The following is a 60,948-nucleotide window of genomic DNA, read 5'->3' as shown; positions in this document are numbered from 1 at the left end:
CTGATATTCAATTGCACTGAATTTGATTTGGGTTGATTTATTATTGTCACATGTATTGTGATACAGTGGAAAGTATTGTTTCTTGCATGCTATACAAACAAAGTATACCGTACATAGAGAAGGAAAGGAAAGAGTGCAGAATGTAGTTACAGTCATAGCTAGGGTGTAGAGAAAGATCAACTTAATGCGAGGTCGGTCCACTCAAAAGGCTGATGGCAGCAGGGAAGAAACTGTTCTTGAGTCGGTTGGTACATGTCCTCAGACTTTTCTATCTTTTTCCCAATGGAGGAGGGTGGAAGAGAGAATGTCCGGGGTGCGTGGGGTCCTTAATTATGCAGGCTGCTTTTCCGAGGCAGCGGGAAGTATAGACAGAGTCAATAGGTAGGAGGCTGATTTGAGTGATGGACTGGGCTTCCTTTGTGACCCTTTGTAGTTTCTTGTGGTCCTGGACACAGCAGGAGCCATTCCAAGCTGTGATATAACCAGAAAGAATGCTTTCTATGGTGCATCTGTAAAAGTTGGTGAGAGTCGTAGCTGACATGCCAAATTTCCTTAGTCTTCTGAGAAAGTAGAGGCATTGGTGGGCTTTCTTAACTATAGTGTCAGCATGGGGGGACCAGGACAGGTTGTTGGTGATCTGGACACCTAAAAACTTGAAGCTTGAGACTATTTCTACTTCGTCCCCATTGATGTAGACAGGGGCATGTCCTCCACTATGCTTCCTGAAATCGATGACCAACTCCTTCATTTTGTTGACATTGAGGAAGAGATTATTGTCACCGCACCAGTTCACCAGATTCTCCATCTCATTCCTGCACTCCGTCTCATCATTGTTTGAGATCTGACCCACTACAGTGGTGTCGCCAGCAAACTTGAAAATTGAGTTGAGGGGAATTTGGCCACACAGTTATAGGTGTATAAGGAGTGTAGTAAGGGGCTGAGGACACAGTCTTGTGGGGCACCGGTGTTGAGGATGATCGTGGAGGAGGTGTTGTTGCCCACCCTTACTGATTATGATCTGTCGGTTAGGAAATTCAGGATCCAGTCACAGAGAGAGGAGCTGACACCCAGGCCCACGGAGTTTGGAATTGAGTTTCGTAGGAATAATGGTGTTGAAGGCTGATCTGTAGCCAATAAATTGGAGTCTGACATAGGTGTCTTTGTATTCTAGGTGTTCCAGGATTGAGCTCCAGGGAGATGGTGTCTGCTGTGGACCTGTTGCGGTGATCAGCAAACGGTAGTGGATCCAGGAAATCTGGGAGGCCGGAATTGATTCATGCCATGACTAGCCTTTCGAAGCACTTCATAATGATGGATGCTAGAGCCACCGGTCAATAGTCATTAAGGCACACTGCCTGGCTTTTCTTTGGTACCAGGATGATGGTCGTCTTCTTGAAGCCGATAGGGACCTCGGATTGTTATAAAGAGAGGTTGAAGATGTCTGTGAATACCCCCACCAGCTGGTCCGCACAAGATCTGAATGCTCGTCTGGGTACCCCATCCGGGCCAGTCGCTTTCTGTGGGTTGACCTTCGAGAAGGCTGCTGTGAGGTCTGCGATGGTGACCTCGGATACGGGTTTGTCCGAAGCTCCTGGGGTGGAGGGCGTGCTCTCGCTCAAAACAGGCATAGAATGCATGGAGCTCATCAGGGAGGGGTGCGTTGGAGCCGGCAATTTTACATGTCTTCATCTTGTAGCCTGCTGTGTCTTGCAGACCTTGCTGCTCTCTCAGTTTTACTCTGCTACTTTATTGGGCTGTGGATGGAAATTTGTTTTCTCCTGGGGCAGATTCCATTTCTCTGCTGGATTTTGGGCCTCACTGTATCCTCAGCTTTTGCTATTATCTTAGAAGATGTTACTTTATACTGACCACTATGATCTGTTGGACAGTGTTACAACCCACCCCCAGGTGAGGTTCCCTAATTTTGTTGATCTGGACGGGACACCTCGATTTGTCACCATCCGGTTGGCATTCCTCCTAATTTGTTACAAACCCAGGTGACGGCGGCACGGTGGCACAGTGATTAGCACTGCTGCCTCACAGCACCAGGAACCCAAGTTCAATTCCAGCCTCGGGTGACTGTTTGTGTGGAGTCTGCACGTTCTCCCCGTGTCTGCGTGGGTTTCCTCCAGGTGCTCCGGTTTCCTCCCACAGTCTGAAAGATGTGTTGGTTAGCTGCATTGGTCATGCTAAATCCTCCCCCTCAGTGCACCTGAACAGGCACCGGAGTGTGGCGACTAAGGAATTTTCATAGTAACTTCATTGCAGTGCTAATGTAAGCCTATTTCTGATACTAATAAATAAACTTTAGTTGAGGGCTAAAGGTTGGCCAGGACACCATGGGGATAACTCCCCCGTTCTTTTTTGAAGTATTTTATATTCACCTGAGAGGGCAGACAGGTGAGGCCTTGCTTTAATTTCTCATCCAAAAGACAGCATGTCCAACCTCAATACTGCCCTGAAGTATCAGTCTTGATTTTTGTGCTCAAGTCCTGGGGTGGAACAACCTTCTGACTCAGAGTGAAGAGTTCTACAACTTAGTTACTGCTGATACAAAAATGCAAATTGGAAAATTGTCCTGATTTGAATTATTGCTTCCCACCATCTCTTCTGTCCTCCTACCATCAGGCATACTCTGTTTAAGTGCCTTCTCCCATTTTAAGCTCCAGAGCTAGATTAATACCTTTGTTTAATCCCCGGTCTCTATTTTTTTTGAAGGAGTTATTCTGTTCCTCCCAGTTATTTTCTTTCTTACACACAGCGCCACCTTCTGCTGTGACTAATTTTAGCAGCTGATAAAAAACATTGATGCAGCTGCTGCAGAACAACACATGATTGATAAAGCCAAAAATCTATTTAGATGGAATAATTTTATCTTTTCCCCCAATTATAAAGATATCTATGATCAATGATGTCTATAAAACATTCACAACACAACTAATAATGTTGAAGTGTCTCTGTAGTACATCCCACGAGAAAAGCAGCTTGTTAAGATAACACAGTATCTGTCAACTGACGGATAATCTGTCAACAGAATTGTTTCTTTCTTTAGAAAGTACATTTTCTGAGGTCTTGATCGATCTGGTACATTCTAATGGAATGTAGATGTTGGTTGAAAGAACAGATTTGATTCTTACCTTACTGTTGAGGGCAAGAAAGAAATCCGCAGGATCGAGGTGCTGTAAAATCTAGTTAGTGTGTCATAAGTATGTAAAGAACAAATACATATCCGTGCAGTCAAATATTTTAAGAATTATGGTGATAAGCATGTAGAACTACACCCACTGCGAACAGGACTGAAATCGTAGGAGACATTGATAACATGGCACAGTTGCTGTGAGAGAGACTCTGGACTCTTTGTTCCTGCAGGTCAGTTGGGTTAGTGACCTGGCAGAATGTGCTCACACTGCGGTATTTTCTCTCAGGACAACAGCATAGTTCATAGCTATGGCCTCTCAAATACCGGCACATGGGGTAGAAATAGTGATGAGGATGGGGAGAGGGGGGTTGGGGGTTGCAGGGTACCAAGCAGCAGCAGTAGGTCAAACTCAAGATTTAGATGCCACGGAAAAGGGATCACCGCACTAGTTGAGGAGGTCACATGCGCGAAGGAGAAGGAAGGTGGAAACGGACACTCGACACTCATTCAGAGTGTGGGTTTTCATTAAAAGTACGGTTACACTAAAATTACAGTGTGGGCAGTGATTGGTTTTGGCATGGTTTGGAAATAGTTTTGACAAGGCCTAATGAATGGAGGCTATTTGAACAATTGGTCACAAAGGCATGTTTGTTGTTGAAGGAATGTTGTGGTGGGAAGTGAAAATAAATATGCAGGTTTTTTTACGCAACAGCGAGATCTGGTAATAAACACATTTACAATATTGCATGGGATCAAAAGTGTATCGTGGGTATTTGCTTTCATTTTAAACAGCATGATGGCGATGAAATTTAGTACATTAAGTATTTTTCAAAGCATATTATATTGTATGTGTGCCATTTTTGATTTCCATTAACGTTAGAAATTTTATAACCTATTTTATGCATACAGCAGCTCTGTGATACAGGCTGAACCCTGAAATCCTGATGTAGGAATCAGCAGCTCGTGTGTTGCTGGTGACACTCACCGTGCCTTGAGCTGCCAGCTCAGTCACGATCAAAAAGGCGACAGGAAGTGGCACTGCAAAGGATAAATTATGCTCATTATGTCTTTTAGATTAAATGATTTTGGACTTTACTGGTTCCAAGAGCTTGATTTGGGGTCCACAAATCCTTGAGCTTGATGTCTGAGTTGGCTATTTCCACCATAGTTCATGGGCCTGGAAAGGTGATCATATTCAAATGTCAATGTTGGGTATCTGAATGTCATTGGAAATGTCTTCCCACTGATTCCCTTTATCAGAGGGCCAAGAAATCATCAGTAATTTCCAGAACCTTCAGCTATCTTGGCTGTGCCACAGGATTAGCTCTAGATGCACCATTGGATTGGTGGAATGCAGAGTCTTACCCAATTTTGGGGGGATTTTTCAAGGCTTCAAAGGCCAGATTTTATACTAAAATCTCTAGTAACTTGAATAAAATGTTAGCTTTTTACATTTACAAACATATGAAATAGGGACAGAGGTAGGCCATTCGGCCTCGAGAGCCTGCTGCACCATTCAATATGATCATGGCTGATCTGTTTGTGTTTCAAGTTCTACATTCCCACCTACCCCCAATAACCTTTGATTCCCTTGCCTAACAGGAATCTACTTGGTCCTTAAAAATATTCAATGACCCTGCCTCCACTGCCATCTGAGGCAGAGTGGGTTCCAATGTCGCAAAAACTCACAGAAAAAATTCCTCATTTCTGTCCTAAAAGGGCGACCCTTAATTTTCAGTTCTGGACTCACCCACAAGAGGAAACATCCTTTGAACGTCCACCTTGTCAGGACCATCCAGGATCTTATATACTTTGACATGATTTTTCATCACTCATTTATTATTTCTAGGTTTCCTGCTGTAGAAAAGTAGCACAATAAACTTCCGATTCCTATGATGGATCACTTTCCCGTGCAGAACTTGTAATGAGGATCACTATCTCCCTAGTTCCTTGTTTTATCTGGTTGTATGTTACATGGTTTTTAATAATGTATTTTGGATATTTTTGTTCCATAGGTGCAGGGTTAAAAATATGGACGCGATCTTATAACCTCGTCCCGCTCGACTTTCAGCAAGACAGGGTGGTATGATCAGGTGAGAGGTGAAAAACAAGGAACTCGCCTGGTTCCTCACCTCCCCTGATTGTACAGGTCCTGTTTTACTGGTGAAATCAGCTTCGCATCCAGAAGGACACAGTGGCACTGTGATTAGCACAGCTGCCTCACAGTGCCAGGGACCTGGGTTTGATTCCAGTCTCGGGTGACTGTGTGGAGTATGCACATTCCCCCCCCCCCCCCCCGTGTCTGCATGGGTTTCCTCCGGGTGCCTCAGTTCCTTCCCACACTCTAAAGATGTGGTTTGGTTGATTAGCTATGCTAAGTTGTTCCTTAGTGTCAGGGTAAATACATGGGGTTATGAGGATAGGGCCTGGGTGGGATTGTTGGCGGTGCAGGCTCAATGGGCTGAATGACATCCTTCTGCACGGTAGGGATTCTCTGATTCCTCTTCTATGAAAGGGCGTGAAGCCAATTTAAATACTTATGACATAATTTAAACATCATTAGCACATCCCGGACTCACTTGACCTTACTTGCTTGCCGGTCATATAGCTGGCGAGAATCACAGCTGGTCTCCACCAGCGGGAGACTGAATGTGGTGGCTTCGTTGGGGGGGGGAGGGGATCAGAGGCCATTAAAGCTCCCAGGTGGTCGGGGGCAGAAAATAATGGTCGGGCTGTCACTCTGGCACCGCCCACTGGGCACCATAGCTGCCAAGGGGGTAGGGCCTGAGTGGGATGGAGCTATGAAAGGGAGGGTGAAGGGGAGCTCCACAGGGGTGGCAATAGGGAAGGGAGGGAAATCTGCAGGGGTGGCGATCGGTGGGTGGAAGGGAGGAGCTCTGCAGAAAGTGCACCTGACAAATGACAAATGCATTTTTTAACTCTTCTTCTCAATGTAACATGCTATGGCAGCCCAGGAAACAAAGGTCAGAATTGGATTCAGAAGATCAAATGTAATTACATCTGGGGCACAAAGTTCAAAGTATACATTTTATTCGAATTTCAGCAAAGTTTGAAATTCATTATGGAAAAATCTTTAAGAATGGAAGACAAAATTTGCAGTATCTATCCAGTGAAGCTTACAAAGTGTTCAAATACACCGAAAAACATTCAAGTTAAATACAACAATTACATACCGATATTCCAAAATTTTATTTACATTTTTGACCAATTACTTGTCACAGCAGTAAGTGAATCTAAAACCGACAACATTTTAATAAGTCTTCTGCAAAGCCTAACAGACATGTATTGGAATGCCCAGGTGTAACTGCCCTTTATTTATCCAGTGTATAGCCTTTGAATTTTAGAAGTTCTTATGTAGATAATCTGATCAACAGTCAATATATTTTTCCAGCTGTGGGATATCCGATGAATGAAATCTTCAATTCATGAAAAGGGTGATCTTTGCATCAATCAAAATTTGTTAGGAAATAAACGTTGCAGTAAACACAAGAGATTAACACAAATACCTGCTTTCCGCGTAACTGTTTATAAACTCGAGCACTCTTAACCTTTCTGTCATTGATGCAACACCGTTTTCCACTTTACAGAAAATTATCTAATAATTCCTTGAGTATGGTCAAAATCATCGGGAGGAATTGACACCGATAATCTGTGAAGAATGCAGTGACAAACTACAGCAACAAAGGCAGAAAATAATGGAGGCAACTTTACACAGAGAAAGGCAGATTAGAGTTCATTTGTAACTATTGTGCTTAAAGCAGTGACCCAATGGGAGAACCAGGCTGACACAGATCTTAAATATATTTCCCATGTGGATTTTTATATCAAACTTGGTTCAGTTTGTTCTTGCCTAGGTCAATATACTTTTCAACTACAGAACCTGCATGATAAAGTCTATTGGCAGTTATATTTTCCACAATATGTTACCTTGAAAAATCTGAATTCTCTTTAGTGTTAGTGACATACAACTTTCCAACTACATTATTGAATTGGGACATTAACATGGAATGTTTTTATCTGCAGAAAAATAATTAATTAAATTACTATAGCTCGTCTTGTATTTAAAAAAAAATTTACAAGTCTGACATTATATCAGATAATACAGTGGACCAACCCCCACAATCGCTCTCTAATGGCGGCTGGAGGAGACAGATTTGCTTTCACCCTCAATGTTTGCCGCATACCCATCGAAGTTCCTGTTCTTCTCTGAGGTCAGTTAGGTTCTGGATGGACCTCCAGCTGCACTGGCAGGCATATGCTCGTGCACCTCTCCTACTTAACGTCTTCATTTTCAGTTTGTTTAAGTCAGGCATGTTGTTTCTGTTGGTGAAAGCAAAAAAAAGGTACATGTATATTTTAAACACGATACAACATTAATTGATTTATTATTGTCACATGTATTAGTATACAGTGAAAAGTATTGTTTCTTGTGCGCTATACAACACATACTGTTCATAGAGAAGGAAAGGAGAGAGTGCAGAATATAATGTTACAGTCATAGCTAGGGTATAGGGAAAGATCAACTGAATGCGAGGTAGGTCCATTCAAATGTCCGATGGCAGCAGGAAAGAAGCTGTTCTTGAGTTGTTTGGTACATGTCCTCAGACTTTTGTATCTTTTTCCCGATGGAAAAGGTGGAAGAGAGTATGTCTGGGGTGTGTGGGGTCCTTAATTATGCTGGCTGCTTTTCCAAGCAGCGGGAAGTGTGGACAGTGTCAATGGTGGAAGGCTGGTTTGAGTGATGGACTGGGCTTCATTTATGACCCTTTGTAGTTTCTTGCAGTCTTGGACAGAGGAAGAGTTATACCAAGCTGTGATACAACCAGAAAGAATGCTTTCTATGGTGCATCTGTAAAAGTTGGTGAGAGTTGTAGTGGATATGCCGAATTTCCTTAGTCTTCTAAGAAAGTAGAGGCGTTGGTGGGCTTTCTTAACTATAGTGTCAGCATGGGGGAAACCAGGACAGGTCATTGGTGATCACGACACCTAGAAACCTGAAGCTCTCGACCATTTCTACTTTGTCCCTATTGATGGAGACAGGGGCATGTTCTCCTTTACGCTTCCTGAAGTCGATGACTATCTCCTTCATTTTGCTGACATTGAGGGAGAGATTATTGTTGTCGCACCAGTTCACCAGATTCTCTATTCCTTTCCTGTACTCCGTCTCGTCATTGCTTGAGATCTGACCTACTGCAGTGGTGTCATCAGCAAACTTGAAAATGGAGTTGGAGGGGAATTTCACCACACAGTCAGAGGTGTATAAGGAGTATGGTAAGGGGCTGTGGACACAGTCTTGTGGGGCACCGGTGTTGAGGATGATCGTGGAAGGTGTTGCATTTATTACTCGCATTTAATTTAATTACAATTATTGCTTGCAATTAAAGGCAACAGAATAATTTTGATTGGATTTGTTTTGCGAGGTGGTTATGTTCCACTCCCTGTGATAGCAAGTTCCACATTCTTACCGGTCTTTGAGTAAAGAAGCCTCTTGTGAATTCCTTATTGGATTTTTTGAAGACGATCTTAAGTCAATGGTCTCCAATTATACTCTTCCTCACAACAGGAAACATTGTCACTGAATCAACGTTAACAAAAACTTTCATAATTTTAAAGGCCTCCATTAAGTCACTCCCTCAGCCTTCTTTTTTTTTTGACAGAAAAGAGACTGATCTGGTCAATCCTTTCCTGATATGTATATCCATATATTTCTGGTATTGTCCTTGTAAATCTTCTCTGCACCCTCTCCAGTGACTATATTGTTTTATACGATGACCACCTAAACTACATGCAATGCCCTAAATGTGATCTAACCAAGGTTTGATTCCAGGTTCAGCACAGTTTCCCTATTATCATATTTATTCCTTTAGAAACAGGACCTAGTGCTTGAGTTGCCTTTTTAATGGCTTTTTTAAATAGCCTTGTTAACCTGTGGTTGATGTATTTGTACTCCTTTCGGGGCACGAGTAGGCCACTCGGCCCCTTGATTCTGCTCTGCCATTCAATAAAATCATGGATGATCTGATAACAACTTCAACTCCACATTCTTGCCAACTTCCGATGACCTTTCACTCTCCCTTGCTCATCAAGAATTATTTTTTCATTCGTTCATGGGACATAGTTGTCACTGGCTGGCCAGCAATTTTTGCCCATCCCTAGTTGCCCAAGGGCAGTTGGCCATTAAAAAATGGCCCAGGAAAGTTGCGACCAGTGTCCTGCTACAGCGCTCTTGCTGACATTTCCTGGCCCACTGCGCTACTCGAACAGTGCAGCGGGCTGGGAAAATCGCGCCCAATACTTTTGAGTAGTAGAGAATGTGTAACAGCTAATTTTATAAATTCAGATTCATAAAATCGAAAGCAAGGAATTATAACTATTGAGCACAAAACTATGGGTCATAATTTTAAACAATGTGACTTGGCAAGTTGCTATAAGTGTCAGCAACAGCACAGTGAGGAATATAGTATCAGAGATCTGAGTAAACAGGACAAGCAACTATGCATTTCCTCAAACTGTTGTATTAAACAGAGCAATTTCAGAAGCCTTTATAAAGGGAAATACAACGATGTAACCTGGATATGAGGAAATTCATAGGTAACACTATAATCTAGTCTAATTTAATCAGTGTATTGACTCATTGGATGTGGGTTTGAATGCTAAAAAGTGTCTATTTGCCCAATGATACGCAGACAAGCAATTTATCATATATTTCTTCCAATTTCTTAATCCAACAGATTGAAGGATCAGGAAACTAAAAGCAAACGAATAGAGAAGAAAATTCAAATTACAGTGGATAAATTTAATTTCAGAATTAGCTACACAAGAGAATGGAGAGGGAAAGAAAGAGTCTATTAAGAGGGAGAGAAAAAGGAGACAGTTTTAAAATCTCCAACAACAATGTAAACCTGAAGGAGTGAAACTCATACTTCAAATAATTTATTTTCAATCCCAGAGGGGCTGACTGGCAGTCATTTACACTTACCACGATGCTGGAAGGGTACTTAGATGGATCAGAGTTAACTTTCTGTGGCAAACTTAAATCATGTCTATCTTGCAACTGTACGCAATTGAGCGCATTTCATCAGTGAGCTGGACAGGGAGTTGCAGCTTTCGCAACTATTGAATAATCGAGTTCACTTGTCTGTAACATTTGTACTTAAATAACAGCAAGCGCCATTAGCCTCACCATTATTTCAACAGCAAAATCTGGGCCTATATAAAAGTGGAGTAAAAACCTAACATTATGCAAGAGTTTGCTGAAACGTTTTAATGTTTCTGTTCCATACTAGACTATCAGTCATATACTTGCATATAGCCAAACATACCTAAAAAAGAAGTAGTCGCATGACTTGTTCCATTCATAATCATCAAGTGTAATTACTCTAAAGTCACAGGTAGTACAGCGGAGTTGATCACATGTCCTGTTTATTAAAAAAAAGAAATATGTTGTCTTCACAAGATAAATTGTGCAAATAACTTTTATAAATAACCAAAACACAACAATCAGTAAGCCAGGTTATCTGTCTATCTTACAGTCTGTTAGTGGATCTTTATTTTCATTTAAAAAATCAACTTAATTATTTCTTGGAAATTCCTGAAGCTCAACATTTGCCTCATAACTGTGAAAAAGTTGGTTTTGGAGGTGTCTTGCTCATTGATTTTTAGTGTTTCCTTAAGGAGATATAGTCAGACAGCATTCAGCTCTTCTCACAGCGTCATTCAGATTAGGAATCAATCGAGTGAGGAACTAGCAGTGCAAGGTCTTATCCTTCAGTCTTGGAGCACAATCACATGAACCAGGCTACCTCTGTTAAAATAAGGACTATCACGAGTAAGGAACATCGAACACCATTCTGTCAGCAACACTGATGAGAAGTTACACTGCCAAATACAATCGCGCTCTGAGTTATAGAGAATACCTGGGGAAATCAAGATGGTCCCATTGAAAATTACAATATTTTAAATGTGTGCTCTCTGTATAGAACCTGGCCCACCAGAAATGGATGTTTGGGAGCTGATCTTTAGTGTCAGCTAGGTTCATTTATTAGTATAATTTCCAGAGTTTTCGTTTTAAGCACTGTTCCAGGATTTGAGCAAACACTGCGATCCTAGTCAGGGAGTGATGTTGAAGGTATTGCAATGGGGATGAGAAGTGTGTGTAAGTGGCTCAAGGTGAACTCAAAAGATCCCTGACACTCAAAGATGATATGATGAAGGTGCTATATTAATGCAAGTCTTTATCAAATATACTTAGAGATGAGTGTTCAAGCCACAAGAGGAGAATCAGAAGCCAATGTACTGATTCTTGCATTTATACCAGAGTAAACAGTGATATTCCAGGAGAAAGTCAACAGTTGAATTGCACTCCAATTGGCTTGCCCGAGGCATTCGCATTCTGAATTTATTAATTGTCAACAAAAACTATCACTCCAGCTTTATCAAACATATGAGGGCAATAAAAACTGTTTCATATGAATAATTTTCATATAATGTACTAGCAGTAGTTGAAGTGAAGGGAAGAAAGCTGCTGTATCGAGTGGGGCAGTTTTAGCAGCCTTTACAAGGGAAATATCTGGACATGAGGAAATCCATAGGTGATACTTTAATCTAATGAGTTAAAATCAGTATTTTGTCGAGTTGAATGTTGATACAATCGCTGAAAAATGCTTTTTAATATTAAAAAATTTCCATACTGATATAACAAACAACAGATGCATTATAATTCTATCTGATATGGACTACAATTAGAGATTAGTAAAAGAAATCTGAAAAAAATACCTTGGAGATGTATTTGTTCCCAGTCCTAGGGGTGCAGAACTACCACCGAGATAAACTGGACAACACCTAAAAGCAAAGCATTCAATAGAGCTCTATTCAGATGTTGTATGCTGCTCAAAGTATTTAGAATGCTCCCCCTACACACTTAATTCTTCTAGTGTGTTGACACAGTCCAATAACAAGTCACCCCCATTCCCATCTTTATTTCACACTGGGCATTTCAAAAAAACACACTAGCAGCACACTAAAGGTGGAATAATGGGAAAAATAAAGGATAACATGCGACACAGATACCGCAATATTAACTGGTGGCTTGTATGGAAAGCACAGTGGTGTGAAAAGAACCTAGCAAAGCCAGGGATATAGAGGTCCTGCCAATCTTAATGGGCAGACTACGGCCTAATAGGCTGCCAGGCTGGTAAGCGGAGGCAACAAGGAGCAAGAGGAAGCCACAGTAGGGGACTCACGGGACACACCCAGTCAGTCAGTGGGGTGGATCATTCTAGTCCATGACTGAGGGAGGTAGCTGATCAAGGATCCCTGAGATTGGGGTGGCAGAAAATGTGGGCCACAGTTGGGATGGTTGGGAAGAAAGGCTCGCTTGTGATGACTCCTGTTCTTCATGGTCCATATGGAGTGCATCTCTTGACGTTATTTTTAAATGCAAATTGGCTAATTCACCAAGGGTGAGCTTGACACTCAATTAGAGGCACTGGGTGCTCAGGAATTGTCTGTCTTGCACCAACGGCAACAGTAGGTGGCAGTCATGTGGAAAAAGAAAAAAAATACAAGTATAATGAGTGTTGTCTATGGGTCTCCTGATTGCAGCAATGTAATGGCAGCACCAAAAGCATTTGCTGACAACATTGGCTTCCCACTGACCTACACTTAAATTGATGCAATTGGACTTGACTTCTAAATGTTGGTTAGATCCCGACCTACCTTTAAAGGCTTCATGTTGATGGTCTATTTGTGATTTTAAATACTTTAGCAATGATACTGGGTTAGGTTACTCAATCTTAATATTTTAACGCCCCCCCCCCCCCCCCCCCCCCCACCCCCGCTCTCCCGCTCTGGCTGAATGCCTTCCAGCTGTCCAGGGCAGGGTTAAAATCAAGAGTGTGTAAACAGCTAAAAGTTAAGAGATAGAAAGGGCAGCATGAAAAATTGGCAAGACAAAAGGCTCCAGGGGACCAGGAATTGGGTGGAAGAACAAAAGCAAGTGAACACTTGTATATGAAGCAATAGGTGTTGAATCAATATCTCTAATACTCTACAACCACAAGATTTCCACCCTCCAAATCAATTTCTGATGCGATCTCTTCTATCACCCTACCTTTCCTCCTTCCACTGCCAGTGGCATTTGCTCTAAGCAGGTACAGTATAGTCCAAAACTATTTTCAGATGTTTAGCACAAACTTGCACTAAAGGTACTGGATAGCCCTGCACTATGTTAAAGCTAAGACTAAACAGTAATGAACAATAGAAGTAAAAATTAAAAAAAGGATTTGAGATAGACAGGATGAAAAAGGAAGATGTGACATAGAACATTTGGCCATGAAGTGGATATGTACTGTCAACAGAGGAGGTCACATGGGTCTTATTAAACAGATATTAAATACTAAAAACCAATTAGCATTAGAAGAAAGGATGCTCACCTAGGCACCACGGGTCAGAAGCTGCCCAAAAGTAGGAGATGAAGATTAGGACCATAGGAGATTAAATAATTTGGATTTAAATAGCTTCCATTGCAGCCACAATCATGACTCCTTAAATGTGTGGCTTAACTACTTGTTACACAAATACACATCTCTTTAACCTGTGCTTAATGCTCCCTCCACCCACATTGTCTGTATCATTAAGATCTGGCTGGCTGTAGGGATTCGCATTCTAATCAGTATTCTGTAACTTGATTTTTGTGTCTCTGTGCCCTGTTTGAGAGCACATTTCCACTCCAAGCAGTGCTCCGAAAGCTAATGGTATTTGCTACCAAATAAACCTGTTGGACTTTAACCTGGTGTTGTTAAAACTCTTACTGTGTTCACCCCAGTCCAACGCCGGCATCTCCACATCTTAACTACTTGTTACCAGGGTAAGGAATATCTCCATGTGGTTGGAAAGGGAGAAGGAATATCCAGATGGCATGGTTCATTTTGGGACAAATTCATAAAGGGAAGAAAATGGAGGAAGTCCTGCTGAGGGACTATCAGGGGTTAGGAGCTAAATTAAAAACCAGGACCTCAAGGATGGTAATCACAAGATTGTTATCAGTCATGTGTCAATTGGCATTGCAACAAACAAATCAGAAGGGTGAATACATGGCCACAGGAGTGGTGTTAGAAGGGTTTCTATTTCACGGGAGGCTGGTAACAAACTGGGACAGAAGGGAACTGCACCTGAACCCGGCTGGAACCAAGGTCTTAGTGAAAACAAACAGGATTGTAAAAATGACTTTAAACTCAAAAATGGGTACCAGAGGGCTCAGTCCTTAAATTGTACAAAATATAGCTTAATGATAAAAAAGGATAAAGCCAGGGTTCAGGTCACATATAGCGGCATGGATACTTCGAATGAAGGGAACTCTACAACAACTGAAATACTTATAGCAGAAGTGATGAATAAGAAATGTGTTAAGTAAAACAGGGCTGGATTTTCAATATGGAGTCTCTTGGTGCTATTTTTAAATGCAAATGGCTGAAATGCTACAAATTAGAGACACTGAGCTCTTCCAGGAGTGGGAACATGCAGATTTCTTAGCCATAACTTTCCAAAGTTCTCCCGATTCAGGTTTTGTCCCTCGAGATTGGAAAATTCCAAAGTCACTCCATTATTTTAGAAACACAAGGGAAAGAAACCAGGAAATTATAAACTTATTTGACTCTGCTGTGTACAAGTTACTAAAATCTGTAGTTACGGACTGAGCTAATTAGAGACAGCCATTGATTGTGGGTCATTGAATATTCAAGGCCGAGTTAGATAGATTTTTGATGATCAAGGAAGTCAAGGGTTATGGAGGGCAGACACGAAAAGTGTAGGTGAGACCACAATCAGATCAGCCACGATGTTATTGAATGATGGAGCAGGTTCGAGGTGCCGAAAGTCCTACTCTTGCTCCTAATTATTGTATTCTTGTGTAAAACAGGTTCAAAATAGTTAGACTATCTTATATTTATCATTTTATACAACTTAACAAAATCATAAGTGTGTCAAACTTCACATCAACATGAATTTTAGTTATTGCCGACTACAATTATTAACCTCAACATTGTATAAAGAGCATATTTCATGAACTTACTTTCTACCCTTGGTCTGAGAAGAAGCTCTGTGACCTGAACAATTTGTTATTGTTCCTGGGCTTGACTTCTGTAACAAAGGGCATTGAGTGACGTTTCAAATAATGTAAATAGAACTTCCAAAAACACAGTATCAACCATTTTCACTTTTTATGAAGCATCCGATTTAAAGTTAGGGCAGGCATGGTGGTTAGCATTGCTGCCTCACAGCACCAGCGATCCAGGTTCGATTCCAGCCTTCGGTGACTGTTTGCATGGAGTTTGCACGTTCTCCCCATGTCTGCGTGGGTTTCCTCCGTGTGCTCCAATTTCCTCCCACAGTATGAAGATATGCAGGTTAGGTTAGGTCGACTGGCCATGCTAAATTGCCCCTTAATGTCCCAAGATGTGTAGGTTGGGGGGATTAGTGAGGTAATTATATCAGGTAACAGGGCCTGGGTAAGATGCTCTATTAGAGAGAGTCGGTGCAGACTCAATAGCCTGAATGGCCCCTTTCTGCACTGTAGGGATTCTATTGGTTTAAATATAGAACATTGGTAAACTAGTATGTCCCCATACACGAGGATGGTTCCAAACAAGCATGTCTGGGCAGGTGATTTTTTTGGTATTTTGCAATCAATGGTTTTATTATTTCTTTAGATATGATTCATTGAATATACTTTTATTACAATTTTTATTACAGAGTAAATGGGTCCTTTTAAGGTTGACAAGACCTAAAAGAGTGGAGTGCTACAGGGATCAGTGCTGGGTCCTCAACTATTCACAGTCTCTATCAATGATTGGATGAAGGGAATAAATATATGGTTGCTAAATTTGTTGATGACACAAAGATAGGTAGAAAGCTGTGAAGAGGATAAAAGGAGGCTGCAAAGGAATTGAGATAGGTTAAGTGAGAGGGCTAAAATTTAGCAGATGGAGGTATAAGGTGGAAAAATGTGAACTTGTCCACTTTGGCAGGAAGAGTAGAAAAGCCTCATAATTTATAAATTGAGAGAAAATGGAAAATTCTAAGACTGAGGGGTATTGGGTGTCACTTTTTATGACATTAGCTGCCACATGGTAAGTTTAAAGGTCCAGGTTTTGAATGTTAGTGAATGGATGACTTAGTTCATGGGTGGGTAGTCTAGGGCTCAGGAGGGAGGGGGCTCTTAGCCTGGACAAGGAGATAGTCGGCTGGTCTGGGGTGTTGTAGTGGGGCGGGGGAAGGGGGTGTGATGAGGATGTCAGTTGAGGAGCTTCTCAGATGTTAAACTAGGTTTTAAACTGTCCAACGTTTCCTGGGTAACTATTCAAGCAAGCGCATTGGAAATGTCCAAAGTCTCAACTACAGCTCAGAGTTGAAGCGATTTGCGGAGTTGTCCTTTGGAAGTTTAAACTTCTTGGGCGGTTCCCACATAGTTTCACACACTAGGACCTCCTCAGGGTCCTTATGTGCATCTTCAGTTATACATCAAATCTCAGAGGATCCAGAGACTACACGGTTTGGCCCATTAAATATCAGGAACCAGAGAGTAAATTGAGGCAGGTTTTAGACTGGAGTTACATAGGAGATTATAAAATAACTAGTGCACAATATATATCCAATATATATCCTTGCACAGTTCTACAAGGTCATTTAAACACATACAAAATGGTGCTAAAGTGTTTCTTGGGCAAAATGATAAATAGATTTTCATAAACAAATTTCATTCAACTTACAGAAAGATCAGATACACTTGGATCATCATGGAAAATATCTTCAATAAGATCACTTAAATCGTCTTCCTCTTTGGAATTTTGTTTTGATCGGACTGAAGGTGCACTGGAAAATGTAACACAATACATTAAACTTTACCTAATCTTTGCATCTGTGTAAGAGGAGAGTTCGATGATGAACCTACAGCTTCAAATATTTCACATTAGAATGACAAGATTGCAACACCTGAAATCTGTTATAAAAACAGAAAATATTGGAAATACGTAGAAGGCTGGTCAACTCCTGTAAGCAAAAAATATAGATTGTGACATTTTGGAAGTCAGCTGGATTATCAAATCTGTCTTTAAGAGAAAACGCAGAAGCTACAATACAATAATTGTACCAAAGGTGCAGCATGTAATCAGAAGGGTTATTGGAATGCTATCCTTTATTATGAGAGGAATTGAACATTAAAGTAAGGATTTCATGCCTCAGTCGTAGAGGGCATTAGTGAGACTGCATCTCAAATACTGTATCTCTTTATTTAAGGAAGGGTGTATTGCATTGTGGGTGGTTCAGAGGAGGTTGATATCTGGATTGAGCGGGTTGTCATATGAGAATAGGTTAGAAAGACTGGACTTCTTTCCACTTGAGTGTAGAAGAGTGGGGGGTGGCTTGATTGAAGTACATAAGATCCTGAATGTTTCCCATTGTCTCTTTATCAACATCCATTTTAGTCAATTTACCCAGTTAATCTTAGCGAGCTTCCCCCCATACCTGTGTAATTGGATTTGTTTAAATTTAAAATTCTTGTTTGGGTCTGGAGTGAGCCACTTTCAAAATCAGTATGGAATTCATTGTATAAGCAGTTTTTCCCTGTGGAGACTGAAACATATGTTGATAAATAGACAGTGTGAAACATTTAAAGAGAGTATTCGAAATGTTCAATAAAAATATGCTCCATTTTTTAAAAAATCAGCAAGAAAGATCCACCTGTGGATGGAAGTTCAGGTTAGTATTAGAATAAAAGATAATGTTGCAAATAATGGTGAACTGGAGGATTGAGAATTTTAGAAACCAAAGGGCCACCAAAAAGATGACCAAAAGAGGGTAAAAAACATGAGAGTAAACCAGCCAGGATTTTAACAGCTTTTATTAAGTATATAAAAAGGAGAGTAGCTAAAGGAAACTTTGATCCCTTATGTTGCAATACAGAAAACCAACTGGTGAAGGATGATACTGGAACCAATCTTTACTCAGTCTGATATTTATTTACAGAGCATTTATCTCCTAACTCAACCATCCACAGTTTCAGTGAGTGGTCTCTTTATATGTGCTGGAAGAGTGCTGCTTCAACAACACTCGAAGCTCGACACCATCTAGCACAAAGCAGCCTGTTTGATTGTCACCCATTCTACCACAGCTGGCATTCACTCCGTCCACTACCTATGCATCATAGCTACAGTATGTACCATCTAATGCAGTGTAGCGACTCATCGAGGCCTTTTCACCAGTACCTTCCAAATCCATAGCCACAATTACCTAGAAGGTCATGAGTTCGGCCATCTGGGCAGCAAGGACATGGGAACACCACAAAGTTCTCTTCCCTCCACACACTATCCTGACTTGGATGTCCCTTCATTATTGCCGGATAAAAATCTTCAAACTCCCCAGCTGAGAGTGCTGTGTGAGTACCTTCATCATATAGACAGCTGCAGTTAAGAAAGTTCACCACAACCTTCTCAATCAGAGGTGGTCTATAAATGCTGGCCTTGCCAGTGATGCCCATATCGCATAAAAATAATAAAAAATACAAAAGCCTAAATCTGCAACCCTTTCTCAAAATCTCAGAAAAAGCATGGTGTGCATTATCGCCAACAAGAAATAAAAGGCCACTGAATAGTTATTTGTGATGTTGGTGACAATAAAACAGCATGTATATGGTAGGGATTTTATGAAGCAGTATTGTAACTCAACACGGTAATTATAACAATGTAAAAACAATTCCTTGTCCTTTGTAGTCAGTGATGAACTTTTTTGCTTCATTGCTGGATCAAAATCCAGCAATAATGAAGGGACATTCATAGTCAGTGGTGAAGGAAAGATGTTCATCACTGACTTTGAAAGTCTTCTAAAAGATCTAGTGATCTTTATGTCAAGAATTTTCCCTCCTCTCACCATGCAGTGGATTGTAAGCTTTATACAAATTTGAGCAGATACGCTTATAATTAGATGAAGGGTTATGGGGAGCAGGCAAGAAGGTGGAGATGAGATCGACCATGATTGTATTGAATGGCGCAGCAGGCTCGAGGAACTACTCCTGCTCCTAGTTCTTATGTTCTCTCATGTTCTTATGTTGTTTAATGAGGATTCCCATCGTGGAACTGTAATTATTTAATCAAACTGTCCCAGCGCCATTCAAAGAAGAACTTACACAGGCAGCCAGCCAGAAAATGAAAAAGACAAAAACGAAATCCTTCCTTAATTTTACAGAGAGAAAAGATTGGGTCATTCACATGTGGTGAAGTTTGAAGCTGATATATCCTAAAAAAAAGTTTTAAAAATCTCATAGTAAGTCATAATGCAGACATTTAACAGCATCGTACCAATATAACATAATGTTAGGGCCCAATACTTTGTACAGCAATAATTAATACGCAGATCGCTCTTAAAAACCCAGTTGCACTTGACTGAGGTGTAATTTTTTAAATTGCGTATCCAATGTAACAATGGAAAGTTCTAGCCACATATCAATTGATCTCACTGACCTTTTGGCTGGCAGGGGGAGGGGATGGGGTGCCAGCAGGGCAGTCTGTGGTGGGATAGTACAGTAAGGGGCAGACGAGCATTCCAAGATTCTTGTGCTAATCCTGAAGTTACGGTCCGGTTCAGAGGTGTAATGACAGTGAATGCTGACAGTTCAAACCCCACCCCTTCCAACCTCTGCAAAATCTGGGCCTCGTGTCAAATGTCAGTTCACTGATTTGATAGAGGCACTACATTATACACTGTTTACTTAAAATGTTCTCCCCAGACTGCATCATTCCCCTCCTGATTGCAGATTACGGAGGCCAAATGAACCACCCCACTGCTTACCTAAAAAATAACACAGACTCATGAACCAACACAAAACTTCTCTATGGTGTTCACTGAATACCATTCATTGAGGAGCCCAGAACTAGGTATTAAACTGTACAGTGAACTCGCAGAACAGAAGACCATGCTGGTGAAAAAAGTGAAAAACACTGATAAATAAGGGGCGAATTTTCCCGTTCCACCTGCCACAGGAATGGGCGAGGAGCAAACCATGGAAAGGTCTGTTGACCTCGGGCGGGATTTTCCAGATTCGGGGCAAGGGTGGCTGAAAATCCCACCGAGTGTTTTATCTGTGATGGGTAGCTGGGGAGTGAATGACACCCTTTATAAAGTCCCCCACACCACAACAGTTACGGTGCTACACTTCAAAAAGTGAAAGTCACCATATAGTTAAAATAATACTCTTCCACCTTCTTCTGTTGGGAAAAAAATATACAAAAGTCTGAGGTCACGTACCAACTGACTCAAGAACAGTTTATTCCTTGCTGCCATCAGACTTTTGAATGGACCCCTACCTCGCGTTAGGTTGATCCTTCTCTACACCCTAGCTATGACTGTAACACTAGTATGTACACTCTCCTCTCCTCTTTGAACGGCATGCTTTGTCTGTATAGCGCGCAAGAAACAATATTTTTCACTGTATACCAATACATGTGGCAATAATAAATCAAATCAAAAAGCTTATTTATTAGTGTCACCAGTAGGCTTACATTAACACTGCAATGAAGTTAAAATGTGAAAATCCAAAGTGAAGCCAAGTTCTTTCTTCCTCAATCGGAGGGGGGGTCCAGAAATAACTGGTGCAGAGTGAAAACCACAAGCTGCCTGGTGACCAACAGGTTGTTGCTGCTCTCAGTGTCAGCTTAGTCCTCCTCCAGGTGAAGATGCCACTGAGACCCCTCTCTCCCTGGTTAATTAGTTACAATGGTCAAAGTGCCTCACTCTCCCCCCCCCTCCCCCCTCCTCCAGAGCTCAGAGAAACAAATTACTGGGATTTAACCTGAGTTTCACCTCCTTGTCCGATCCCCCAGCCCCGGCCGACCTGTTCCTGCAGAATCGCAGCTCCACTTCGTCCAGCAGCTCGTCCAGGTCGTCCGCCATCACAGCAGCGCCGTTGCCTGGAGCCGGGCGGGGGCGCTCACGCTCAGACGCACGGTGCCGCGCGACTGCGCGCGCGACCGTGCACTGGAACCTCCCCGGCGCGCGCGAGCGAGCTCTTGTCTCCCCCGCGCCGTCCCCCGGAGCGGGAGCGAGCCAGCGCTGCTGAGGCAGACGGGGAGGGGGGGAGGAACCGCTGAGATAGCGCTGCATGTCTGCACTGGAGCAAAGAAAGGCAGCACCAAGTGGAAAAGAATCTCTGCAAATCTGAAATCAGCATGCAAAACTTTCAAAAATGTAGATCAACAGGTGAAAGATAGGCTGACATTAACACTGCAATGAAGTTACTGTGAAAATCCCCTGGTCGCCACACTCGGGTGCCTGTTCAGGTACACTGAGGTAGAATTTAGCCAATGCACCTAACCAGCATGTCTTTCTGACTGTGGGCAGAAACCGGAGCACCCGGAGGAAACTCACGGGGAGAACGTGCAGATTCCACACAGTCACCCAAGTTGGGAATCGAACCCAGGTCCCTGGCGCAATGAGGTAGCTGTGCTAACCCCTTTGTCACCGTGCCACCCTAGTTGTGACTGTAACACTATATTCTGCACCCTCTCCTTTCCTTCTCCTCTATGTACTCTATGGACGGTATGCTTTGTCTGTATAGCGAGCAAGAATAAATACTTTTCACTGTATCCCAATACACATGACAATAATAAATCAAATCAAATTATTTTATTCATTTAAGGGATGTGGGCTTCGCTGGCTCTGAGCCAGCATTCATTGCCCATCTATTCCTACATTATGAATTCACTTCATTCATTATTGTTACTTAAAATGATGACATGTGAATTTGGGATACACTGTGATATCCTGTAAGAGTGAAAATCAATGACATTACAGAGGATTAACCATTACCCTTTCTTGCTAATATTACATATTGCCAACCTAGATCTTGTTCGTCCTTTGAGCTGTGAAAAGAGGCTGGTTGATATGGAGAGAGGCTGGATAGACTGGGTTGTTTTCCTTACCTGTAGATTAGCTGTAAAGACTCGCATTCCAGTCATTATTCATTATTCTGTAAGTTGAGTTTGTATCGTTATATGCCCTGTGTTGTTTATGAGCAGATCTCCCACTCACCTGACGAAGGAGCAGTGCTCCGAAAGCTAGTGGCGTTTGCTACCAAATAAACCTGTTGGACTTTAACCTGGTGTTGTTGGACTCCTTACTGTGTTTACCCCAGTCCAACGCCGGCATCTCCACATCTTGTTTTCCTTACAGCAGAGAAGGCTGAGGGAGGACCTGATTGAGGTGTACAAAATTATGAGCGGCACAGTGACACACAGCTGCCTCACAGCAACAGGGACCAGGTTCAATTCTGGCCTTGGATGAATGTGTCGAGTTTTCACGTTCTCTTCGTGGCTGCGTGGGTTTCCACCGGGTACTCAGGTTTCCTCCCACAGTCCAAAGAAGTGCAGGTTATGTGGATTGGCCATGCTAAATTGCCCCTTAGTGTTCCAAGATGTGTAGGTTAGGTGGCTTAGCCATGTTAAATGTGTGGGGTTACAGGAATAGGGCAGAGAGGAATACCTGATTGAGATGCTCCTTTGGAGAGTTGATGCTGGTTTGATGGGTTGTATGTAGGGATTCTATGGAAAACTATTTATCAGGGACATAGATAGGAAGAAACTTTTCCCTGTAGTACAGGAGTCAATAACCATGGCATAGATTTAAGGTATGGGGGAGGGATTTGAGGAAAACCTTTTCATTTTGAGGGTGGTGAGAATCTGTAACTCACTGTCTGAAAGTGTGGTAGAGGTGAGAACCCGCACAACATTTAAGAAGCATTTAGATCAGCATTTGAAATGCCATAGCATATGAGATTTTGGACCAATCTGGAAAATTGGATTAGAATGGAAAGGTGCTTGATGGCCTGCACAAACACACTGGGACAAATTGCTTCTTGCTGTGCTGCAAAACTCTATGATAGTTTTCACCTGGGATGTTTGGTTTGTGGTATTTTTAAAAGGTATAGGCTTGCAGACTAGACCATAAGGCCATAAGACATAGGAGCAAAATTAGACCACTCGGCCCATCGATTCTGCTCTGCCATTCAATCATGGCTGATATTTTTCTCATCCCCATTCTCCTGCCTTTTTCCCATAACCCCTGAATGTACAATCAAACAAGAGCTTTATTAGAAAGCTTTATTATTCTACAGGCTGTTATCATAGAAATCATAGAAACCCTACAGTGCAGAAACAGGCCATTCGGCCCATCGAGTCTGCACCGACCACAATCCCACTCAGGCCCTACCCCCATATTCCTACACATTTACCTGCTAATCCCTCTAACCTACACATATCAGGACACTAAGGGGCAATTTTAGCATGGTCAATCAACCTAACCCGCACATCTTTGGACTGTGGGAGGAAACCGGAGCACCCGGAGGAAACCCACGCAGACACGAGGAGAATGGGCAAACTCCACACAGACAGTGACCCAAGCCGGGAATCGAACCCAGGTCCCTGGAGGTGTGAAGCAACAGTGCTAACCACTGTGCTACCGTGCCGCCCCTTATAGATAGACTGCCTAATTGCCCGTGCAAACGGCCGATGATGTTATCATTACATCAGGTGATTGGACTCTTAAAGAGACCTTGTTCCAACTGGGAACGAACATGAATGCACAACACTTTCCTCCCCCTTTACATTAGAGGTTTCTGCAATAAAACACAATATAGCGTTAACAATCAAAATTCTCAATATGGACAATTAATAAACACAACAGTCGATAAGATAGACTTTTCGGAAGACGTCGATTCCTGTGTGGTTCAGGAGTCTGCTTTTTCGTGTTGACCCGGTAATTGTTTGTTGCACCCGCAATGGCCAATATGTTCAATGACTGTTCATTATCTGACTGTGATTCTGGTCCTTTTTCGTTTCCTTTTTGTACCCCATGGATTTTTCCCCCTCTATTCAGTTTTCCATCTGATACACTTGGTTTTTGCTTTTTATAATTTTTTTTTGGAGCTTGTTTTTTCTTTCTCCTACAGGCACGTTCAATGGTCCCTTTTTTTAACACAATTCCTGCATTTTGTAGCTTTACTCCAGAAATCTGCTGCTGAGTGCCCAGATTTTGTACATTGGTAGCAATTTCGAACTTTTGGGTTTGGATTTCAGCCGATACCTTATAGACGTTAGTGCTCAAGCTTAATTGTTGGGCTTTCTTAGCTGCTAATTCCATAGAGATCGTGACTTCTAAAGCCTTCTTTAGGGCTAAGTTGCTTTTTGTTGACAGACTTTTCTGGATAGCTTCACTTCTTAACCCACACTCTAGTCTGTCTCTAATGGTATAGTTCAACTCATCTCCAAATTTAGCTAAGTTCTTTAAAGTAGCTGTGAACTGTGTGATTGACTCACCTTCTTGTTGGTTACACTTATGGACCTCTCAGCAATGACAGAAGGTTGAAGTGAGAGGTGGCCCTGCAATATTTCCACAATCTCATTGTAGGCTTTGGAGGCTGGCTTTTCTGGCTATATCGGAATTCTCTGCTGGTTGATTTCTTTTCCCCCCACATGATGCTCAGGAAAGTTGGAACTGCTTTGTTTGCTTGGACAAAGTAGTTGAATCTTTCAGTGTATGAACTCATCGTTCAGTGTTCTCATCATATGGTCCCTCAGTGCCAATATCTCCCCCCACTCTTCCTACGGGAATAGCTTGCGTAAGGACTGTGGTGAACCATAGATGGTTACCACTATGGGTACTGAACCATAGATGGTTATCACTATGGGTACTTGTACATAAGTTACTCTTGTTACTGTTGGGGTTAGGGTTGGGGTGTTCCACCTGTTAGCATTGTTCTGTGGTACACTCCGTTTGGCTCCGCCTTCCTATAGGAGTATAAAGGTCACTGCACTTCCTAGTGACCCTTAGTCTGGGATTGTATTGTTAAGCAGTATGCTCTATTCTTGTTGCGAATAAAAACCTTTATTCCCGGGTACGATCTAGCCTCCCGAGTGGATTAATCGCGCATCAAGGACATTGTGCCACAAGGTTTTTTAGCACTGCCTTGCTTCTTTTTCCTTAACCCTGAGCTCAACCTGTTTCCTCCTGAGTTTTGCATCACCTCCAGCTCTAAACCTATCGTCGCAGGGTACTTTTTTTTACTCTAAACGCTCCCCGTAAGGTTCCAGATCTTTCTGGGCAGAGCACCTGGCAAGCTTCTTTTCTATGTTGTTTTCTCTGAAACGTTTGATTAAATTTCAATTCCTTCGATGGCTGCTACCGATATTTAACACCTATCCATCACCAGCATTGATGTATCGATGTTTTTATCTTCTTAATCCTAGTATGGATTGATGATTTTTCTGTATATTTTTATTTCTCCGGGGGAGTCTGCCTGTGTGATTCTGACCTCCTCATCGCCAGTTTCCATTGTGGTATTTTTAAAGTATAGGCTTGCAGACCACAAAGGTATAAACAAACAAGAGCTTTATTAAAAAGGTATTTACTCTACAGGCTGTTAAGATAGACTGCCCATTTGCCCACTCAAACAGCTAATGACATCATCATTATGTCATGTGATCAGACTCTTAAAGTGATCTTGTTCCAACTAGAAACAAACATGGATACACAATATGGTCAGGTTCCGGTGGTTATGTAGGTGACTGCTGAGGTTAATCCACGCCTGGAATGTTCTGCTGCAAATAGGGCAGGGTATTGCAGATGACTGAATGTAGGATGAGCTGCTGGCCCAGGATTTCCTCTCCATGTCTTTTTTCTCTGCCTCTGATGCACTTGCTTTCAAAAGAGGCCACGTTACTTTTTATTTGGTTGTGCCGGGTGCAACGATCTTGACAAGCTTCTCCCAGGACTCAATATCGATATCAAAACTCCTATGATGCCTTCAGACTGCCCTTATAATACTTTGTTTGATTGCCATGAAAGTTCACCTCTTCATAGAAGATTTGCTTTGGTAAGTCAGGCACTCTGGCTACAGGACCAATGCAACTCAGTTGTGATTGTCTCAATCCATAGAATCTCATCCAGCCCATCAACTCTGCACTAACTCTCTGAAAGAGCATCCCACTTAGGCCCACTTATCCGCCCTATCCCCATAACTCCATGGCTAATCCACCTAACCTACACATCTTTGGACACTAAGGGGTAATTTACCATGCCAATCCACCTAACTTACACAACATTGGACACTAAAGGACAATTGAGCACAGCCAATTCACCTAACCTGCATGTTTTGGACTCTGGGAGGAAACCCGGAGCACCTGGAGCAACCAACACAGACACGGGGAGAACATACAAACTCCACACAGACCCCCAGAATCAAACCTGGGTCCCTGGCGCTGTGAGGCAGCAGTGCTAACTGCTGTGCCACCATGCCAGCCACAGCAGTGTGGATAGTGTGGATGCTTGGCATGCCAGTTCAGGTGAACATCTCAGTGTCTAGTACTTTGCCCTGCCACCTGATCTTTAGAAGCTTCTGACTGCGGTTCAAGTGAAAGTGATTTCAGCTTCTTGGCGTGACGTTGGTGCACAGCCTAAATTTCACATGTGTGAAACAGACGGGGCAAGACACTTAGAATCATAGAATCCCTACAGTGCAGAAGAGACCATTCAGCCCATCGAGTTTGCACTGACTCTCTAACAGAGTATCTTACCCAGGCCCTCTTTCCTACCCTCTTCCCGTAACCCCACACATTTCCCATGACTAATCTACAAATCTTTGGACTGTTGGAGGAAACCGGAGCACCCAGAGAAATCCCACGCAGCCACAGGGAGAATGTGCAAACTACACAGAGACCGTCGCTAAGGCCAGAATTGAACCTGGGTCCCTGGAGCTGTGAGGCAGCAGTGCTAACCACATGCCACCATGCTGCCCACTTGCTCAATAGACTTTCAGTTTGATAGACAGACTTACCCTTCTTTGTTCCCAGTCTTACGTTTGAACTTCATCAAAGCTGCACTTAGTTTGGCATTCCTTGCATGTGTCTTGTTATCAATATGGACAACTTGAGAGAATGTTCTGCTGAAATAAGTGAACCTATTCACTGACATGTCTTGTCATGGACTGAAACTTCAGGCTCAAAATAGAGCTTTCCTGGAGCAGGATGGAATATTACTATAGTTTTCTTTGTGCTGATTGTAAGGCCAAAGTTGTTGCTTTGGAGAACAAGTCCATGTTACGTTGCATGCCCAGTTCTGAACTGGCAACTAGTGCAGTCATTGGCAAACTGGAAATTGTGATGTATGTCCGTCGACATCTTTGTCATTGCCTGGAGTCATCTCAGACTTAACAGCTTCCTGTCCATGTAATATCTGATTTTGATGCCAGAATCACCATCATGGAAGTTATCTGAGAGCATAACAAAAAAAAATATGCTGAAGAGGTTTATATACTAAGCATCATAACACTGTTTGTCCAGAGAAGAGGTTAATGTCATGTCTCAGTCTGATTTTCTTTCTCTGATTCACCACTCTGGCCTTCCTCAGCACTTTTACATCCTAACTTCATTAGAGTGCGGTGAGTTAGTTGGGTGAGTTCCTGTAAGTGATTAAAAATGAGAATTTTTTTTTAAAGGAACCAATCAATGAGTGAATTAAACCCATTTATAGTTCATTTTTTTATAATGTGCAGATAAACTGCACATTCTCAGTTAAAGACAGCAAAAGCTGCTATCAGATTAGCCAAATAAAGAGTAATTCCAATAGATTTTTAAAATATATTCTCTGCAATATTAATAAATCCTAATTTTACTGACATAGCAGTGGAAATGCGTATTTATACATTCTCACACATGTTCTGTATTTAGATGTTCCATCTGATTTGAAAGTTGTTGTCTAATAACATATCTGGCCATTAAAGCACTTGTCCTGTTTAATAGTGTTTACGGAAAGACAGATTGTACTTGCTCTCACTCCATCGAGGTCAGATGTATTTTTTGCATTTAATGTTCATGTTGATAGCATACTCTTTCACTAGATTGATTGGATATACTGGAACATGAGATACATTGAAAGCAATGGGGGGTAGGGTGCGGGGGCCAATTGCGTTTATTACAGTACCACACACTCTTAGGGAAGTAAGGTCACACTGCAGGGGAGCAGGAATGCGCAGCTGAGCTGGTATTGTTCCAAGACAGTGGTCCTGACTGAGGAACTGGAATTAATCTTCAGTTCTTTTTAGATAAATAAAAATGCATTCGAAATTTCAGGATAATGTTAATAACTGAATTACTGTCACCACAATATCTGCTGATCAAAATTAATATCATTAACTTCTTTTTTATAGCTGTACAATTAAATTGAACTCAATGCAAAAGAGCCACAGACCAGTCAGAGCCTATACTATGGAAGCAGTTCCTTGAGAATCGCAAGATTTTATAACATTTTGTTTTCAATTATCATGTGAATCAGCATGTTATGAAGTCATCAGCCTTTTCAAGGATCTGGGGACAGAAGCCTCTTTCTGAGATTGTAATCTCTTCCTAACAGCACTGTGGATGTACCTGCACCATCTGGACTGCAGCAGTTCAAGAAGGCAGCTAATCACCACCATCTCAGAGGCAATTAGGGAAGGTCAATAGAAATTTCTTGATTTGATTTGATTTATTATTGTCACATGTATTAATATACAGTGAAAAGTATTGTTTCTTGCGTGCTATACAGACAAAGTGTACCATGCATAGAGAAGGAAAGTTTATTAGTTTATTTATTAGTGTCACAAGTAGGCTTACATTAACACTGCAATGAAGTAACTGTGAAAATCCCCTAGTCGCTACACTCCGGCGCCTGTTCGGGTACACTGAGGGAGAATTTAGCATAGCCAATGCACCTAACTGGCACATCTTTTGGACTGTGAGAGGAAACCGGAGCACCCAGAGGAAACCCATGCAGACACCGGGAAAATGTGCAGACTCCACACATTCAGTGACCCAAGCCGGGAATTGAACCCGTGTCCCGGGCACTGTGAGGCATCAGTGCTAACCACTGTGACACCGTGCCGCAAGGAGAGAGTACAGAACGTAATGTTACAGTCATAGCTAGCGTGTAGAGAAAGAACAATTTAATACGAAGTAGGTCCATTCAAAAGTCTGATGGCAGCAGGGAAGAAGCTGTTCTTGAGTCAACTGGTACGTGTCCTCAGACTTCTGTATCTTTTTTGCGACGAAAGAAGGTGGAAGAGAGCATGTCCGGGGTGTGTGTGGGGTCCTTGATTATGCTGGCTGCTTTGTCGAGGCAGCGGGAAGTGTAGACAGAGTCAATGGGTGGAAGGCTGGTTTGCGTGATATGCTGGCAAAGCCAGCAATGCTCACACCCCATGTTTGTAAAGAGTCTCCTCTAACCGCTTCCACATATGAGGGAGGTGAGCAGGGTGGTACTGAAAATAGCTGCTCATTCACTCGGGAGGGTTGCTCCTGCTTCATTTCAGTGAAATGACTCTATGACCTGAGTTGCTTTTGTGCAGGTTTGCAGATACAGCTCCCACTAAATTCCACACTGCCATGCCACTCGTTCATTGTCACAGGACTTGTGATGGATGGATGATGGACGTCAAATGGTAGAAAGGTGATGAAGATGTCTTATTGGTGAATTGGTTTATAATGAGGGAGTGTTACGCTACGAAAAATCTCTTTTCCTGATTTTTAAAGACATTTGCTGTCTGGCAGTAACTCAACAGGTGGACAGTTAAGATCATTGTGTTACTTAACCACCTTTAAGTCACCACAAGCTGATTTCTTCGCTAAGTAGGCATCAGGAGTATTTGCCCAGAATCTGCAGCATCCTTTCTAATACGTTGGATCTCAATAATATCATCAGAAATCAATTGTAATTTATTCGAGGAGGCCTGAGCAAGAGTGCCAGCCAACTCAGTGAAGAAATGGATCGGACTAATCGACTGTGTCATCAATGGCAGAGGGACAGGCAGGATGTGTGTGTAGTGAAAGCCATGTGCGGCGCTGTCTCTGGACTGACTATCACTTCAAAGCTAAACATCAAAGGGCATGAAGGCCCAGAAGTGTCTCAAGTCAGTCATGAACAAATCTCTTTCAGGGAAATATGAGAATCATCTGTGTACACTGAAAATGGACATTCCACACACTGTATTGAGGATAACTGGGATATTTTAAAATTCATTTTATGGGATGAGAACATCATTGACTGGGCCAGCATTTATTACCCATCCCTAACTGCCCTCCATTTCAGAGGGCATTTGAGGGTCATCCACATTGCTATGGATCTGGAGTCACATGTAGGCCAGACCAGGTAAGAATGGTGGGTGTCCTTCCCTAAAGGACATTAGTGAACCAGGTGGATTTTTCTGACAATTGACAATGGTTCATAGTCATCAGTTGACTTTTAATTCCAGCTATTTGCTGAATGCAAAATTCACCATCTGCTGTGGTGGGATTTGAACCCAGGTCCCCAGATTTTGCTAGTAGTTCAGTGACAATACCAGTACGCCAGTGCCTCCCCAAGTGTACTCTAATGCTCTAGAGAACCTTTGCACTACCTCTCATGAGCATCGAGGTTCAATGCAAATAATGGGAGTGATCTTACCATCGCTCCCCATAGGCTGATGGTAAGATGAGACCTGAGGGGGGGGGGGGGGGGGTGGGGCAAAAGTGGTGGGAGGTGGGGGGGGGCACTGTGCACTCTGCAGTTGCGATCGGTGGGGGGAGGACAGTCACTACTGCCACTCTGCATAGTGTCCAGTGGAGGGGGGCGGTTGTGGGGATTATTTGGTGCAGCCGATGGGGGGAAAGTGGGAATCAACAGGCCCAGCTAGCGGGGGTTGTGAATGGCCACGGGGCCCTCCAGTAGCACGGGGGGGGAGCTGCCAGCTTAGGCCATGGAGGCCAGCTATAGCAGCAGAAAGGTCTCTGCTGCTCTCAGAACAGAGACCTGCGCATGTGTAACTATACTCTCTGCTGCTGTTGGTCAGCTTTCTGGCGATTTATGCCTGGCCCACACCCCCTTCAGGCGGAAATCAGATTTCAGGATTTTTTTATTGGACTAAGTGCATAAGATTCGAGATTTGGACTCACCAAAAAAATGGATCCGATACTCTCGTTTACACGCTCGATCTGGACTTAGAATCTTTTTCATAAGATTGTCTCCAATGAGTTAATCCAGAAACTAGTGGAGGAGAAACATCACTTCTACAGGATTTACCTCAATGACAATTCATCACTATCCAAGCAAGATGCTTATTGAAATATCTACACAACTGTCCAATGCAAGCTCAAAGAGATGTAAGACACTTAGTTGAATGAGAAAGCAGACAGACTTCAGAAATGTGCAAACCACAAAGACTGAAAGAGATTCTACCATGCTGTGAACTATGTCTACATGCCTCAATTCATCATTAATCTCAGTGCTGATGGGTAGACACTGCTCACAGAAAATGACCAAATCCTAGAAATATGAGAAAATCACTTTAAAATGTTCCGACTCCGCGTCCAACTACCTGCCCCCACCGCTCTTGGCATGACAATCATGTCTGGTCTCTGCTTGTGGAAACCAGTAGTATATTCTCGCCAGGTTCCCGCTGTGCCCCAGGGTCGGAAAATCCCAGGAGCAGGGAAGTTCCAGCCTCGAACAGACTAAGCATATTTAAATGCTTATTTAAATATGCTTATCTGATTCCCATCCAGGAGTGGTGGGTGGATGGGTGCAGAATGCGCTAAACCACTCACCCACAATTCCCCTGCCCCACTCCGCTCTAGCGGAAAATGGCGGCTGGTGTGTATGAGAGGAAAGAGAGAGAGAGTGTGTGTGTGTGTGAGGGGCGGGGGGTGGCGGGGGAGAGATAGGTATTTATGTGTGAGTGAGGGAGATAGAGAAGGGAGAATGTGCATGTGTGCCTGGCTCACTCCCAGTCTTAGGGTTTCTCATTCAGCCTGATCCCCACACACCGAACGCACACTCTCACCCACTGGCACAGTGAGTGAGGGTGAGTGAGCAAGTGCCCGAAGACTGGAACTGAGCGGGACACAAACACACTTTCACCCTCTCACATTCCAATGGTAATCTTTATTTGTTACTCTATTTTTAAAATTAACAATTTATTGCTTTGACGTCATTCTTTTACTCAAGGGGCCAAAACTCCCAGTTTTAATTCATGCCTAAATGTTCGTGTGAGTCCCAGAGAAATTGGTTACTCCTGACTATTTCAAAGTTTTGTTGAGTAACAGATGTAACAAGAATCTAAATCACTGAAGTGCGGTATTAAATGTTATTATGAGTATTACAATATATTAGCATTAATTAGATTTCATTAAATAATAGGATAACAGAGTAATGTTCAATGTTAAAGATTATAATACAGGATTGTCAAAATTCACACTAAGAACATAAGAACATAAGAAATAGGAGCAGGAGTAGGCCATCTAGCCCCTCGAGCCTGCCCCGCCACTCAATAAGATCATGCTGATCTGAAGTGGATCAGTACCACTTACCCGCCTGATCCCTATAACCCCTAATTCCCTTACCGATCAGGAATCCATCTATCCGTGATTTAAACATATTTAACAAGGTAGCCTCCACCACTTCAGTGGGCAGAGAATTCCAGAGATTCACCACCCTCTGAGAGAAGAAGATCCTCCTCAACTCTGTCCTAAACTGACCCCCCTTTATTTTGAGGCTGTGCCCTCTAGTTCTAGCTTCCTTTCTAAGTGGAAAGAATCTCTCCACCTCTACCCTATCCAGCTCCTTCATTATCTTATAGGTCTCTATAAGATCCCCCCTCAGCCTTCTAAATTCCAACGAGTACGAACCCAATCTGCTCAGTCTCTCCTCATAGTCAACACCCCTCATCTCTGGTATCAACCTGGTGAACATTCTCTGCACTCCCTCCAAGGCCAATATATCCTTCCGCAAATAAGGAGACCAATACTGCACACAGTATTCCAGCTGCGGCTTCACCAATGCCCTGTACAGATGCAGCAAGACATCTCTGCTTTTATATTCTATCCCCCTTGTGATATAGGCCAACATCCCATTTGCCTTCTTGATCACCTGTTGCACCTGCAGACTGGGTTTTTGCGTCTCATGCACAAGGACCCCCAGGTCCCTTTGCAAAGTAGCATGTTGTAATTTTTTTTCATTTAGATAATAATCCAATTTGCTATTATTTCCTCCAAAGTGAATAACCTCACATTTGTCAACGTTATACTCCATTTGCCATATCCTCGCCCACTCACTCAGCCTGTCCAAATCTCTCTGCAGACCTTCCACACCCTCCACATGATTCACTTTTCCACTTATCTTTGTGTCGTCTGCAAACTTTGTTACCCGACACTCAGTCCCCTCCTCCAGATCGTCTATATAAATGGTAAATAGTTGAGGCCCCAGTACCGATCCCTGCGGCACGCCACTAGTTGCCATCTGCCAACCAGAAAAGCACCCATTTATTCCGACTCTCTGCTTCCTGTCGGATAGCCAATCCCCAATCCATGGTAACACCCTACCCCCAACTCCGTGTGACCCAATCTTCTTCAGCAACCTTTTGTGAGGCACCTTATCAAACGCCTTTTGGAAATCCAAAAACACCGCATCCACCGGTTCCCCTCCGTCAACCGCACTAGTCACATCTTCATAAAAATCCAACAAGTTCGTCAAGCATGACTTTCACCTCATGAATCCATGCTGCGTCTGCTTAATCGAACCATTCTTATCCAGATGGCCTGCTATTTCTTCTTTAATGATGGATTCCAGCATTTTCCCAACTACAGACGTTAAGCCAACCGGCCTGTAGTTACCCGCCTTTTGTCTATTTCCTTTTTTAAACAGCGGTGTGACATTAGCCGTTTTCCAATCCACCGGCACTACCCCAGAATCCAACGAATTTTGATAAATAACCACTAACGCATCCGCTATTACCTCTGACATTTCTTTCAGTACCCTGGGATGCATTCCATCTGGGCCTGGGGACTTGCCCACCTTCAGTCACCTTCACTACATCAGAAGGTGATACTGGTAGCCTTTTAGTGTTTTGTATGTTCTTTTGGGTAACTGTAGCATAACATTATAAAACATCCTACCTTAGGCAGCAGATTGGTTTTATGGTTCATTATTTCATCTTTCTCTCTAACATTCTGGTTTTACCACCAAAGAAAGCTTCAGCGAGTTCTGACTGGTTTCCTTTCTTTGGCCATCTTCTGTTTTCCTGACCTTTAAGGTAACTCAAAAGTCACCATTAAACAAAAATCAAAAGATCTACACACGCTAGATTTCTGAAACAAAACATAATGAATGGTGAAAAATACCTGACACATTAACACTTCCCACAGATGCCTGGATTGATACCAGCATTTTTTTGATTTTATTTCTCGCATTTGCTACACTTGTGCTCTGTATACTTTTGAAATCCAATAGCATAATTTTAAACCGTAGGAAAATCAACACAATTCACACATACGAACAAGCAGCGGGCCAAAGGCAAGAGACAATAATTCTGAAGCAACAAATTGAAAAAGTATCTGGGGCGATTCTCCCAAACTGCTGATTTTTTAGTGCAGTGTGCCGGGAGATTCTTGTGCCGGGAGATTCTTGTGCCAGGAGATTCTTGTGCCGGCCGATTCCTGGGATTCGCGCATGTATTCCCACCCCGATAGCGTCTCCTGACCCAGGTTTTTTGGCGTTGACGGAATCATGCTGAAAATCAGGGTAACATGCGTTCACATACCTTCCCATCTGATTAGCGGGTCCGCGACAACAATCTCTGACCTCGTTAGCGTCTCCCACCTCTCTGGCGTGTTGTCACTCTGGCGCGGTTTACACTCCAAAATCAGGAGTTGGTGTGGCAGTGGTGAACAGGAGTAAGGAGGGAGGTTTTATAGAGCTGCAGCCTCTGGAGTGCTGGGGAGGTTGGAGGCAGAGCCTGGAGATTTGCTGCTCACTGTGGGGAGCTTCCTGGAGATCTTCAGCTGCTGTGCACTGGCCCTGTGGGGTGGGGCAGGGCCCTTAACGGAGTGCTGGCCAGGCTGCTCTGTGCAGCCACTGGGATGTTCCCCTGTTCTAGCTGTGGGGTGTGGTGAGGGACTGGACTGACTGCTGGGATTTTAGGGATGGGGGGGGAAGAGCACCATGTGCCGCTTGAGGGCTCATCAGTGGCGGATTAACCATTAGGCTGAGTAGGCTTAAGCCTAGGGGCCCGGAAGGGAGGGGGGCCCGAGAGCAAATAAAATCAGTAACTGTTCAGGTGAGCGTTCATTTTCGGCACTGAAGAGGATCAAAATCTATTTGCGCTCAACAATGAGCGATGAGAAACTTAGTCACCTGGCACTCATGCACATTGAATCAGACATGCTTCAATCTGTTGATTTACATGCTCTTATCGACACTTTTGTAAACCAAAAAACACGGAAGCTTTTTAAAGTACAAATGTAAAGAAAATGAAAAATAAATTAAAAGGGCTGTAATTGATTCATAGAACTTTATGACATTATACATGTAGTACATTATACATAGTACAACGATATATGTTATCTAACGTCACTTAATGTCACTTTATTCTAATCAATGAAGGGTGGGGCAGGGGGCAAGGTCAGGGGGCCTTACTAAAATTCAGCCTACGGGTCCGGGTGGTAGTTAATCCGCCACGGGGGCTCATCAGTTCGGGCAGCAGGGGTGCTCGGCTTAACACAGACACTCATACTGCATGTACACTGCAGTGAATGGGAACCCCATCTTGTAATAATTAGGAGTCTGTCTCTGCCCCATGTCACTGACCTGGAGCACATGCCTGGAAGGGAATGCTGTAGTTGCACTCATGGCAATGGCTCAAGGGGGCGCAATGGCCATGCTTGCACACCAACCTGCACGCTCTCCTTGCCTGCCATGTTCACAATGCCAATCGTAGGCAACCTAATCAGGTGATGCATGGCACCACAGATTGTGTTGTGTTGCCAGCATCCACAAGTGGGAGTACTGGTCCCAGTGAGGGATTTGGGGGTGTGGGGTGGGGGGGGGGGGGTGTGGTGGGGTAGATGCAAGCAATGACATGTATCTATCAATCTTTCTCTCACCCCCACTGTGCAGAATGGATCTGGGACTGATTGATTTAGAACTGGCCATCATGGTGGTGGCTGAGGAGGGGGAGGCAGCTCAGGAGGTGGAGGGTTTGGAGAGGCCACCGCAGGTAGGTGGCAGGTCCTCAGGAAGGAGGGGATGGGGTTGCCGTTGATGGCCATGAGGTGGGAGAGCAGCCTCCTGAAAGGGTGGCCAGGAGAAGGAGAATGTGGAGGCCAGACCAGGCATTCATTTGAGGGGCTGCTGGAGGTTATGTGCTGTCGCTGGCTCTGCCTATCCAAGGACACGGTCCGAGACTTGTGTGAGGTGCTTGCACACCTGGCACCTGAGGGGAGGAGTGGCCACCCACTCCCAGGAGAAGTTAAGATGACGGTGGTTGTTAATTTCTAAGCAACAGGGTCATTTCAGGCACCCAGTGGCGACCTCTGTGGGATCTCATGGGTCTCCGTCCACAGATGTTTTCGCCAGGTCACAGATGCCTTGTTCGGTTTTGATGTTGGGCAGGCTCAGCAGGAGGCCCAGGCTGCAGGCTTTGCCACCATTGCAGGGATGCCCCATGTCCACGGGGCAGTGGACGGGACACCATTGCCCTGTGGTCCCTGCGAAGTGAGGTAACCCATTCATCAACTGCAAGGGGTTCCACTCCCTGAATGTCCAGCTGGTCTGTGACCACCAGATGATCATCATACAGGTCTGTGTACGCCATCCAGTGTGTCCAATGCAGCTTTGTGCTGAGGCGGTCAGACATCCTTGGGCTGTTTGAAGACCAGCCCAGGCTGTCGGGATGGTTTGTGGGGGACAAGGGCTACCCGCTGAGGTCATGGCCAATAATGCCAGTGCGGAGGCCCGAGATCAAGGCGGAGGCCTGTTATAATAAGGCCCATGTTGCCACCCGGTCTGTGGTAGAGCGGTGCATAGACCTGCTGAAGATGTGATTCCGCTGCCTGGACCACTCTGGGGGTGCCCTGCAGCATGACCCTGTGCGTGCTTCACGCATTATACTTGTGTGCTGTGTGCACAATATTGCGCAGCAGCGGGGAGACCATCTGCTAGAGGAGGAGCGGCGACAGGCCGAAGTGGACATTCTGCCATATGAGGAGTCGGAGGATGGATGGCATGCGGCAGTGGCAGGTGCCCGGCAGGACAGGGCAGCGAGGGAGGCCTTGATAGCAACCCACTTCACATAGCTGGTGCTGTGCAGTGTGGGATCTGCTCCCAACTCACTTCCACCACAACCCAGGACACACTGCAGCCACCACCCCCCAAAATCCCAAACTGGCCCTCAACCCAAATGACCCTTCCCTTTCCCCATCCCTTTCCCCATCCTCTCTCATCCCACCACCCCGCCTCTGAGAAACATTAGAACTGGTTAATGGGCCTGGGCTGGCGCAGGTAGCGAGTTTTGGTGAAGGTTGGAGGATGATGATGATTCGCTGTTGTGCACACTGGGATCCTGCCCTTGGTGCCACTCAAATCTGATGCCTACCTGTTTTCCAAATGCACACTGCCACCCCGGGCCCATGTAGCAATAATGGTTGGGAACACAAGCCTGTGGGGCAATGGGTTGGGGTGCCACTGGGGGGGGGGGGGGCATGAGAGGGGGTCCTGTTTGACTAAGGGTCCGGTGGATGGTGAGGAAAGTAGGGCAGGCAGTCTATAACATTTGGCCAAGTATTGCACTGCACAGCAGTCTATGCCTCGATGCATGGGATTGAGGACCACTCAGCTCCGTGGGGGGAGAATCCGAGACAGATTAGTCACAGTTGTGAAATGAAAATAAAAGTTTATTGTGCTCTTAACATTTAGCCCAAAGAAACCCTGACTACTGCTGACCTTCACCCGTGTCCCCTTTCTAATCTTGTGTGGCCTACTGCTTTGTCTAGGTGCTCCCCCAGGATGCACGTCGGAGGTGGAGGTGTCCAGTGTGATCCATGTCCCGCTGCCTGGGATGCCCTTGACAGCCATCTCCTGGGACTGGGAGGGCTCTGGCTGATTTGCGGATGACTGTTTTAGTGCCATCCTGTTCATTCAGCTGGCCCTGAGATGCCCCTATGTGAGGAAAGGGGGAATCAGAAGGTCTCGGGATGTCCGGGATCTCCTGGGTGGAAGGCTCCGGCATGGGCGCTAGCCCTTCCTCCTCCCTCGGGGTGCCCAGAGGCCCCGGGGACACTCCATCGGACGCCAGGGTAGCTGGACTGAGCTCTAGAAGCTCTGGCATCACCTGATTCAGCCAGTCCTGGAGGCCCAGATGCATCTACCACATGGCCTGCGATCCCTTAGCCCTTGCCCTCTTAGACTATGTCAAGCTCTGGAGCCCCTCCATTACAGCATTCTGAGAGTGAGCCAGGCTCTGGAGTCCTTCAGCAGTAGCCCTCTGAGACTGGGCTAAGTTGTCGAGGCCCATAGCTATGGCCTGCTGTGTCTCCTGAATGCCAGCGAGAGTCCCAGCCATGGCCCCCAGTGCTCCCAACATACCCCTGACATCCATGGCCATGGATCAATGTGCCCCCTAGATGCTGGCAACATCCTTGGCCCTGGCCCGCTGTGTCTCTGCCATGGTCCACTGTGTCTCCAGGATGTCCTGGACACTGTCACCCATGAGGCCTAATCCCTGAGCCAGACTTTCCACTGTGGTCGCCACCTTTGCAGTGTTAGCCTGGTTCCCACAATCTCCTGTGATAGCACTCTGTTTGACTCCTCTAAACTGCCTTGCAGTCGCAGCATGGTTGCTGACAGCCCATCCACAACTCCCTGGGTTTTCTGATGCATCTCCACCAGATTAGGGACAAACAAACTCTGTGGCCTGGCATCTGGCTTGGAGCCAGCAGAATCTTTGCCTCGGGCAGACCTCCGTGTGCCCGAGCCCTCGGATGTACTACCTCCACCCAATGTGCATCAGTGTCTGTGATGTGCTCATCAGTAAGTGACCCAGAAGCCTCAGCACTAAAATGACCCATCGTGGTGATAGTCTCTGTGTTGATGGGTTGTAGAAATCATAGAAATCATAGAAACCCTACAGTACAGAAAGAGGCCATTCGGCCCATCAAGTCTGCACCGACCATAATCCCACCCAGGCCCTACCCCTATATCCTACATATTTTACCCACTAATCTCTCTAACCTACACATCTCAGGACACTAAGGGCAATCGACCTAACCCGCACATTTTTGGACTGTGGGACGAAACCGGAGCACCCGGAGGAAACCCACGCAGACATGAGGAGAATGTGCAAACTCCACACAGACAGTGACCCAAGCCGGGAATCGAAGCCAGGTCCCTGGAGCTGTGAAGCAGCAGTGCTAACCACTGTGTTACCGTGCCGCTACCGTGCCGCCGGGTTGTGTGGTTGATGCCTGTGCCGAAATATTCATGCTGTCCTTGGAGGAATCTTCATGGCCTCCCTCCGAGGTGTTGTCCGAGGTGTCCTGGGGAGTTCCTTCACGAGCAGCAGGGGGGGTCACCGACACCTGAAGGGCCTGGTGCAAGGCTGTAATAAAGAACACACATTAGGGGAAGAGAGGGAAAGCAGCCCACGCAGCATAGCACTTACTTCAAAGAAGACTTAGGAAGAGGGTTAGGCTGATGCTCACTTGCACGTCGAATGCCAACCTGGCTGTTGGACCATTCTAGCCGTTGATTCTCCCCTTGCCAGCTCTAGGGCATGCTTGGGCAGCTCAAACACCACCACTAATCTGTGCCCTCTCTCACTGGTTGTGTGTGTTTTTCTCCTGTGGGGACATAAGGAGGATTGAAAGCATGGATATATTGAAGTGCATGGAGTGCTATGTGTGCCTGAGTTTTGGAGCTTGTGTTGGCCATTTCGGGGAAAAGGGCCACCACTGTGGGGGTGCTGATTCGGGAGGGGGGTGCGGTAGCGGAAAGGTGTTGGATGCTGTTCTGGATGGGGTGGGGTGGGGGAGCTGTTATTGGATGCCTTTCAGGTGTCTGAGCACGGTTTGACATTGTTAGTACAGTACATGTGCAGGTTTCAGAATGGGATGCACACTCACTCTTGCTGCCCGAAGAAGGTCATACTGTTTCTTCTGACACTGTTCCCCGGACCGAGGTGATAAGCTCCTGGCATTAACTGCAGCTGCCACTTCCTCCCACAATGCCTTTGTGACGCAACCCCTTGGGCGACGGCCCTGAGTGGGGAACAGCAGCTGACGCCTCTCCTCCACTGCGCCCAGCAGACGGGCCTGGTCAGCCTGGAGAACCTCAGGGCAGGTTTCTTTCCAGGCATCTTCCTGGTGTGACTGGCTGTGTGTCCATTATTGCAGCTTATATACAGATTTGGCTTGTTAGGGGAGTCCAGGTGTGGTCAGTTTGGGCCAGTCATGGGCCCCTGAGTAAAAGTTCCTTGTGAGAAATGTAAAAGGAACCTGGTTTCAATAGAGGGTGAGCCATCTCCCAAAGTGCTGATTGGCTCTCATTCAACAAGGTACTGTGTGCAAGGGTTCAATGCTCAAGGCTCTCACTCAACAAGGAGGAGTGCTCGCAGGCAGGAGGTGTTCATGGCAGCACAGCGCTGTTTGTGTGCAAGGTGACAGTGAAGCCAGTATGTGTGAAGTGGGGGGTGGGGGGAGAGATGGGGAGGCCAGCGATGTCCGGGTCAGTCGGGGATCGGGAGACCAGGAGTCCAGCGATATCCGGGTCAGTGGGCGATGGGGAAGCCAGCGATGTCCATGGGGGATGGGGGCGGGTGAAAGGCCAGCAATGTGTGGGGGAGGGGGGTGGGTGAGAGGCCAGCGATGCCCGTGGAGGGGGTGATGGGGGGCCAGCATTGACCGTGGGGGATGGGGGGGGTGAGAGGCCAGAGATGAGGCCAGTAATGTCTGTGGGGTGTTGAGGCCAGCGATCTCAATGCTGGGAGGTGTTTTTAGTGATCTCACAGAGATGTGCACGTGCGCAGGATCCTGCTCATTGCGCCGATTTCAGCTCTCCAGCGGAAATAGGTCCTGCCCCCTGGTTTTTAATGACAATCACTACAGAGTGGCAGTGCGCAGAGTGTGGGAGATTCATTTCAGGAAACACGGTGAAAAAAAAGCGTGATTTACTCCAGTTTTCATGCGAACTCGACACTTAGAATTTTTGGGGGAGAATTCCGCCCATACTTTTTCTCGGAACCACTGTCCTGACATATACAGCTGCGAATCGGTAGATGTAATTTGTCCATGTTGAACTACACAAGTACAATTCATACAAAAGTAACAATTGGATTTGCAGTGTAGATGGAATCACTTCAGGAGCCAGGTCGGAATGGGCTAGATTGGGCGTGCCAGCGGGCACTAGCTCGGGGGCAACTGTTGAATGTCGATTTGGGACCGACTGCACGAATAAAGTTGATTTGTTGGATGTGGCCAAATCCCTCTTAAATCTGCTAGTGATTAATTCTAAAGAATAAGTACTAATAGGCTGCACTAATAGGCTGTCTTGCGCTGTGGGATTAATTCCTGTTCTGAATGTGAATTCAGAATTTAATTGTCATTTTTGTTCCTTTGGACAATTTTATAATAATTACCCTATAACGTTGTTTCAAAGTCCTTACGAAGTCGTTACCAAACTGTTTGGTTTTCAGCCACTCTCCAGTAATTTTCTTGCACTCATTTTAGGTAATGAGCAACTTCCTAAGTAATGACAATAAAGTCCGTGGCTGCAATCTGTTGATGCTACTTGGTTTTCATTTCTATTTTATAAAATAAAATAACATACAGAATAAATAAACATCCTGAACATTCACCTTAAAATGTTCTGAGAGTAGTCTGCGTTTCCCTGTCTATAACCAGTATTGTGGTGTTCGGTGAATGAAATTGGGGCAGAGAGGTGTCTAAAGACTGCCCATCAATATTTTACACTGGTGAGGCTGACCGTGACTTTGACTGCAAATCCTTGGCTCAATTTGTTGGATGTAAATGGTGGTAGGGATTGGTATCCGTGGTCCCCGTTATTCGTGCAGTGCATGTGCGTGGCATAAGAGCATTGTGATATTTCACAGGTAACATTCATTCTGTTAATTGCACTGTGATAGGATGGCGAATGTGAAGATAAGTCACTCATTTAACAGTGTGCGCCAGTGTTTGTCCCTTCACTATTGTGTGGCCAACTGTTTTCTATCCTGTGTGGCAGTGTTTGAGATCACGGAGATGGCACTGCCCAACTAAACTTCCAAGTCTGCATAATCCTCCATTGTGCTCCCTATCTTCAGTTCTGAGGGGCTGCTCTCTCTGTTCTTTTAACTTAGCCAGAAGGAGTTCTCCTGAGATGTCAGGGTTTTTGTGACAGCAGCAATAGACAGTGTTAGCTCCTCCTTGTGCCATTTCTGCCCTCTGCTGGTTATCTCTTGGTCCTGCTTCTGGCTCTGGAAGCAGCTTCAGATTTTTAAATTCCAGCTGCAACAAACTCACTCTCTTACTGGGGAGTGAGAAGCTCACTTAGCATGTTCATTGAGCTGTCCAGCCTACATAAATGCGGTCCAAAGATTCCACAGAAGCCAGGAAGGGAGCAGGGAGGGAACAGTCCAGCACCCTGATTGTAGTACAGTCCTAGCTCGAGTAGCCACCTTCCAGCCCTCTGAAGTAACTGCTCTTCATGTATGAGCTTGGATGGTGAACATGAATGAGACAATTGACTCTCGGGCCTATTATATCTGAGTTCGGTTCTGTCTCCCTTTACCATTGAGTTTTAGGAAAATACAATTACATTTATAGTCCTGGATGATCAGAGATCTAGAGCAAGGACGCCACAGGAACTGCCCAGGAAGTTTCAGCTTCAGGTGGCACGGTGGCACAGTGGTTAGCATTGCTGCTTCACAGCGCCAGGGATCCGGGTTCCATTCCTGGCTTGGGTCACTGTCTGTGTGGAGTTTGCACGTTCTCACCGTGTCTGCGTGGGTTTCCTCCGGATGCTCCAGTTTCCTTCCACGTCCGAAAGATGTGCTGGTTAGGTGCATTAACCATGCTAAATTCTCTCTCAGTGTACATGAGCAGGGACCGGAGTGTGGCGACTAGAGGATTTTCACAGTAACTTCATTGCAGTGTTAATGTAAGCCTGCTTGTGACACTAATACATAAATTTAAACATACCCTTTCTTCCTAGTGTTGGATAATCATTGCACAATTATTGTAGTCTTCTCAGTTTTTGTAAAGGATAAATATCTTGGTTCATTTTGTTCTGTATCTTCGAGTAACTACATGCGCTAATAGTGCTATCGGAAGTAGTCAGTTTGTGAATTGCTATGAACTGAGCTGGCATTAAATTTTGTCCACGCTCCTAAACAAGTTCATGGGAATAAATATTTCCAGTACAATCAAGGCAATAACTCCTTGCTTAAGAGCTTTTTCTGCCACTTGTTAACCAGCAATTCCCGAGGAACACACATAATTTCAATTATTGCAGAGTGTTACCTTCTCATATTTAAAGCTGGCATTAAAGCACTGGAGGGAGCCAGCAGCTCAGAGATACTGGATAAGGCTAGAGCCTCTCAGTGCAGTTTGTGACATGACTGTTGCCCTCAGTCTGTCACTGATACTTGGAGAGGAATTTGCTTAGAAACACAGTCCAAAGATGGCTGATGACATCTCTGTGGAATCCAAGTCTCCACTGGCAAAGGCTTATATTGATGCACAAAAATACAACAGATCAAATTGTTGGCCTGAAGCAAGAATTCTGGCAAGTGGACTGTCCTATTGATGCCTTGTCCGATGAGTCAGAATGAGTTGGATGAAGAACTGCAGAATACTGTGCATGTTGCTATTGAAAAAGATGTACGTATGCTTGCTGAGAAAGAACAGGAGCAACATAAATTACAAAATGATGAGACGAAACATGAACTGTTGGTAGTATAGCAGTCAGCACCTAAAAATGTTGATGATTTATTTTATTCTCTCCTTGGCTCTTTTTGGAAACAGCAGCAGTTCAGAGCCCAGATTTGAATCCCTGGTAAGAGTTGTATGGTTGGGAAGTTGAGGCTGCCAATCCCTTCATGGAAGGATGCCCTGTTAGTCTCTTATGCCCTAACCTGGCAGCAATTGCAAACTGATTGGTGGGAGGGAGTAGGATTTTGGGTAGCAGGAAACCATAGCTCCCTAAAGAACAGTCTTGGGCCATTGGGTAAGTTGTCAGAAGGACAACAGAAGGGACCTGGGTTCGATTCCCGGCTTGGGTCACTGTCTGAGTGGAGTTTGCACATTCTCCTCGTGTCTGCGTGGGTTTCCTCCGGGTGCTCCGGTTTCCTCCCACAGTCCAAAGATGTGCTGGTTAGGTTGATTGGCCATGCTAAAATTGCCCTTAGTGTCCTGAGAAACGTAGGTTAGAGGGATTAGTGGGTAAAATATGTAGGGATATGGGGGTAGTGCCTGGGTGGGATTGTGGTCGGTGCAGACTCGATGGGCCGAATGGCCTCTTTCTGTGCTGTAGGGTTTCTATGATTTCTATGATTTCTATGATACTGAGACACTGGGTTGATGTTGGTGGGGGGTGGGGCGCAGGGTGCAGGAAGGATTTGGTGATTCTTGTACGGTTGGTTACAGTTTGATAGGTTTGAAAAAATCTTCATAGTCATACGTAGGTTAACTGTGAGTCTTTATTGACTCTACTGCTGTGTCCATGCTTGCTGGTACACACAGCTCTGTCCAACACTAGACCAATCCGTAGTTGTGGGTCACGTACACTCTTAAATCATTGTGTGGGGGTAGTGTACTCAGTTCCATATTTATCCTATATGTGCCAAACCTTTATACCGCATCCCCACCAAGCCTTTATCTAATGTATTTAAGTGAATAGGTTGATTGGCCACGCTAAATTTCCCCTTAGTGTCAGGGAGATTAGCAGGGTAAATACGTGGGGTTATAGGGATAGGGCCTGGGTGAGATTGTTGTCAGTGCAGACTCAGTGGGCCGAATGGCCTGTTTCTGCACTGTAGGGATTCTATGATTATAGTTTACCTTAAGTCTTACATTGTTATTACTAGTATAGATTTACATTACATTATCACTACCCCGTCTCTCCCCTTCAAATCCTTGAATTCAAAGGTTCAAGCCGGCCTGGAGCTCGTATAATCCCTCGATATCTTGTTGGCACTACCATTGGAGGAGTGGCAGGCTTTGCCACTGCTGCTTCTTCCTGCAGGGTTGGAGATGATTCTGGCACCTGCGTATGTTTTCAGGCTTTTTGTTTATTCCTTTGTGTTGTACCATGCTTGATCTGTTTGGCTGTTGCACTGATTGGTGGTTGCTACCCTAACTCATTTCTAGTGGGGTGGATGAACATTGTAATTTCTTTCCCTTCTTCCATTGTCATGTGGGCCATTGCGATGTGTGTGGAAGTTTACTTGTCGAAAATGGAACTCTTGTTGCCACTTGTCTCACAATTTTATCCACATTTTTGTGTGCTTTCTTCTTTTCCAGTTGTTTAATGAGCTTATGAATCTTTTCAATCATCTCAGCAACTACTCTGGTAAATGGAGTTGTCTTTGTTCCAGAATTATCTGTGAAACTCTTATAAGTTTGACAGCTTCACTTGCGCATTCAGTTCTATTCAGACTCTTTTTTCCATGGTAACTGACAGCTCCTTGGACCTCAGATTGGACTGAGGTCCATCTGTTTTGGTTATTTTTGTTTTCAAGCGAAGATTCAGATGCATCAGCAATTCTTACCCCTGTTTCAGGCATTTTGCACGATGCTCACTCGAGACTTCTGATACTTGAAGTTCATCAAGATTTAATTGAAGATCTATCTTTTTAAAATTTCCTTCTACCTGTTTGTCATTATAGAATTATAGAATCACTACAGTGCAGGAGACTATTTGGCCCATCGAGCCTGCACCAACAACAGTCCCACCCAGGTCCTATCGCTGCAACCCCCATGTATTTAATCCCCTTGACACTAAGGGTTAATTTAAAATGGCCAATCAACCTAAGTGTGGGAGTGTGGGAGGAAACCCAAGCACCCAGAGCAAACCCACGCAAACCGGGGAGAATGTGCAAACTCCGCACAGTCATCCAAGGCCAGAATTGAACCCGGGTCCCTGGAGCTGTGAGGCAGCAGTGCTAATGACTGTAGCACTGTGCCACCCCTAAAGCATTTCAAGTTCTATTTCATGTGTTCTACTTCCTCTGAGCAGGCTCCGATGTTCTCAATTTCCCTTACAAACTGATCTTCCGTTTGAGAAAGTTAGTTTTCTATGCTGATCAGTTTTTCTTTAGCAGAGCATAATTCCTCTGTGCTCTCCTTCAAACTCATATTCTGTAATTGCATTTCTGCTGATTGCTTCTGAGACTTCACACACTTTTGTGAGAAGTTAACATAACAAAGTTAATGTAAATAAACAAATGTAAAACAATGTTAAGAATTAAGGAAGTAATTTGAAGCCATGGCTGGCCAGCTCAGTTATGCGGAATGCATGTCCTGTATTATGTGGGAAGTGGCGGACACTACCAGTGTCCTAGATGACCACATGTGCAGGAAGTGTCACCAGCTGCAGAAATCTGAGCTACAGGTCTTGGAGCTTGAGCAGCAGCTGGAGTTATTGTACAGCATCCATGAAGTTGAGAGCTATGTTGATGACATGTTCAGAGAGGTGGTCACGTCATGGGTTAGGAGCCTGGAGGCAGAAAGGGAATGAGTGACCGCCAGGCAGTCCAAGAGAACCCGACAGGTAGTGCAGGAATCCCCTGGGGTGACACTTACGAATCGGTTTTCTGTTTTGGATACTGGTGAGGGTGTTGGTTTCTCAGAGGAGTGCCATCAGAGCCAGGCTTGTAGCATCATAAGTAGCTCACTGTAAAGGAGAAAAGGAGGAAGAAATGAAAAACCATCGTAATAGGGGGTTCAATGATTAGGGAACAGACAGGCATTTCTGCAGCCGTAGCTGTGACGCCAGGATGTTATGTTGCCTCCCTGATGTCAGGGGCAAGGATGTCATAGAATGGCTGCACGACATTCCTCTGGGAGAGGGTCATCAGCCAGAGGTCGTGGTCCACATTGGTACCAATGACTTAGGTAGGAAGGGAAGATTTAACTAGCTAGGTAGAAAATTAGCAAGCAGGACCTCAAAAACAGTAATCTCCAGATTACCCCAGTGCCTCACACAGGCGAGGACAGAAATAGGAGGGGTTATGGGGATAGGGCCTGGGTAGGATTGTGGTCGGTGCAGACGCAATGGGCCAAATGGCCTCCTTCGGCACTGTATGATTCTATGATTCCAGGCGGATAAAACAGATTAAAGCATGGCTGGACAGATGGTGCAGGAGGGAGGGCATTAGATTCCTGGGACACTGGGACTAGTTCTGGGGGAGTTGGCACCTGTACAAGCTGGACAGTTGTACCCTAACAGAGTCAGTACTGAGTTCCTTGCATGGCTTTTTGCTGGTGCTGCTGGGGTGGCTTTAAACTAACTCAATAGGGATGTGGGAATCAGGAGAAAATATCAGAGGAATACCAGGGTGCACAAATTTCTGGGAAGTGGCACTAGAATAGAGCATAGTAAGTTAATAAGTGGAGTCAGAATAAGGGAGAAAGTAATAAAGTTTAAATCAGGGTTATACTGCATGTATGTGAATGCACGGAGTCTAGTAAATAAGATTGGGGAGTCACAGATGCAGATTGCATTGTGGAGTTATGATGTTGCAACAATAACTGAGACTTGGTTCACTGGGTGCTAAATATTTCTGGGTACAAGGTGTTCAGAAAGGACATGAAAGGAAGGAAAGCAGGTGTGGCAGTATTGGTTAAGGAGTGTGCTGGAGAAAGAGGATGTCCCAGAGGGTTCAAGGACCGAATTTGACTAGAGCTAAGGAACAAAAATGGTACAATTACATTGCTGGGTGTAGTCTGTAGACAGCCAACTAGTGGGAAGGATGTAGAGGAATATATCTGCATAGAAATTACAGAGAAATGCAAACATTATAGAGTAGTTATAATGGGGCACTTTAATTAGCTGTATATAGAGTAGAATAGTGGTAGTGTAAAGGACAGAAAGGGGCAAGCATTCCCAGATTATGTTCAGGAGGATTTTCTACAACACTATGTGTCCAGTCCAACAAGAAAGGATTCACTGTAGGAGCTGGTTCTTGGAAATGAGGTGGGCCAAGGAGATCAAGTGTCAGTAGGAGAACATTTAGGCAACAGTGATCATTTGTATTATAAAGTTTAGGATGATGGTAGAAAAGGACTATGGGAAATCCAGAGTAAGAATGATTAATTGTGGGAGAGCTGATTTCAATGGGGCAAGAGTGGAGCTGGTTCAGAGAGGTTGGCGGGAAAAACTATAGCTGAACAATGGGCTACCTTCAAAACAGAAATGGATTGAAAACAGTCAAGGTATATTCCTTCAAAAGGGAAAGGTAGGGCAAACAAATCCAGAGCTACCTGGATGAAATGGATATAGAAATTAGGATAAAGAAGAAAAATGTGCTTATAACAGTGTTAGGTAGAAAATACAATTGAGAACCAAACGAAATACAGAATGTTCAGAGGGGAGGTGGAAAAACAAATAAAAAAAAGGGAAGAGGGATTATGAGAAAAGACTGGCGCCAACATAAAGAGGAATTCCAAAGTCTTCTATTGGCACATAAATAGTAAAGGAGTGGTAAGGAGTAGGACTGGGAAGAGACCAAAGCCGGGATTTACACATGGAGGCAGGGGGCATGGCTGAAGTATTAAATGAATACTTTGCATCTGTCTTTACCCAAGGAAGCAGATGCTACACAGGACATGGTGACAGTGGAGAAATGTTAAAAATGAGAGGGAGGAGGTTTTGGATAAACTGTCGGTACTTAAAGTTGACAAGGCACCAGGACCAGGTGAGATGCATCCAAGGTTTTGAAGGAAGTGAAAATTGCAGGCAAACTGGCCATAATTTTTCAGTGTTCTCTAGTCTTAGGGGAGGTACCAGAGGACTGGAGAATTCCAAACGTTACACCCTTGTTCAAAAAGATTTGTAAGGATAAGCCCAGCAATTACAAAGCAGTCAGTTTTGATTTGATTTGTTATTGTTACATGTATTAGTAAACCGTGAAAAGTATTATTTCTTGAGAGCTATAGAGACAAAGCATACCATTCATAGAGAAGGAAACGAGAGAGTGCAGAATGTAGTGTTACAGCATAGCTAGGGTGTAGAGAAAGATCAGCTTAATATGAGTTAGATCCATTCAAAAATCTGATGGTAGCAGGGAAGACGCTGTTCTTGAGTCAGTTGGTACGTGACTTCAGACTTTTGTATCTTTTTCCGGATGGAAGAAGGTGGAAGAGACTATGTCTGGGGTGTTTGGGGTCCTTGATTATGCTGGTTGCTTTACCGAGGCAGTGGAAAGTGTAGACAGAGTCAATGGATGGGAGGCTGGTTTTGAGTGATGGACTGGGCTACGTTCATGACCCTTTGTAGTTTCTGGCGGTCTTGGACAGAGCAGGAGCACCTACGCCACTGCGGTGGTTCAAGGAGACAGCTCACCACCATCTTCTCAAGGGCAACTAAAGATGGGATATAAATGCTGACCTAACCAGTGATGCTTCCATTCTATGAATGGATAAAAAAAACCTCACATATAAAAATGCATCTGGCCGGCCAAATATTTCACCTGCCATATATGCTAAAAGAGAGAGTCTAAAATATGTTGATCACTTCCCATACCTACATACTTCTCTTAAAAGGTTACGATTGACAAGGAGAATACAAAACAGATGCACCAGCTCAGTCTTCTATAAACTATGGCAGTGACTATTTGACAGCAGAGATCTCCACATTACAATGATAGCCCTGGTGTAGAGGGCAGTTGGCTTCACCACATTTCTGTATCACAGTGAGACCTAAAAGGTGTATCAGTGAAACGTAAAAATGCTAAAGAAGTTGCATCTGCAATGCCTCCACTACATCCTCCAGATTCACTGGGAGAACCATTGAACAAAAATTAGTGTCCTTTCTGAAGCCATTTCCACAAGCATGCAGGCAAAACTCCCGCCAATTCAACTTCAAAGAATGGACACTATGGGGGAGGTTCTCCCATCCCCTGCTCTAATTTTTTAGCGGAGTGGGCCGGAAGATTCCAGCGGTGCCCAATCTGCAGGATCCGTGCAAGGCATCCCGCTCTGATAGCGTCTCCCAGCGCTGGATTTCCGGCGGCATCAGCTCCGCACCAGAAGTCGACGGGAGGCTGCAAAAGTTATTTGAATGAACATTAACATATATTTTAAATACAATTAGTGGGCCCAGGACTGAAGTCTCCGAGCCCTCTAGCATCTCTCCCTCCACCCCCCCCCCCCCCTCCCCCCCCCGACCCTCACCACCACCACCACCACCACCACCAGAGTATTTCACTCCAGCAGGGTTTACTATAGCTCCCCACTTTCGGGGAGCTGATAGCCTGATCCCGTTGGAGTGAAGAGAGCGGCAATCGGGGCCCCCAAGAGGGTAAAGCGGCAGAGGGTGATGCTCCCCGCACTGCCCAAGAGGCAAAGTGCCAATGCCCAGAGGGCATCTTGATACTGTCCATCGGGCATGGGCAGTGCCAGAGGTGAGGCCTAATGGGGGAAGGGCCTGAGGGGGGGGCAATCGGTGGGGCTGGGAAGTCCCGCTGCCTCTTTTGGGATTGAGTAAAGGGAGGGAGGCCAGCAATTGGTGCTGGGCATCGGGGTGCGGGGGCAGCCTGCTGGGGGGGGTCAGGACTGGAGTGCGGGGTCGGGACTGTGGGGGAGGAAGGGGGTTTGGGACTAAAGGTGGGGAGGAGAATCGGGGGGGGGTGGGGGGGTGATGGAGATCGGGGCTGCCAGGGAATGCATGGTGGGGACCAGCGATCGGGACATGGGGGCTTTAGAGAGCCAGCACTGCAACAGCGTGGGGCCGGCTAACAATCGGGAGGCCGGTAGTCGGGCCACTGCGTTTGTGCCAATCTCGGCGCTGACAGATTGGTGCATGGGCAATGGCCCGCTCAGAGCTATGCTGCTGGCCTTTCCAGTAAGAATAGGCTCTGCCCACTGATTTCTGGAGTGAATCATGCTAGTGCTCTCTGCAGTGCACAGAGTGTAGGAGACTCTTCTCTGAAGTCTCACTGAAAAAACCCAGCATGATTTACTCCAGTTTTCACGCGAATTCAACACTTAAAATTCTTTTTGGCAGAATTCCACCCAATGGGTGGGATTTTCCAGCTGCACTTGTCTCAAGACTGGAAAATCCCGCCCGAGGTCAGTGGACCTTTCCATGGTCTGTGACCCGCCTGCGATGATTCCTGTGACAGGCAGGACGGGAAAATTCTGCCCTATGTCTGAACGGCCTAAGCTTTTCCCCTGTTACCGCAGGTCCTGTTTTCTCATTTCTCAAGTGGCCAATGTTCCAGGGGGAGGATAAAGAAAACGCTTCAAAGGCACTCTGAAGCTTTCCCTGAAGTGAAACAGCATTGATGTTAATAACTGGGAGGAGCTTGCTAGCAATTGCTCAAAATGGCAACAACTTGTCCATCAAACTGCATCATGCTTTGAGTCCCAATGTCTTAATGATGAGGCAAAGAGCAGCAGAGAAGGAAGGAAAAGGAGGCAAATATTGCACATATGAACTCTTGAGATGTCCTGACCCCATGTGCTCAAAGATCTATAGGTCAAGAATCGGCCTGTTCAATCACATGAAGACTCTTGGCAGAATCCCGCAACCCTGAATAGACATCATCCTCAAATTAGCGACAGTATTGGCTGAAGGTTTTCTAGACAGAGGTTCAACCATTGACAGAAGCCAATACTACCTAACAAGTCAGGATTCAAACAGATAAAGAGGTTTTGTGAACATCTCTGTGTTAAGTAGAAGAGTGATATATTCAAATTCACATCTAATTCTACTGGTTAGGTAGGAACATAAATGGCTTTAGCATTGAACACCTCGTAGGTCTCAATAGAGAAGGGTAAATGCTAAAGCAGTGACCTCAGAGCAGTGAGTGTTAAGCTTGTTGAAATCAGGCCAAGTTAATCTCGTGGGATTTCCTGAAGTTGGTCCTATTAGTGATTCATGGCAAGCTCCCAACCTGAATTAAGTTGATTTGTAGGAGCTCGTTGTCAGCGGGAGGCAGGAAATAGTATGTGGCTACAGCTCTTAAAGGCTGCAGCTGCTATTTAAAGCAGCTGCTTCTGTTGCTGGGAACAAAAAGCGAATTGCAATGATCACCTGTCCTTTCTGAGGCCTGTTTGGAAGTGCTTGTGGAAGAAGTGCAGCGAAAGCATTCTTCTCAGAGAAGGCAGTCCGAGGTAATGCAGCCCCAAAACATCTGGAGGGCATAGGTGCTGATGAGGACAAAAGTTGGGACAAGCTTGATGAGCCAGCTGGTCTTTTCCTATCCATTGCTTTTGTTTCTTTGCTGAAAGCTTCAGGGAGTCTGCCATGTAAGGCTAGATAGCATTACACTACATTGAGTTGATTGATAAACGTTATAAGAAGAGTCCTGATGCAGGGTATATATCTGAAATATCAGTAAAGTAATGAATCAGAGCAGGCAGTTCAGCCCATCAAGCTTCCCTTACCCATAGGCGGCATGGAGGCACAGTAGTTCGCACTGTTGCCTTACAGTATTAGGGACCCGGGTTCGATTCCCGGTTTGGGTCACTGTCTGTGTGGAGTCTGCATGCTCTCCCCATGTCTGCGTGGGTTCCCTCTGGGTGCTCTGGTTTTCTCCCACAGTCCGAAAGATGTTTAGATACATTGGCCATGCTAGATTGTTCCTCAATGTACCCGAACAGGTGCCGGAGTGTGGCGACTAGGGAATTTTCACAGTAACTTCATTGCAGTGTTAATGTAAGCTTACTTGTGAAACTAATAAATAAGCTTAAACTTCAAATCACAAAGAATCCACATATGAAGGACTCTACCACACTAAACATCTGAGGGAAAGTTTTTATAAATGTTTTTCATTATAAATTTAGCAAAAAAATCTGGTCCACTATCTTGCACTATTGTTCTTAAACATGGCACTTCTAATCCAAACATTACCCTGGAAGGATAAGATGTCTCAAAAATTTAAGCAACAGGTGAAGCTAAGTGTTTCACGCTGCTGGTATGCAACAGCAACACGTGTGATATTCATCACTAACAGGATGCTGCTGTCAAGTCAAAAAGATGTTCTGCTTATTACACAAATTAATAACACGGAATATGAATTTCAGTGTCTGTGTCAGTGTGATGCCAAGTATGTAAGCCATACTTTCCAATGACTGGTGGATTTCGCTGCTTGTAACAGCCAGCACACTGATCATACACAACCAGTCCATGCTTGTAATACTCAGAACATAGGATTATTCTAATGTTGGAGAGAATGATTGGAGAGCTGAACAATCCTGTATGTGCTAAGAATTACACTAACAACCAATGTAAGACTATCAATTGGGCCCACAGTGTGGCTCACTCACACTCGGTAGTAGCTACGTATATTCATACACAGAGTTCAGTCCTCTGCAAACAGAAAGAACAGATCCAGGCCTGGTACCTTTTTAAGTTGAACAACAGCATGAGGGACAGTTGTTTCCTAGTGCATTCTCCATGGCAATGCCTCGACCAATCAGAATCCACATGCCAACCAATTAACACCCTTTTCTCATGTTTTATAAATTGTTGTTCCCTTTGAAATTCTTGCTTCTGTCATGTTGAATGCAAGACAAAAAACTTCAACAATATGTCTCTTTTTTTCAATAATGTAAGAAAAGTACAAAAGAATTAAAATGGATTTCTCATTTAAAAAGTCACTTAGCTGATAAAATGTTCAATTTTAGTGTTCCTAGTGCACAGTCATCTGGTAGTTCACAGCAAAAATTTCAATAGCATCTTGGATGGAAAATCATCATTCCATGAACTGACTAAATCCCAAATTCCCAATACGCACTTCTAGTGGGTGAAACTGTGAGCCGTGCAAGTTAAAGATGAAAACCGACAGCTGGGGATGATTATGAAGAGGGGAGAGCAACACTATTTTCATTTCTCAATGCTATTTCAATGTTGTCGTGCATGTTGCAAGCTATTAGTAGCTGAACTTTGTTCTTAATCCACTAAAATACATTTGAAAAATAAAAATCTTTAAACTCTTTGAGAATTTTGTGTAATTATGACAGTACTTACGTGATATTAAATAATTTTGCAATTGGAAATGAGTATTGAAATACTTGGATGTTTAACTTACATTTGACTTGCTAATCTTTGGTTTATATGTGTCTTTAGTTTTCTTGCCAAAAATATTTACCAAGATTATACTTCCACAGGAAGAAATTGAGTTCAAATGAATTTGGGAATTGCAACAGCAATTCAAGTACTTCATTTTAAGAGATTCTCAACTTGGTGCTATGAAAAGTCAAAATTGAAGACCATAAGACATGGGAGCAGAGGTAGTAGGCCATTCGGCCCATCAAGCCTGCCCCACCATTCAATGAGATAATGACTAATCTGATATGAGAATCTTCAACTTCACTTTCTCACCTTACCTCCATAACTCTTCATTTCCTTACTGATTAAAAATCTGTCTATCTCAATCTTGAATATACTTAACCACCCAATCTTTACTGCCCTCCGCGGTAAAGAATTCTACAGATTCACTACCCTCTGAGAGAAGAAATTCCTCCTCATCTCTGTTTGAAATGAGCAGCCCTTTAATCTGAGATTATGCCCTCTGGTCCTAGACTTTCCTACAAGGGCAAACAACCTCTCGGCATCTACCTTGTCATTCCCTGTCTTAATCCTATATGTCACAATAAGGTTGCCTCTCATTTTTCTAAACTCCAAAGAATACAGGTCCAACCAACTCGACCTCTCCTCATAAGAAAATCCATACCCAGGAACAACCTAATGAACGTTCTCTGGACTGCCTCCAATGCCAGTATATCTTTCTTTGAAATACAATGAAGTTAATTGACCTGCAACATGAAAGATGGCTAATTACCTCGTAACAACAATTGAATTCATTCACAATGTAACTCTACAGTTGTTATATGCTATGGATGTTACACATGCTGAGTAACAAGAGCATGGTGGGCAAATCACACGATGATTTAATGATGTGTAAATTCCACTGTACAAGATCTGTTCTTATACTTTTCCTCAGGGTATAAATGACCATGTTACTTAATCAGAGGCCATCTGGGTTTGTTTGTGAACTAAGATTTCAGTTATTGTGTGGTGAATCAATGTGCAAATAATAATTTAAATAAGAACCACAAACACTTGACAAATATTATTTTCCACTACCATCAAAACACATGAGTCATAGGTCACTGAAAGAATGTTCTGTCAGTCAGCCAATGCTCTGTGACCAATTTTCTTGTCACTAATAAATGAAGTGGCTTTGAAAGTATGTTGGCTTTGTTAATTTTACCAATTAAAATAAACCCCACAGGCATAAATCTGGTTATACTAAAGGAGAGAGATTAATATAAGTAATTAATGAGATAGTCTCTTTTTTGTGGTTCTTGCCAGGAAGTGGTCTACCTACTGCTGGCATTGAGTTCCATGGGAACAGGCAATGTAAATCTGGTCTGAAAGCTTACTTCAGGTAACTGCGTTACTGAGCGATGTTAATCAGTGCATGACCCACTTTCCACATAGCACAGTAGCAGAAATACATTCTTTGATCGGCCCTAAAGAAAATTTGGCTAACAGAACTGAAAAAAATGGAGATTTTTCACCCGTCGCTGAAACTATGGAATCCTTCCCATGATTTCTTCAAGGATAAATTTTAAAATATTCAAATCGCTGCTAAGTAGAATGAGGAGATGGATAAAATAAGCCCTTGTGCTTTAAGTTTCTGATATACCATCCCACCTCCCCCACCCACCCCAAGGAGTAAATGAAAGCTCTAGTAGCTTTAGTGTGGACAAGAAGACTTATTTCATTGAGACTAGATCACAAATCCACTCTCACATCTAAAATGTATCTGACAAACTTCAGATATCACACTTTAAAATATTAGAACAGAGAAAGAGCCAATGGATTTTCTGACTCTGCCAAACTGCCAAAATTTACAAGCAGCTGAGAAGCTAGCAAGCAACAATGACCTCGTAATCGACTTTAAGATGTGATTGGCCTCTACTTGACCCCAAGATGCGCCTATTTACAGCACTTAGACCCCATGGCCATAAAGCTCAGACATGATATGGACAGCTGTACCTCAAAATAGCACATTCTGCATTATGTGGTCAAATGCTCCTGTTATAAAGCATCTTTGGGTTTACCTTGAGCAATTGTTATGATCCCACTTGATGTTATAACTGGACGAGAGGATTCCAGAATGGAACCCTGGCTCAAGGACTCTGGGTGGCATTTTATGGCCTGGCTCAAGTGAGACCGGAAATTCCCACCCAAGGTCAACGGACATTTCCGTTGACCATCTCTTGCCTGCTCCAATTCTGTGGTGGGCGGGGCGGTAGAATTCCGGCACATGAATTTTACTTTTTTTAACAAAACATGGAGGAGCCACAGGACCGCTAATTATTTTAAATAACAAGGAAAAAACCATCTATTAAACATGAAGTGTTGGATTATTATACAATACTCTTTTACTCCCCCCCCCCCCCCGCCTTAGCTCATCAAATACACACAGGTTTTAAGGTTAACATGGATTACAAAATACATTTTAAGATACAACGGTCTCAAAAACACAATGTCCCTTTAAAGCCACAAGGCGGCTGTAGTCAAATACACTCTCTACTCTGAACCTCAAGTTAGCTTCTGTGGATTTCTCCTCAGAATGTCCCCAGATGATTGGCCCTCGAGAGTTTCCAAACTCCACTCCCCAAAAAATTTTTTAATGGTTTGTGTTCCAAATTCCAGACCAGGTTTTACAAATGACTCTTTTAAACAAAGCTTCCACTCCACTTTTAACAATGAATCAAGTCCAAGATTTTATACCAATCCCTTTCGAATTTCTTTATTTTGATGGCTGTACAAACTGTTTATAATTGTTTTAACTCTCGATTCCCAAACTGTATTAAAATGGCATCAAACGTTTCATGTATCTCTGCTGTCCCACTTAGAATCTAGTTACTGTAATTGTCTCTTTAACTCAGAACACTTTGTTTACTCTTCCTTGAATTCTTCTGAACAATACCTTGGTCTCTGTTCACTTAACTCCAGTTGTCTTAGACAGTCTTTCTGTCCCAATTCCCTGGTTATCTGGACTGTAACTTATTCCTTATAGCTTACATCTTTGTAATTCCTTTGCCCTGTCCAGCTTCTCCTGGCAGAGTTGAGAGAGATTTATTCCCCTGTGTCCTGCCTCTAACTGCAATATATCTAGCTAAAACTAAAACTTAAAAAGATGTTTTCCCTTAAAAGGGGCTCTAGTTGCTAAGCAGCACACACACTCACACTTATGCCTTTTATTTATTCTTCATGCCATAACCCTCTCTAAGCATAATGGAAACAAAGTTGGAACTTAACCAACACCCACACATACGAACACCTTTGTCCAACATGAAACAAACTATAGGTTTTACCTTTGCAGGCATAGAAACGTTAAACTAAACCCACTAAAAACTAAACCTTGTTTCTCATATTTACCAATACAAATATAAACCCCTTAAAACTAACTTTGTTTTTCTAACTGCAATGATGCAGGATATTGGTGAGGAGATAAAAATAGATTTTGGTAGAAAACACACATACATAACAGGAGTCTAGCTCCAAAACCTGTCAAATGTAATCATGTGCCATCCAATTGTTAATACAAGATAGATGATCTAACCCTGGTCTGTTAAAGGGTAAACATATAAATTGCCAATGCCTTTTATCTGTAGATATTGACTGATCATGCTGTGTATTTGGAGCATTGTCCATTTTTAAATTTGTTCTCTAGCCTTTGTGGTTTTATTTGGGGAAATCATCTTATGCTCCTTAGTTGCAAATTTTCTGAACATTCTGAACAAATTTGCTTGCCGTAACCTACTCTTTCAGTCCTCCCAAAATATCTTAAACTTACTGCTTATTTTTTTCCAATATCATCATAATTTCCTGCTCCATCTGCTATTTGCTGATACACTTTATTGCAATTTATAAACCAAATATTTTTGCAGCACACAGAAGAATGCTATTTCAGGGGAAATGATGGTGTAGTGCTAATGTTAATTACTTTCATGATTGCAACAGTAGTTATTTAAATTCCTAATCCAAATCTTCCAAATCATCTGTCTCATGCTATAGCTTTTTCTTTCCTTTCATCCCTCACATAACATTCCCATCCCCTCCCTTCTTCCTATCCCATTCCCCATTCCATAGCATGCCGGACGGAAAATGAAATCCTAGTAGCTATTGTGGAAAGTGGCAGAAAGCAAGTGTGAATTATCAAGGTATGATTACCCTCGATGTTCTCAGTGTCTGACCAGACAGCCAGTGGAAGAATTAAACAGATATATGGACAAAGGTTACATACCTGTCAAAGAGGAAACAAGGTATGGCTTTGTGCTTCCTCCAAGTAAAATAAGAAGCAAAGTATTTTGTGAACTGGATTCCTGTCAGTTGGATAGCAATGAAAGTTTGGACATTCTTTTAAAGTTCTTGGATGAAGTTACATAGAAACTAGAAGCAGGAGTAGGCCATTCTGCCCTTCGAGCCTGCTCCCCATTCACTTTGATCAAGGCTGATCATTGAATTTAATATCCTGATTCCCCCTTCCTCCCATATCCCTTGATCCTCTTTGCCCCAAGAGCTATATCTAATTTCTTCTTGAAATCAGACAACAAAGTTTACAAGAAAGATGATCTGTCAAATTCCTATGAGCCATGGTCAGTCTTGAAAAGATTTCAGAAAACAGATGGTCATTCCATGGAGGAATGTTTCATGGACTTTAACAGATTGTATAGAAGATTGATGAAATTCAAGTTGATCATCCTTGGATCAGTACTAGTGTTTAAATTGCTGGATTGTGCGAAGGTGTCACATATGGACAGACTCCTGGTTCTAACTCGTGTTCAGCTCGCAAAGAGGGAGACTCTGTGGGATCAGATATCTGTTGGCTTGAAAAAGTTCCTGTGGAACAGTTATTTCCATCAGCCTTTATGGAATAAACGGGATATCCCTCAGTGACACGAGGAATACAGGATTCAATAATTGTCAGATTTTGAAATTGTCCAGCTATTGGTCACGGGCTTCAATACAGCAGAAGGTTAAAGACAGGCAGAATGAGGATGAAAGCACCTTCAGCAGATCTGGCTATTACAACAGATGACAGAATTAGAACAGCAATGATGAATCCCAGGGATGCCCAAGGAACAGTTAGTAAGTGCTTCAGGTGTGACTCAAAGTATCATAATGTCATGAACTGCCCAAGTGGAGAGGCAGTGACCTTGAAATGCCATATGGCACAGGCAATTCTGAGAAAGAGGATAAAGATAATGGTGAATCTGAACAAATTATACTGGTTACAGGATGTTTTAGTCCAGTGGTGAAAATGTTAGTTGCTCACTTGTTTAACTGCATTGCTAGATGCTGCTTGTACTTCAGCAGTGTGTGGAACAGATTGGTTAAAATGTTGCATTAATAATGCAGGGTTAAAGAATATAAAAATATTACCTGCTTTAGATAGTGATGACAGTACCTTGAGGCCACTAAAGAGCATTGTAGGCCCATGTAAAATTGCTGGAAGAAGCTATTTTGCATGGACTGATGTAGTCTCTAGTAAGATATCAATGCTGTTGAGTAAGCCTTTGATGAAAAACGCACAAATAAAACTTGTAGCATAATAAGGCAATTAATTTTGGAACATCAATGGATATGCTGTTTATCCAATGAGGACATTGTTGTATCCGCTTAACAAAACTTTCTCTATTGAGTGTGAGACAAGTATTAATGGCATCAGGTGATAAGAATCGAAGAGAAGAAAAGCAAATTGTCTTAAAGTTACACACTTGTCAGAGGTTCAAATTTCCACTAAATGATACAGGTGTGGCTGATGAAAAGTATACAAGGCTAATAAAAGAAATTAATGAGAAGTGTGAAGTCTATAAAAAAAGTATCGGATGACTCTACTGCATCCTAATGTAAGCCTTACACTGGCATTAAACTAGCTAGCTGGCAAGAATCTAAAGGTAAGGGACAAAGGCAAAAATATTTTTATTCTACATTTTGTAGACCAGGCTTTTATAAGTCTTATAAGATTATAAGCCTTTCTGCAATAATGGAAAAATGGCTATTATAGACAAAATCATGGAGAAATGTATAAAGACCAGCCACAGGGCACCAGCAAAGTTTCTGACTCATAATGAAAGCGAAATATCCAATGACGAGTTCGGAGATATGTGTGGAAACATAAACATGCTGATCATGAATACCGCAGCTGAAAGTGAGGGATGAAATACCGCATAAAATTTAAGTTGATCAACTAGACTGCAAGTTGACAACTTTCCTGGAATGGGCAGTTAATGTAAATAATTCACTCCAGATGGTTGGAAGGTATAGTCTCTATCAATTTGTCTATGGATGAAATCCAAAATTGCCTTCAGTGATTTGTTATATTGCTCCTGACTGTATATAGATGGTGGCCATTAACTGGGGATGTGCTTGAGTCCTTATAAATAAACACACTGAAACTGTGGATTAGGAAGTGCATGCTGGTAACACGTAAATCTGTAAAAAAATGTGAAGCTTGACTCCAATAATATCCAACATTAACAGGTAATCTGGGTTAAAATAACCATGTGCATAGCACCATGTTCCTTCTGTTGACCCTTCACCTTCAGCATGGTGTTCCCAGACAGCTATTTCCTCCTGTTAGTTGTGAACAGTATATCCTCCAAGTCATCACAGCCTCTAGCACCACATCCAGGGAGATATCACTCAAGAGGTCACAACCTTTG

General features: G+C 43.8%; 1 protein-coding gene across 2 annotated transcripts; it reads right to left on the bottom strand.

Annotated features, from left to right (window-relative positions):
• Nucleotides 1-6,175: 6,175 nt before the first annotated feature.
• cfap418 (cilia and flagella associated protein 418) lies at nucleotides 6,176-21,116 on the bottom strand. Of its 2 annotated transcripts, none has more exons than XM_078217036.1 (6): nucleotides 21,000-21,116; nucleotides 16,927-17,029; nucleotides 15,231-15,298; nucleotides 11,936-12,001; nucleotides 10,483-10,578; nucleotides 6,176-7,480 (listed from the first exon to the last, which is right to left on the bottom strand). In XM_078217036.1, exons 1-6 carry the CDS (start codon nucleotides 21,098-21,100, stop codon nucleotides 7,327-7,329), a joined length of 588 nt encoding a protein of 195 aa, XP_078073162.1. In that variant the 5' UTR covers nucleotides 21,101-21,116; the 3' UTR covers nucleotides 6,176-7,326. The 2 variants fall into 2 exon arrangements, with proteins under 2 accessions (XP_078073162.1, XP_078073163.1); XM_078217037.1 differs by having other exon boundaries at nucleotides 21,042-21,116.
• Between the last annotated feature and the right edge of the window lie 39,832 nt (nucleotides 21,117-60,948).

This window comes from Mustelus asterias, chromosome 7, assembly GCF_964213995.1.
Source record: "Mustelus asterias chromosome 7, sMusAst1.hap1.1, whole genome shotgun sequence".
NCBI classification, from domain to species: domain Eukaryota; kingdom Metazoa; phylum Chordata; class Chondrichthyes; order Carcharhiniformes; family Triakidae; genus Mustelus; species Mustelus asterias.
This window is presented reverse-complemented; position numbering and strand designations above follow the sequence as displayed.

Coding starts and splice junctions, on each gene's coding strand:
- cfap418 (XM_078217036.1), bottom strand. CDS start 21,100: ATGGCGGACGACCTGGACGAGCTGCTGGACGAAGTGGAGCTGCGATTC. Junction 17,030..20,999: donor GACAAGGAGGTGAAACTCAG/GTTAAATCCCAG, acceptor TACATTTTCCAG/TGCACCTTCAGTCCGATCAA. Junction 7,481..10,482: donor TGCGACTACTTCTTTTTTAG/GTATGTTTGGCT, acceptor TTTCACCAACAG/AAACAACATGCCTGACTTAA.